General features: G+C 44.2%; 3 protein-coding genes and 2 long non-coding RNA genes across 25 annotated transcripts; 2 read left to right on the forward strand and 3 right to left on the reverse strand.

Moving 5' to 3' along the window:
- Positions 1–26,007: 26,007 nt before the first annotated feature.
- On the reverse strand, positions 26,008–28,236 carry LOC123158534 (uncharacterized). The gene is made up of 5 exons (XR_006479347.1): positions 28,222–28,236; positions 28,006–28,068; positions 27,164–27,201; positions 26,602–27,055; positions 26,008–26,231 (listed from the first exon to the last, which is right to left on the reverse strand). It is a non-coding gene; the product is annotated as an uncharacterized lncRNA (long non-coding RNA).
- Positions 28,237–28,461: 225 nt separating this feature from the next.
- LOC123156169 (uncharacterized) lies at positions 28,462–29,891 on the reverse strand. Its single transcript, XR_006477895.1, has 3 exons — positions 29,759–29,891; positions 28,989–29,043; positions 28,462–28,472 (listed from the first exon to the last, which is right to left on the reverse strand). It is a non-coding gene; the product is annotated as an uncharacterized lncRNA (long non-coding RNA).
- Positions 29,892–30,894: 1,003 nt separating this feature from the next.
- Positions 30,895–32,096, forward strand: LOC123155956 (phytosulfokine receptor 2-like). The gene has a single exon (XM_044574121.1). The coding sequence runs from the start codon at positions 30,895–30,897 to the stop codon at positions 32,053–32,055; it is 1,161 nt and encodes a 386-aa protein (XP_044430056.1). The 3' UTR covers positions 32,056–32,096.
- Positions 32,097–33,922: 1,826 nt separating this feature from the next.
- On the forward strand, positions 33,923–35,330 carry LOC123160701 (phytosulfokine receptor 2-like). The gene has a single exon (XM_044578545.1). It carries the CDS (start codon positions 33,941–33,943, stop codon positions 35,066–35,068), a length of 1,128 nt encoding a protein of 375 aa, XP_044434480.1. The 5' UTR covers positions 33,923–33,940; the 3' UTR covers positions 35,069–35,330.
- A 3,616-nt stretch (positions 35,331–38,946) lies between these two features.
- On the reverse strand, positions 38,947–53,894 carry LOC123162640 (putative disease resistance protein At3g14460). 21 transcript variants are annotated; one of them, XM_044580410.1, is made up of 20 exons: positions 53,607–53,894; positions 53,384–53,519; positions 53,100–53,293; positions 52,692–52,953; positions 52,301–52,517; positions 52,075–52,204; positions 51,637–51,819; positions 50,915–51,307; positions 46,772–50,835; positions 46,511–46,672; positions 45,941–46,153; positions 45,760–45,821; positions 45,490–45,640; positions 45,334–45,402; positions 44,950–45,143; positions 44,027–44,110; positions 43,086–43,554; positions 41,817–41,929; positions 39,808–41,500; positions 38,947–39,416 (listed from the first exon to the last, which is right to left on the reverse strand). In XM_044580410.1, the coding sequence occupies exons 3-9, from the start codon at positions 53,247–53,249 to the stop codon at positions 46,783–46,785; spliced, it is 5,388 nt and encodes a 1,795-aa protein (XP_044436345.1). In that variant the 5' UTR covers positions 53,250–53,293; positions 53,384–53,519; positions 53,607–53,894; the 3' UTR covers positions 38,947–39,416; positions 39,808–41,500; positions 41,817–41,929; positions 43,086–43,554; positions 44,027–44,110; positions 44,950–45,143; positions 45,334–45,402; positions 45,490–45,640; positions 45,760–45,821; positions 45,941–46,153; positions 46,511–46,672; positions 46,772–46,782. The 21 variants fall into 21 exon arrangements, with proteins under 21 accessions (XP_044436345.1, XP_044436347.1, XP_044436342.1 ...); XM_044580412.1 differs by having other exon boundaries at positions 41,801–41,929; XM_044580407.1 differs by having other exon boundaries at positions 41,787–41,929.
- Positions 53,895–71,831: the final 17,937 nt, after the last annotated feature.

Consider the following 71,831-nt stretch of genomic DNA (forward strand, 5'->3'; position numbering starts at 1 on the left):
ACAATGGATTCCCTCCGGTAGCATCGATCCAGTCCGTTGAATGGCTCGGCCGACAAACTTCGTGCCACATAGGGCATGCATCCATCCACTGGACCGGATCAATGTTGGGTTGGTTTCATACAGGTGAGGAACCCAGCTAATGCTTTCGGGGTGTTGACATGCTAGGCCGGAAATGCGCGTGTTAGAGATCGTACTTGCGTGTATAATCCCAAACTTTTTTCATGGCATCCCATGACCCCATAGAGAATGCATGCATAATGGTTTCCATGTGGGGCAAAATTTTGAATGTTTTTACGGTTTAGTGGGGGGGGGGGTTTAGGGTTATCAGGGTTTAGGGTTTAAGGGTTTTAGGGTTGACGGAACTATGTTTGTCTTACGGTGGACGTAGCACACACACCGGACATTGATGGAGCGTTGTTCTACAACGGATTCCCTCCGGTAGCATCGATCCGGTCCGTTGACTGGCTCGGCCGACAAACTTTGTGCCACATAGAGCATGCATCCATCCACTGGACCGGATCGATGTTGGGTTGGTTTCATACTGGACCGGACCGGATCGATGCTAGTGCTTTCGGGGTGTTGACATGCTAGGCCGGAAATGCGCGTGTCAGAGATCGTACTTGCGTGTATAATCCCAAACTTCCTTCATGGCATCCCATGACCCCATAGAGAATGCATGCATAATGGTTTCCATGTGGGGCAAAATTTTGAATGTTTTTACGGTTTAGTGGGGGGGTTAGGGTTATCATTGTTTAGGGTTTTAGGGTTGACGGAACTATGTTTGTCTTACAGTGGACCTATCACACACATCGGACATAGGTCGAGCGTTGGTCTACAATGGAATCCCTCCGGTAGCATCGATCTGGTCCGTCGACTGGCTCAGCCGACATACTTCGTGCCACATAGAGCATGCATCCATCCACTGAACCGGATCGATGTTGGGTTGGTTTACATGTACATGTACAGGGAACGGAAATGCGCGTGTCAGAGATCGTACTTGCGTGTACATGTACTAATGATCCCTAACTTTCTTGATGGCATCCCATGACCCCATAGAGAATTCATGCATAATGGTTTCCACGTGGGGCAAAATTTTGAATGTTTTTACGGTTTCGTGTGTGTGGGGGGGGGTGGGGGGGTTAGGGTTATCAGGGTTTAGGGTTTAGGGTTTTTTGGGTTTAGGGTTTAGGGTTGGTTTACAATGGATTCCATCCGGTACCATCGATCCGTTCCATCCACTGGCTGGGCCGACAACCTTCGTGCGACATTGTTCACATTGTCCAATTAACACTTTGTATAGATTTTTTGGGTAAAAAATGAACGAAATAATGCAACTCATCTGAACGTAACGTTTGGCATGTATCAAACCAAGTAGCCACTATTCCTAAAAAAACCAGTTAGCCACTAATTGCGCCAAACATATCTCGTAATTACCAACGAAAATGGGTTGACAATTATTTTTGGAAATTCTTGGAATGAATTTGTTGCTCTTCCTTTTTTTAGAGAACAATAAGTTACAATGGTGGGCCGCGGGTTGGCACGGGCACGGCGATGGCTCGGGCTTGTGTGATATGTGGTTGGACCCGCGGTCAGTGCACATGTTTTGGAAGCCCTGAAAAGATCGTGCTCGTTAAAAAAAACTTTCATCGAAGCGCATTACTTCAAAATAACTAATTAATCCTACAATCATGGATATATACCTTCCCATTCTACCGCATATCTACCCTATCCTAACCACCCCCATCTACCTTGTTTCTCCTCACATAGCCATCGCCGGGATCGCGCCATCGCTTCTCAAGAGACCACGCTGACGCCGGATTAAAAAGGTCTCCTCCACGGCTCCTCTCATCTTCGATTGCAGTGCTGATTATTTTTTCCATTGATTCGACCAAGAAGTCATTTCCGAAGAGATTAGAAAATCCAGCTTTTGCCATAGTTGAGTAGTTCTGGTGTAACTCGAGTACAGGATGTCATGCAAGAGCTTTTTGATTGATAGTTTGTAGTAGTTGATCGTACGAACTGATTATGAATATTTTTTCACGGTCGTATTGTTTCGAATTAGTTGGATGAGGTTGTGGATACAGTTTTCATACTATGGGTATATGTGTTGCTGTAGGGACCATGGTCTCAGAGGCGCATAACAACCGTGCGGAGTACGACAAGTCTTTGCATGAAGCGCACCGGGAGATCGACTTGAAGGTGCAAAAGGATCGCGCTGAGGTAGATAAGAAACTGAAAAAAGAACGTTCATACGTGGACAGGATGATAAAGGAGGAGCGTGAGGAGTTTTCCCGTAAGATGGCGAAGATGCGTCTTGAGATTGAAGAAAAGTATAAGCGGGACTGTGAGTACATGGAAAAAAAGTTTGTCCTTGGCTACAAGGAAATGCATCAAACGTTGCAGAAGGACTGGAAGCTTGTGGACAATATTATACAGACAGAGCGAGTCAGGATGGATGCGTATGTGTTGCAGGCACATGCGGATATGGACAGTAAGCTGATACAGGAGCGGTCGGACATGGATTATAAGGCCATGCTGGAGAAGGTCCGCTTTGAAGGACATATGTTAGAAGACCGCGCGATCTCACGGCCATCCCGACAACATGTCTTCAATTATTCTCCCCCTGTAAGTATCTCGCACCGATTCTATATATTAAGGACCTACGTATTCTATGATACAAACATATTCAATTTGTGGCAACCTTATGTCGGCGATTGTATGTAGGCTAAGCATCATGAGACGGCACAGTCGCCATTCACTCGAGACATTGCGATAGAGTCACCCGTTCAATGCCACATCAGTCCACCCCAACAACATATCGTCAATTCTCCCCTTGTAAGTACCTCACAACGATGCATACCCAAGATATGGTATGACCTTTCAAAACTTGTGTGTAAACCCACTGTCGACGTTTCATACGCAGGATAAGAAACCTGTGATGGCAGAGTCCCCAGTCACACCACATGAAGGATACATTCCGCATAACAAGGTGAGAAGGTTTGAGATGGCACAATCCCCAGTTACTCCACATGAAGGATACATTCCACAAAAGCAGGTAACAACGTCGCAATGTTGCTATGCACATAAAAAATTATGTTTGCCCCTTTACTCATTGAATGTATTAACTCTGATGTGAGATACTAGGTGCTGGTCATGGAATTTTTTGTTAGTAGGGATGATGAGATGTCACATGTCCCGAGAGCATACTTTGATGAACACCCGGCAGAAGTTAGAATTTTTGAACCCGCCAAAGTGACCTACGATCTCATTATGAGTGAAATGAGAGATTCTTTTGGTTGCAAAATGGGAGCAGAACTATACTACTTCTTAGCCGGGTCTGCGTGGAAGCTGCCAGAAGGAATGTTCTTGATTGCAGGACCAGATGATGTAGAGAAAATGCTTTCTGATCTGAATGGCAGCAAGACATGTCACATGTACATTGTGTACAATAGAACTACGGGTTGTTTTCCCGAGGATGACATTGATCCAGAGGTTCAAATTTTAAATGTTACATGCATCTAGTTTATGGCTACGTCTTTTTTGAGTTCTTCCTAATACAATTCCTATGGTTTTCTACAGGAAGTGAGAATCCAAGAAATGGAGGGTCTTGCTAGAGAGTTGGTGGAGAAAGACCAAGAACAACTTCAGTTGTATGGTTACATTGATGTTAAAGAGAAAAAGATTGAAGCACATGGGTCGTCGCCAAGCCCGACGCAATCTCCAATGACGCAACGCAAGAGGTCACTGGATTTTGGCAGTGCAAAAGACCATATGGAGTAGGCTCAATTGTTTTCGGAGTCAAAAACAATTCTAAAAAAGCCCAACCACTCTAAAACTTGTAATGTAGTACTAGCACCTAGGACAACAAGACTAGTTTAAGCTTCAAACCAGGATTATTTTGTTGCAAACAAGACCAGTTTAAGCTTCACACTATGTTCACAATTATGGTACAATTTATTCATGAGACAGTTCTTTGAACAACAATGCATGTGTTTTATGATCAATCATACAATTGTTTCTGAGTTGTTTGTGAGATGGCATTGCATCTAAAGAAGTTTCCATCTATAAAACTTGTAAAAAATCATTTATGTTGTCTTTGTTGAAACTATTTTTCCGTGCCTTTCATCTACATGTGTGCGTAATCATTATAGCCTACAAAACCATACAACGTCGAAAAACAATTTCCAGTTAACCAACGACATATCAAATAGACGGGTAGAAATCATAACAAAGTACTAGACATTACAGAACGGAACAGAACCCACAACCAACATGAAAAACAACCCAGCAAAAGGCCAACACAGGCCACAACAACTCTGAACTCCGAGGGGCAACAAAGCCCATAACAAATAAGTCTTACACAAACCAATACATCAACAGCAAAATAGCAGCTACCATCTAGAAGAAACAAGAAGACTGAGAACCGCAGCAGCAGCAGTGTGAAGATGTCATAGCCGTACATCCGGGAAGCCTCGCCACGTTGATCCACCACCCTTGCCCAGCTGTATACACCTCATTTGCTGCCCATTCTAGTACTCTTGCTCCCGGCTACAACATTTTTCTTCATGGCTCCTTTATCTGCAAGATGGACCAATCAACCAACCATCCCCTTCCACCCTTTTTTCTTTGTACTATCATCTCTCAATCATAACATTGTTCCCCTTTTCTTCCCAATTCTAGTATCATCTACCTAAATCGAAGCAGTAGATACCAAGTATTTTGGGTTTGGAAACATACCTGAAGAGAAAACAGAGGGCTCCCTCACCTCCACCTCCTCGGAGCCTTCACCGGCCATTAACCAGAAACGGCTACCAGCCGGCGAGCGTCCTACTGGCGGCGGGAGAGGGCAAGGAGGCGATGAGAGCACCTCGGGAAGCGAGGGGAGCGGCGGGGAAGCGTGGTTGGAGTCGCTCGCGTCCTGGCCCTGCGTCTTGGAGTCATAGCCACCACTTCGTCCTCCTCGATTTCGATTGGGAGCCATCTGGATCCAGGAGAAGGAATCCCCATCACCACCGCCTGCGGTGGCGCCCGCGGCTGGATCAGGCACTAGCGGAGGGAGCAGAACACCTTCCACTTCTCCCTCTACTCTGGATCCAGAGACTCCGCCTCCAGCATCGCCCAGAGGAGCACCCCCATCGCCGGCTGGCGCTCGTAGTTGGGGAAGCGGCGGAGGATTTCTTCTCCCCTGAGCTTGTCTCTCACCATTTCTGACGCGTCGTTGAGGGCCTTCGCCGTTGGGAACCAGCCGTTGAGCTCTTGAAGCCTCCCCATCAGCACTTCGTCACCGGCGGCGAGAGCCCACATCTGCTGCTCGCGCGTCGCCATCAAACCCTAGCTCTAGGAGCGTCGCGTCGTAGCGGTTGTTTTGGATGAGATCTGAGAGGGAGGGAGTGGTGGAGGAAGTGGCGGAGAGCCGATGCGTCGGCCTAATAACCTCTCCCCCTCCCCCCACCACCCCCGTCACCATTACTCACCTCGGGAACCGCCATGGGGTCGCCCCACCGGTCAGCCGCTGCGATACGTGCCAAATGGCACGGGAATTCCACCATTCGGCCCATCGTGAACCCAACGTCCTCGGGCCAGCTTTGCGCGTCCACCACCACCCCATCGATGTCGGCGAGCTCCAAGCGGCGCCCTCGCCGGCGGATCGAACCTGGTCGGAAGATCAGCAATGTCGTGCCGAGATTTGGCACGCAGTCGCATCGGAATCGCGTATCACGCGAGAGGCATGCGTCGACCCCCTCCGTCCGCCGCGCCTGCACGCCGTCGGCGACTCCACCCCTGCTGCCCCCGCGCCCCCCCCCAATGGGATCGGCCGAGCGCGCGCCGCCCGCTCCTCTCCTCTCCTCCTCCCTCGGACGAGCGAGGGCCTCCTCCGGCCCCTACACCAGCCGGCAGGCGCCATTCCGACGACCCCCCTTGGGCTCCGCTGCCGGATCCATCTCCTCAACCACCGCAGGACAGCGCAGGTACCCCAGTTTCTATTCATGTCTCAATGGTATCCATGCCGATAATGCTAGGTAGATCGACTGAGTGTAGCAATTGTGTGCCACCAATCCACTTTTCTGGAAAATACTTTCTAGAAAACCATCTGAAACATGTGATGCTTGCTACTGTATAATATAGGAGTTTTCCAAGTTCTGTTATGATGGCACTATTGGACACATACAGTAGAGCAGCATTTTTAGTTGTTATACTTTCAATTACCATCACTGCTTGGGAAAGGCCGAATTGGATGCATTCAGGTCTGCAGTTGATAATGTATCATCATAATGTAGGTGTTGTGTTGTGTGATTCTTCATGCTGAGAACCTCAGCTTTTTCAGTTATTGCACTTCTGCAGGTTTTGTGGGAGTGGTTATGTGTCATGCATGTCTTTGCTAGGATCAGACGGTTATAGTGAAAGGCTTCTGTATAAAAAACTACTAAATGATCACAAAAACTTCTAGACAACATTCTGTATGATCTGACCAAAACTTGAACTAAATGATCACCAAAACTTGAAGGATTTTGCATCACATCACAACCATAAGTGTTCTGCACCAGCATCATAACAATCACATAACTACATAACAAAAGCAAACTTGTTCATCATTACAAAAGCAAACTTGTTCAACATAACAAAAGCAAACTTGTTCATCATTACAAAAGCAAAGTTGTTCAACGTAACAAAAGCAAACTTGTTCAACCACATAACTACAAACTGAGACACATAATACCACAAACAACTCAATATCCCCAGTAGTAGGGGTCATCCCAATGATCCTCCGCCTCTTGCCATTGCTTCAAACCTTCTTTGATGGTTTCGATTTTCTTCCATGCCTCGTAGGTGACATACGCATCTTTCGCCGCGTACTCGATGAGGTTGTTTGGTAGTGGGCTGTCCCCCCATAGTTTGTGGTCCAATTTCTTGTTGATCTTCTGCTTCATGTCCTTGTAGGATGGGTGGATGGGGCTGGCTGCAAACTCAGCCAAAGACTGCCACTTCTTTCCATTGTTTGGAACTCTCCATTTGCGCTGCATGTCGACATACTTGTCGGGGTTGATCTCCAAACCAGACAACTTCAGCTTCTCCTTGTCACCTCCAATGGAGAAGCCAACAAAGGTGTATAGCTTCTTCTCCTGCAGGAGCGGGCGGAGTTCCTTGGGCCTGCATCAAATTAATCTGGTGCATGAAATTCATCTGCTTCAAAAACTTCAGAAACTACTAATTAGACAGAAACTTCAGAACTAGTATTGCATCTACTTCAGAACTTCAGAACTAGTATTGCATCTACTTCAGAACTTCAGAACTATTGCATCTACTTCAGAAACTTCAGAAACTTCAGAAACTACTAATTAGACAGAAACTTCAGAACTTCAGAACTAGTATTGCATCTACTTCAGAACTTCAGAACTATTCCATCTACTTCAGAAACTTCAGAAACTTCAGAACTTCAGAAACTTCAGAACTAGTATTGCATCTACTTCAGAACTTCAGAACTATTGCATCTACTTCAGAAACTTCAGAAACTACTAATTAGACAGAAACGTCAGAACTTCAGAAAATTCAGAACTGGATGTTTTTACCATTTGGTTGCCCCGGTGATGTGGTATACCAGGACGAGATCCTCCACGCATAACTGCAGAACTGCAGCCATTTGCGGAGGTTCGTCTTCCCTGGTATACTTGACATCAACGCTGATCGACCGAGAAAGCATGCCGCCGAGCCTCCTCCTGATCTCGCGGATCCTCTTGTCGGCTTCGTCTGGATTGCTGGTGCATACGACATCCAGCTTCTCCTTCTTCAGGTGGATATCAACCATGAGCGGCACGGTGTAGTCCTGCTTCTGCCCGGGGATCGGAATGTCGTCGTCGACCACCAGCGGCTCCTTGCCAGACGCCTCACCACGGTGATGCTTGGCAGACGGAGGGGAGTTGCTCCACGATGCCTCCGCCATTCTCTTGGCAGACGGAGGGGAGTTGCTCCATGATTCCTCCGCCATTGCCCTCCTGGCCAGCGATGGTGGAGGCAGAGGGGAGTTGCTTGATGGTGGAGGCAGAGGGAGGCAGAGGGAGGAAGATGGAGCGGCAATGTAATGAGGAGGGAGGCAGAGGGAGGAAGATGGAGCGGCAATGGAATAGGAGGGGAGTTACCTGCGTTGTGGGGAGTTGCCAGTGGAGGGGAGACGTGGGGAGTTGCCAGTGGAGGGGAGACGTGGGGAGTTGCCTCGAAAACTCAAACGTCCTGCCCTTTGGCCCTCGAAAAATCTGGAGGGGAGACGTGGGCCCTTTGATTTCTCCTGTTTCTGAAACAAAACAAAAAAATAACAGCCATATTTTGCTCTAAAATTAATGACCACTGCAACCATATTAAGAGATCAAAAATGGCACCAAAACAGTCACTGCAGCCATCCAAAATGGCACCAAAACAGCACCAAAACAACATCAACCAAAACAGCAAAAAATGCCACTAAAATTGCACCAAAGTATCAGCCAAAATGGCACCAGAGTTTTAATGCATTGTATCTTCACCATCAGCCAAAATGGCACCAAAATGGCACCAGATTTTGCATTGTATCTTCACCATCTGCCTCTTCATCACCAAAGTCTCATGCATTTTGCTACCTGGAGAGAATTGTAGTAGAAAAACTACACCAGGATCACATCAGGATCATCCGCCCCGTAACATATGATTTCTTAGATTTCGACCGTTCTTTTTTTCTAACATTCTGTGTTCTGTGCAGTGAGATAGACACAATGCTACAAATGCAGGCTGACAACGCCCGCGATTTCATGACCATCACGATAGACGGCGGCTTCATCCACGCTCCGGTCCCATGAGTCGAGTCGAAAGTAGTGATGCTATGTGTAGTTCTGAAACATTGATTGGCTCATGTTGTAATTAAACTTTAATGAATTGTATGTCTCTTTGGTTCGGACAGTCGTTCAACTTAGATGTAATCGATGCTATTTATTAGTAGGACCATGAATCGTGCTATTAATGTCTTGCTTTTCTCTTCTGATCCTTTTGTTGCATACTTATATATTGCTTATGTATTCTCTGTTGTTTGGCTTGTGCATAGAGATGCCGTCGTATGTCGTGTACAAGGGTAAGGTTCTCGGAGTCTACGACGACTGGGAGGAGTGTCAGAGACAGGTTCACCATTTCAGCGGTAACAGTTACAAAGGGTACACCACTAGGGCGGAGGCGGAATCTAGATACGCCCGCTATCTAGCGGGAGAGAGGAGGGAGCATTGGAGGAACCGAATGAAGACCAGTTTCATCGTGATGATGCTCATCGTGATGACCGCAACTCTCTTCTATGTGATGGTAGTTTAGATGATCGATATCGACTTGTAATGTGAAAACAAACTCGCTACTCGCGGTCTCGAGACTTGTAATGTTCTATCTTTGTTCGGTCTTTTGAATTCGGAGACTAATATGATGAATTGTATTCGGACACTAATCTTCTATTGTATTCAATGAATCTGCTGTTGCTGTGTGCTGTTGTCTATATTCTGTCCAATAATATATTTTGTAACCTGTGAAAATATCAGAAATGTCCATTTTTTCGACCACCTCCAAATCACCTCAGTTTTGGCACACATGATCTCTTCCACAAACAAAACTAGGTTTCCAAGTTTTTGTATTTTTTTGAATTTATAATGCCCTCTAGACTGACGACTGAAAACATCGGTTTATGCCTCAAGGGGGCATTGTAAAATAAATTTTTTCAAAATTTTCTTTCATAGACATGTTTGGCACATGTGGGTCACCATGTACAAGAAAAATTGGGTGATTTGGAGGTGGTGGAAAAATTCACCTTTTTTCAAAAACTAGCTTAAGTTAGACCGAATGGTCCCTCTGGAATGCGGGCATTTTTTCGACCACCTCCAAATCACCTCAGTTTTGGCACACATGATCTTTTCCACAAACAAAACTAGGTTTCCAAGTTTTTGTATTTTTTTGAATTTTTTTGAATTTATAATGCCCTCTAGACTGACGACTGAAAACATCGGTCTTTGCCTCAAGGGGGCATTGTAAAATAACTTTTTTCAAAATTTTCTTTCGTAGACATGTTTGGCACATGTGGGTCACCATGTACAAGAAAATTTGGGTGATTTACCGAATGGTCCCTCCGGAATGCGGGCATTTTTTCGACCACCTCCAAATCACCTCAGTTTTGGCACACATGATCTCTTCCACAAACAAAACTAGGTTTCCAAGTTTTTGTATTTTTTTGAATTTTTTTGAATTTATAATGCCCTCTAGACTGACTGCTGAAAACATCGGTCTATGCCTCAAGGGGGCATTGTAAAATAATGTTTTTCAAAATTTTCTTTCATACACATGTTTGGCACATGTGGGTCACCATGTACAAGAAAATTTGGATGATTTGGAGGTGGTGGAAAAATTCACTTTTTTCAAAAACTGGCTTAAGTTAGACCGAATGGTCCCTCCGGAATGCGGGCATTTTTTCGACCACCTCCAAATCACCTCAGTTTTGGCACACATGATCTCTTCCACAAACAAAACTAGGTTTCCAAGTTTTTGTATTTTTTTGTATTTTTTTGAATTTATAATGCCCTCTAGACTGACTGCTGAAAACATCGGTCTATGCACCATATTTCATCATGCATTTCAAATTCTTCATATTATATATCAAATGCGTGTATGAGTTACAAGATATAGGGGGAGATCTCCATGATTCAACTCTTCAAGTGTGCATTGCCTCAAAAGCAAATTCCTCACTATGCACATCTTCAGGGGGAGTTCTTCTATATCTTGCAATCAAATTCCTCAATATCAGTATTTACACATCATATATTTATCCCCGTTGAAAACTTAACCTATGTTGTCATCAATCACCAAAAAGGGGGAGATTGTAAGTGCATCTAGTGCCCCTTAGTGATTTTGGTGTATTGAAGACTTATAGGTTAAGTATCTAATGCATTTATGAGTGTACACAGGTCTATAAGTCTATGAGGAGTTTGTTATTTACAGAGAAAGTCGACCCCTAAAATTGAAGTTCTTCGACTGAAGACTTTGATAGTTTGAAGACTTTCCGAAGACTTTGAAAGTGAAGAAATTGGTGTGACCTTGAAGACTTGGTATTCATTCGAGGAACATGAAGTGTGAAGACTTTTGTTTTCGTAGTTTCATTTTCTCTTTCTTGAGTCATAGGAAACACCGTACTGTTAAAGGGGGTCGAGGAAATACTAAGAGAAATTTCCAAGTGATGCTCAACTCAAATCCTACACCTACCAATCCCTTCGAGTGAAGCCATTGGAAATCTCATACAGTTCAGTCAATTTCTTCAGTGATAGAGATGCAGTTCTTCTGGTCACTGAGGACTTTGCTCTGACTGAGGAGTTAGGAATTCGCCAGTGCGAATTGCCTACACCGTGAGGAACATGATAGCCCCGAGGAATTTGTACCTCAAATTTCCGACCGTTTCTGTGCTTCGTGCCAGCTGTCCCAAAATATCATATCCACATAACGGTCATATCATTGAAGGGCATTTATGTCTTATCATGTCGGGCTGCTCCCTAGGCTATAAATAGCCGCCCCCTACAACCAGTAGCTGTTTGGCTGCTCCGCGAGAACTTGACACTTGTCATTTGAGAGCAACCCATCCTCCGAGGACTTTGAGCGAAAATCATCAAGTGAGGAAAATCCAAACCCAAACCCAAAACACCTACAACCCAAAGTGATAGAGCATCACTGAAGAGATTGATCCTGCGTGGATCCGACGCTTGTTACCTTTGAAGACTGTGCTTCTTCCAGACAGTTAGGTGTCATGGTCTAGAGCATCCAAGAGGAATTGTGGATCGCCGAGTGACCTAGTCTGTGAAGGTTTGGAAGTCACCTGAAGACTTACCACTAGTGATTGGGCGAGGACTGTGTGTCCTTAGCTCAAGGAGAATACGGTGAGGACTGTGTGTCCGGGACTAGGTGTCCTCGAGTTTAAATACTCAGCCACTCCAACCAGATGTACAACTGAGACAGCAGTTGGAACTGGTCTACCAAATCATTGTCTTCACCAAGCTTACTGGTTCTAATTCCTCAACACTTTCATTTCCTCATTATTGTGTTGTGTGTTTGTTCATATCTGTGTTTGAAGACTTTGACTGAAGACTTTCTCAATTTCTTCAGTTCAATTTCTTCAGTCTGTTTGTCTTCATCTTCTGCTATCCTGTGTTTACGCTTTCTGTACTCTGTGTTTGTCTTCATTTCATCATGATGACCATGCATGTAATCTGCTATGTTTACTTCTGTGTACTTATTCTGCTGCTAGTAGTTCTTCGCTAAGGATTTTCCTCACGAGCAAATTCCTCAGTGAAGAATTTCATAAAAATTGCCTATTCACCCCCCCTTCTAGTCGATATAACGCACTTTCAATTGGTATCAGAGCAAGGTACTCCCTTGTTCTGTGTGATTTTGGTTTAACCGCCTGGAGTTTTAGTTATGTCGACCGCAGATATGAAGAAAGTGCCATGCCCCATCTTTGACGATCACGAGTATCCCAAATGGAAGGCCATGATGAAGAAGCGTCTCATGGTGATGAACAGTGAGCTGTGGACCGTCACTGAGATTGGTCTGACTGATCTGTGCAAGATGGCGGAAGCTGATGACATTCGCAAGTACACTCTTCTCAACCTCACAGCGAAGGACGTCATCTGCTCCAGTCTGACTCGAAACCAGTTCAGAAACATCATGCATCTCAATCAGGCGAAGCTTATCTGGGACCGTCTCTCTGATGTCTATGAAGGCCATCGAACCTGTCATGATCCTTGGTTCGAGGACTTCAAGGAATCTCTCAAGTCAATGACATTTGAACCAGAATCATCATCCTCCTCACCATGTCTCATGGCAGATGGTGAACAGGTAACTGAATGCTATCTGTCTGAATCCAGTGATGATGAATCTGGTGATGAATTTGGACCCAGCTATGTCAAACTTGCCTCACTTGCTGCTAAACAACAAAGAGCTTTGGAAAGGGCTAACAACATGCTTAGTAAGAGCAATGATATGTTGAGTGAAGAAATGGATCAGTCACAAGCTTTGGCTGAAAGTCTTCAGAGACTTCATTCTAAGTATGACTCCCTTGAAGATCAGCATAACTCTCTCTTGTCCGATCTTGAGAAGATGAGAGTGAGTTATGAAGATCTTCAGAAGGAGCGCGATTCATTACTTTCTCAACAAATCAGCGCTGCTCAGGAAGAATTCATTCCTCCATGTTTAAAATGCATTGAATGAGAATCTGCTAATTCTTCACCTGAATGTTCTAATGCTTCAAATGTTACAAATTCTTCACATGTCTCTGCTGTCACTAATTCCTCATTTGAGGACATTGCTAGTATCACTAACGATGCAGGGCTGAAGGAATTGTACATGACAGGCATGTACAAAAGCATCAAAGGTCATCAGACTCTTTGTGATGTGCTTAAAAAGCAGATCCTCAACAGGAACCCTAGGAAAGAGGGTATTGCCTTTGAGAGGAAACTCAATGCGGATGGTACATATTGGAAGCCTGAGCAGTACCCCAAAACCTCATGGGTTCCTGCAAAGGGACCTCCAGTTGATCCATCTAATTTATCTGGCTATACATGTGAATCTTCTCATTCTTCTGATGAGTCATTTGACTCCAACTATAAACTGTTCAAAAATCAGAATGGTGAAGTATTTGCTAGATATGTTGGCACTAACTGCAGGAACGGTTCCCCTATGAAGAAAATCTGGGTTCCCAAAAGGTGCCTTGAAAGTCTTCAGGTGAATGCCCTCATGATACCACCTGTGAAGAAAAGGAACCCCAGATCAAATTCTTCATATGAACCAAATTCTTCACATGGATCAAAGTCCTCATATGAACCTCATCGTGCTAACAATTCTGTTTCGCAAGGAAGAGCCAAGAGCTATGAATATGAGCATTATTCTTCTAATCATTATGTTCATAAGTCCTCAAAGAATTTCTCTGCCTATGCATATGCTTACCCTAACCCCTCTTATGTGAAACGAAATGGTTTGGCCGCTTTGCCACCATTCTCATATGGAGCTCGCAGAGTGATGAATTCTTTGCCACCCCTTCAGATGTGGGTGGTGAAGAAAAAGAACTAATCTCCTCTGCAGGGTCAGGTCTCCAGACGTGCTGTAACGTCTGAAGAATTTGCTGGGGGACCTGACAAAATGCCTAAAAGGACGCAGGCTAACCATGATGAAATGAACTTTCATTTCACACGTCCTCCCTCTATTTTATCTGTTCTACTGCTTGATGAAATTGATCTGATGAATTGTGATATCATATTCTTCACTGCTGAAGTATATGAGGTCGTAAGTTGCACTAATTCATCTGCAGGATGACCAACCCAAAGCCACTGAATGGGTACTTGATAGTGGATGTACAAATCACATGACCGGTGACAGGAATCTGTTGATGGATGCTCCCTTATCATCGTCACATATGAAGCATATCATCTTCGCTGATAAAAGCAAAAGTCAGGTATTGGGTCTAGGTAAGGTTGCTATCACAAAGGATCGACACATGGACAAAGTCATGCTTGTTGAGTCCTTAGGATACAACCTTATGTCTGTCTCAATGCTTTGTGATCTTGATATGGTTGTTGTCTTTGGCAAGTATTGTTGTGTTGTGATTATGGAAGCTGACAAAATCCAAAGTCTTCGAAGGCTTTAGGAGAGGAGACTTGTATATTGTTGATTTCTCTGCAGATTCACAACCAGCCGTGTGCCTACTTGCAAAAGCTTCAGAAGGATGGCTATGGCATCGACGACTTGGTCATGCAGGCATGAGGAATTTGCACACGCTTGCGAAGAAGAAGCATGTCATTGGCATTGAGAATGTCAAATTCCTCAAGGATCACTTATGCGGTGCCTGTGAAGCTGGAAAGATGACCAAGGCCAAGCATCCAGCAAAGACTATCATGACCACTACTCGTCCATTCGAATTGCTTCACATGGATCTCTTCGGTCCTAATCATTATTCCTGTGTCTCAAATGAAGCATCTCAATATGGCTTTGTTATTGTTGATGATTACTCTCGTTACACATGGGTACACCTTGTCTCTTACAAAACTGAAGTGCAGGAAGTCTTCAAACGGTTTTCCTCGAGGGCTTCAACCAACTTTGGTGTGAAGATCAAGCACATCAGAAGTGACAATGGCACTGAGTTCAAGAATTCGGGTCTCGATGACTATCTTGATGAACTTGGTATTACTCATGAGTTATCTGCTCCTTATACTCCTCAACAGAATGGCGTCGTGGAGCGCAAGAACAGGACTCTTGCTGAGATGGCTCGCACTATGCTCGATGAGTACAAAACCCCTCGTCGTTTCTGGGTTGATGCAATTGATACTGCGTGCCATATCATCAACAGAGTATATCTTCACAAATTCTTCAAGAAGACTGCCTATGAACTCCTCACTGACAAGAAACCCAATGTGAGTTATTTCAAAGTCTTCGGTGCTAAATGCTGGATTAGAGATCCTCATCACAACTCTAAATTTGCACCGAAAGCACATGAAGGTTTTATGCTTGGTTACGGAAAGGACTCGCACACCTACAGAGTCTTCAACAATGTTCTTCACAAGATTGTTGAAACTGTAGATGTGCGGTTCGATGAAACTAATGGCTCGCAAAGAGAGCACCTACCTTCTGTGTTAGATGAACCAGCACCTGAGGATTCTATCAAGCACAAGGCTACTGAAGATGTCATTCCTACTGAAGAATCTGCTGAAGAATTCATTCCAGAACGTGAAGAACGTCGAGCTGATGCACCTGAAGAAAATGCTGAGGAAATTGATGCTGAAGAAAATGCTGATCAAATTCCTCAACGACAACCAGCTCATCCTCGCGTTGCAAAAGAAGTGCAAGTGGAGAAGATCATCGATGACATTAGAGCACCAGGTCCTCTCACACGCTCAAAAGCTTCACATCTATCTAACTTTTGTGGGCACTTTGCTTTTGTCTCTATCACAGAGCCCACTAAGGTAGATGAAGCATTTCTGGAGCCTGAGTGGATTCAGGCCATGCAAGAAGAATTACATCAGTTCAAGCTCAACAACGTATGGGAACTAGTCAATCGTCCCGATCCTCGCAAGCATAACATCATTGGCACAAAGTGGATCTACCGCAACAAGCAAGATGAAAATGGTGTTGTGGTGAGGAATAAGGCACGACTAGTAGCTCAAGGCTACACACAGGTTGAAGGAATTGATTTCGATGAAACTTTTGCACCTGTTGCTAGACTTGAGGCTATTCGCATATTGCTTGCTTATGCTAACCATCATGATATCATCTTATATCAAATGGATGTGAAAAGTGCATTCCTCAATGGTAAGCTTGAGGAAGAAGTATATGTTGCTCAACCCCCAGGTTTTGAAGATCCAAAACATCCTGACAAAGTCTTCAGACTTAACAAGGCCCTCTATGGCCTCAAGCAGGCCCCACGGGCGTGGTATGATACATTGAAGGAATTCTTCATGAAGAAAGGCTTCACACCCGGTTCACTCGATCCCACTCTCTTTACTAAATCTTATGATGGTGAACTGTTTGTGTGCCAAATATATGTTGATGATATCATCTTTGGCTGTACTGACCAACGTTATAGTGATGAATTTGCCTATATGATGAGTGAAGAATATCAAATGTCTATGATGGGAGAGTTGAAATTCTTCTTAGGTCTTCAAATTCGTCAACAGCGCAATGGCATATTCATATCTCAGGAGAAATACCTCAAGGATGTCCTGAAGAAATTCGGCATGCAAGATTGCAAAGGCATCAAAATTCCTATGCCCACAAATGGTCATCTATGCACTGATGAAAATGGTATTGACTTCGATCATAAGGTATACCGCTCCATGATTGGCTCTTTATTGTACTTATGTGCATCTAGGCCAGATATAATGCTTAGTGTTTGCATGTGTGCCGATTTCAAGCTGCACCGAAGGAATCACACCATAAGGCTGTGAAGCATATTCTTCGATATCTAGCTCACACACCAACACTAGGATTATGGTATCCCAAGGGCTCGGATTTTGATCTCATTGGATATTCTGACTCTGACTATGCTGGTGATCGTGTGGACCGCAAGTCAACATCTGGTACTTGTCATTTCCTCGGACGATCCTTGGTCTGTTGGTCCTCGAAGAAACAGAACTGCGTATCACTGTCTACTGCTGAAGCTGAGTACATTGCTGCTGGTTCTTGCTGTGCTCAACTGCTATGGATGAAGCAAACACTCAAGGACTATGGCGTCAACGTGAAGAATGTGCCTCTCCTCTGTGACAATGAGAGTGCCATCAAGATTGCTCACAACCCAGTTCAGCACTCGAAGACAAAGCACATTCAGATTCGTCATCATTTTCTTCGTGATCATGTGTTGAAGGGCGACATTTCTATTGAGCATGTGAAGACTGAAGAACAGCTAGCCGATATCTTCACTAAGCCCTTGGATGAGAAGAGATTTAGCAAGTTGCGGTGTGAGCTAAATATCTTAGAGTCTTCGAATGTACTTTGAAAAAGGCACTCATCCTAACACATATGCAAAATTGATGACTTAGATGTGCAACACATGAAGAAACGTTTTTCTTCAATCAATGAAGAATAACACTCTAAGTGTGAAGAAATTAATGAAGAATTTGATTCTTAGAACCCTACGACAATTGTATGCGGTGTCTGAAATCTTCAATTTGAGTTTTTCCTCATTTTTGAAATTCCTCAGTTTTTCAAACTCTTCAACTTTGCAAAATCTTCACTTGTGCCGTCGTTTTTCTTCATTGGCAATATATATATATATATATATATATATATATATATATATATATATGAGTTTATGTCCTCTACAGCATTCACTTATAGCTATTTCTTCAAGTTGGACTTTCTCTGCTAAGTGAATGTGATCGAACCCTTCCCCTCTATGCTATACTCAATCAATCTATTCACAAATTCTTCATGTGCGTTCTATTTGAAACTCGTTCAAATTCTTCACTGTGTCCTTGTCAGCTGAAGAAATTGCGAACGGAACGTTAAAACTAATCTTATCCAAATTTTCGGTTTTGCCGCTCAAACCGTTCCGCATCCCACGATGCATTATTCTATTCACCCACGATCTAACACGATCTCCACTACACAGTACGTGGGTGACACATGTCATGAGAAGGAGAACGGCCAGGGGCACGTTCGTCCTAAATCTTCGGGCGAGCTGTTTTTCACCGTGGCTATAAATACCCCTGTCGCCGTCCTCACTTCTTTTACCCCGCTCGATCTCACTCTCCCGCTCGAGCTTCCAAACCCTAGCGCCGCCGCTACTCCATCGTCGCCGGTGAGGAAGAGCTTCACTGCCTCGACCTCGTCGCCGTCGTATTCGCGCCGACTGCGGAAATCTTCACCTCCGCCGCCGCCATAGACGTCTTCCTCCGCCAAGTTAGGGCGTGGAAGATCTGCATCGACGAACTTCCCTATTTCAACTCACAGTTCGTCGTGTTCTTCGTTCAGGGTAATTAAAAGCTAATTTTACTGCCCTCTTTGATTCAAAACTTTTCTACAAAATCTTCAAAGGTGTTTTATTCTTCAAATCCTCACACACAAAACACCTCACATGTAATCTATTCTTGATTCATTTCCCTAAGCCTCATTTTCTTCAAGATTCCTCAATTGTGTGGATCCTCGATCTATACAACTCTGGAACCTAAGATATAAAGCGCTTAGTGAAATTCCTCAAGACGCATCTGGTCAAATTCCTCAAACTTGTTCTTTATGAAAAACCCTCTGAGAACGCATATGACCTCTCCAAATTCCTCGCAACTATACTCTGTTCATAGGTACACATGTCCGCTGCTGAATCATTAGGTTCTCATCAACTTAACTCATTTGCAGCATTCCTCGAAGAAAAGTTGCATACTTCTTCAGAGAATTCCATTGTTCAAATTCCTCAACTGAAGAAAATGGTTGAAGGTAAAAGGCCACAGAAAGGAGGAAAGAAGCCTGAGGTCATGACTGCTTTTGAAATCCCTGAGGATATTTATAAAGAGTACTGCATGCCTGATGAAGCCAAGTTTGGCAAAGAAGATAAAAATTAGCGCAAGGTGCGAATTCAGAGGATTGAACGGAGATGGGCACGTGAATGGAGGGAGTACAGATACGTCACTCCAAAGTACATGAAGAAATTCGCACTAAACCCTCCATGCCCAAGAGCCCCATTGGCACCTGGCCAAGTGGCTGATCCCACTAGCATCAAACGCGGTGAGGATTTTCCTGAAGAATGGGCCAAGCGCCAAGCTAAACTGGCAAGGCAAGCCAGAGAAGCAGTGAGGAAATTCAATGAAGACTCTGCTGCTGCCACTGAGGCCTCTATCAAGCCGAGGAAAGCAATGCTCAAGAAGCCCGCTCGAAAGCCAAGTGCTTCCACATCAATGCCCTCATGGCCAAGTTCCTCAGCTGCGCCCTCACGGCCAGAAACTTCGAAATCTTCAAAGCAAATTCCTCATGCTGCTCCTGCTCCACCAAAGTCCTCAGCACCTCCTCCACAGTCCTCAGCTGTCCCGACAAAGTCCTCAGCACCTGTGCATCTGGCCTCGTGCCAAAGGACTACAGGCATCTCAATTGCCTCTGGTGTCTCAGCTAGTTCCTCAGCTGCGCCAAATTCCTCAGCTGGACCCTCTCTGCTGAAGAAAAAGGCTACTGCTGGACGCGACACTCGCCCAAGTCCTGAGAAGAAGCAGGTAGTCTTCACTGTACCATCTGATGATGAAGAAGCTGATGAAGAAGAACTTGCTGAAATCATCAGGGACCGCCAAGAAAGGGCTGCTAAAGCCAAAGGCACACTTGTGCCCCTGCTATTGGATCCAAGGGCGATCCTCGATTATATTGATCTCTGGCATAAGAATCCCAACACACCTATGCCTGACTTCAAGCTGACACCTGGCCAAAGTCACATGTTGACTCACTTCATCCAAGAGGAGAAGTGGAAATATGACAGGGCCAGAGAGATCAAGAAATCACAGTATCGAAAAGAGAAGCTGCTGAAGAAAAATGTTGTCAAGATGACACCTAAAGAACTCATCAAGATGCAGGCTGAAATCAAAGCCCTCAGCGACAACTTTGATTCTTACTATGCTGATTGGCAAGGAGCCAAGGTCAGATTTGTGAAGCTGACTGATACTTCCACCAAGGGTGCAGCCTCAACACAACAAGAAGTTCCTCACGCTGAAGCATCTGTTCAGCAAACTGAAGAACATGCCAACACCGCTGATGAAGTTCAGGCTGCTGAAGAAAATGCCAGTTCCAGGGCTGATGACACTACTCTAGCCGCTGTAGAAATTGGGCATCCACTAGTGATGCGCCTGAAGAAACTGAAGAAACCAGGGCAACTGCATCAGTTGTGCTTGAGGAAAATCAACCAGATTCCTCAGCTCCACCTGCGCCTACTCCAACTCCTATCCTTCCATCTGCATTAGATGTGAAGAAGACCAAGGCTGCAGAGCGAGCTGCAGTGAAGAAAAGGAAGGCATCAAATGCTTCAGAATCTTCAGCTCCCAAGAAGATGAAGTCGATGACCAGCTCGTTTGCAAACCCCATTGATGCCATTCCTATCTCATCCATGCCATCAAAGGACCTTGTTCCTTTTGGTGAAGATTATGAGATCCCAAGTGGATCAGATGAAGAAACTCAATCTGCTGCTTCCTCAGAGCAGATTGATGAAGAAATTAAAGTGGATGCAATCCCTTCAACCCCAATAGTCTCATCACCAATGCCTCAGTTTGATGCTGAAGAGGCTGGTGTTGAAGAAATTGGTAATGAAGATGTGGATATTGGAAGCACAACTCCGTTGATGAATGACGACTTCTGGGAAAGTCAAAATCCCAATTCCCCACTCTTCACTCCCCTGCAGCAAATTCCTCACTCTCCTTCACCAACAGTAAAATTGGGCTCTGAAGAAACTCATCCCACTGCATCTGTGAATGAAGAAATACCAGCCACTAGTGCTGAAGAAACTGCTGCTGATACTGAAAAGGTGACTGCACCTGAGGAAGAACCTGAAATTCCTCAGCCTGAAGAACCTGAGATTGTGATTCCTGAGGTAGTGATGCAACTCACTGACACTCCTCTGCCAAAGCCAAAGGATCCGTTCTCAAGGAAGCAAAAATTCAAGGCTGAAGACTTCTTTGGTGAGCACGTGTTCTTCACTGAATACAACCCTTATGACTCTGCTCGCATAAGGAAGAGGCGTTTCTGGACTGCAAGTCAAGCCAATTTCTATTCCTCAGTGCTTTTCAACAAGGACAAAGTCTTCGACCATGCACATATTCCTCACGTGGATATGGAGTCTATGCCATGCTTCACGCCAGTCCTCAGTGTTCTTCACGACGCTGGGCTGCTCAATTTCTGCACTGACATATGTGATTGGAATGAAGAACTCATTCTTCACTTCTATGCAACACTGCACATCACCGGCAACTCTGAAGATGTAAATTCATGGGTTCTGGACTGGATGACTGAGAATACACATTATAAGGCCCCAGCATCTGAATTGCTTCGTGCCCTTCCTCTGAGTCCACCCACTAAAGATGCACGTTGTGTTTACAATGAACCTGAGCTTTCAAATCACTATATGCAAGTGCTGATGAAGCCTTTGAAGCCAGGGCAGGCACCTAGAACCAAATTCCTCGTCAAGGAATTGTTGTACGTGCCAAGGACTATCTATCGCATTCTGACGAAGACAATGAGTCCCATCAAAGGCCACGACTCAACCGATGAAGAAGTCGTTGGCATCATGAAGAACATGCTTTTCAACATCTGTCATGGCATTCCCGTCAACTTCCATGATTTCTTCATGAGGACTCTGGCCAACATTGCTATGTCACCATTTGAACTGAAGCCTTATGCACCTTGGATTATGAGATTCATCAGGACAAGGTCTTCACTCAACTACAAAGCTGAAACTCTCAACCACTGCAGCTACTTGCCCCCTATTGAAGTCCTCAAATGGACATTTTCCTCAGCTGAAGAAAAGGGCAAGGCCACTGTTGTGATAGATGAAGGCATTCATCTATTGGATGGTCAATTTCGCAAGGCTGCTTCTTATTCCACCAATGATGACTCTGCCACACATGACTCTGCTGCCAACACTGCCAAGCCAAATCCTCAAGCCACAGCACCCAGGGTGATGACTGATCGTGAGTTACTCCTCAGTCTTCATCAAAAGGTTGATCGTAATCACAAATGGGTCAAGCGTCAGTTTGGTTCAATTCTTCACAACATGACTTCCACCCATAATGCAGTGAAGAAAAACCATTACTACCTTCATGAAACCCTCAACCGCACCGGGGCTGTTCTGTCTCAAGTTTACAGTGCTGAAGATCTGGAGAAAATGGGTCTCAAAGAAGCTTTTGACTGGTCTGCACCTCCTCCGAAGAAATACAAGAAGGTCAAGGTTCCTTCTTTGGTGGCCAGCTCATATTCTTCATCACGTGAGACTGATGAAAATGAAGACTTGGACGACACTGCAGCAGGCCCTACTTCAACAATCGACCCCAACAACGCTGGCGCTCCTTCATCTTCATGAATATCTTCAGGAGCCTTAGTCCTCAGTTTCGATCCTTTTGGTCTTTGATGACAAAGGGGGAGAAATTTGAGTTAGTCTTCAAGCGGGTCTATTTTAACGCCCTTATATATCGTTTTTTTAAGTTACAACTCTCGTTCTTCCGAAACTTTTATTGGATCGAGTTGTAATCTTAAACCCGATGGTGCGCTGATACTTTTGTTGCACTATGCTTTGATACTTTTGATGCGCTATTCTGCATGCTTATTCCTCATTAATATTATCGCACGCATGCTGAATTTCATCAGGCACCATATTTCATCATGCATTTCAAATTCTTCATATTATATATCAAATGCGTGTATGAGTTACAAGATATAGGGGGAGATCTCCATGATTCAACTCTTCAAGTGTGCATTGCCTCAAAAGCAAATTCCTCACTATGCACATCTTCAGGGGGAGTTCTTCTATATCTTGCAATCAAATTCCTCAATATCAGTATTTACACTTCATATATTTATCCCCGTTGAAAACTTAACCTATGTTGTCATCAATCACCAAAAAGGGGGAGATTGTAAGTGCATCTAGTGCCCCTTAGTGATTTTGGTGTATTGAAGACTTATAGGTTAAGTATCTAATGCATTTATGAGTGTACACAGGTCTATAAGTCTATGAGGAGTTTGTTATTTACAGAGAAAGTCGACCCCTAAAAATGAAGTTCTTCGACTGAAGACTTTGATAGTTTGAAGACTTTCCGAAGACTTTGAAAGTGAACAAATTGGTGTGACCTTGAAGACTTGGTATTCATTCGAGGAACATGAAGCGTGAAGACTTTTGTTTTCGTAGTTTCATTTTCTCTTTCTTGAGTCATAGGAAACACCGTACTGTTAAAGGGGGTCGAGGAAATACTAAGGAGAAATTTCCAAGTGATGCTCAACTCAAATCCTACACCTACCAATCCCTTCGAGTGAAGCCATTGGAAATCTCATATAGTTCAGTCAATTTCTTCAGCGACAGAGACGCAGTTCTTCTGGTCACTGAGGACTTTACTCTGACTGAGGAATTAGGAATTCTCCAGTGCGAATTGCCTACACCGTGAGGAACATGATAGCCCCGAGGAATTTGTACCTCAAATTTCCGACCGTTGCTGTGCTTCGTGTCAGCTGTCCCAAGATATCCTATCCACATAACGGTCATATCATTGAAGGGCATTTATGTCTTATCATGTCGGGCTGCTCCCTAGGCTATAAATAGCCTCCCCCTACAACCACTAGCTGGTTGGCTGCTCCGCAAGAACTTGACACTTGTCATTTGAGAGCAACCCATCCTCCGAGGACTTTGAGCGAAAATCATCAAGTAAGGAAAATCCAAACCCAAACCCAAAACACCTACAACCCAAAGTGATAGAGCATCACTGAAGAGATTGATCATGCGTGGATCCGATGCTTGTTACCTTTGAAGACTGTGCTTCTTCCAGACGGTTAGGCGCCATGGTCTAGAGCATCCAAGAGGAATTGTGGATCACCGAGTGACCTAGTCTGTGAAGGTTTGGAAGTCACCTGAAGACTTACCACGAATGATTGGGCGAGGACTGTGTGTTCTTAGCTCAAGGAGAATACGGTGAGGACTGTGTGTCCGGGACTAGGTGTCCTCGAGTTTAAATACTCAGCCGCTCCAACCAGATGTACAACTGAGACAGCAGTTGGAACTGGTCTACCAAATCATTGTCTTCACCAAGCTTACTGGTTCTAATTCCTCAACACTTTCATTTCCTCATTACTGTGTTGTGTGTTTGTTCATATCTATGTTTGAAGACTTTGACTGAAGACTTTCTCAATTTCCTCAGTTTAATTTCTTCAGTCTGTTTGTCTTCATCTTGTGCTATCCTGTGTTTACGCTTTCTGTACTCTGTGTTTGTCTTCATTTCATCATGATGACCATGCATGTAATCTGCTATGTTTACTTCTGAGTACTTATTCCGCTGCTAGTAGTTCTTCGCTAAGGAATTTCCTCACGAGCAAATTCCTCAATGAAGAATTTCATAAAAATCGCCTATTCACCCCCCCCCCCCCCCTCTAGTCGATATAACGCACTTTCAAGGAAAATTATTTCGCCCAGACAACCATAACTGAACAGACCAACCCAACCCTCGTCTCGCTCACTCTCAACCCTCTAAAGTAGGAAATCGTCGGTGTGTTGCAAATAACTTAGAATCACAAGGAATAGTAACCGAAACAACATCAGCCAACACCCAGCCTTCTATAGTTCTTCAACACTTTTTTGAATGGATGCTTCTAAGGACACATTTTTTAATGGATGCTTCTGATGGTATTGTATATGCAATCAGTGACAGCATGAGTAAATAATGCTTAAGATGATGGTGCACTTGACATTAGTTGCATTCCGAATGGGCCCTGATCACATGTTGTGGTCAATTAAAAGAAATAGAATTATCCTGCTGTCAATGTTGCTGGAAGATCAAGATTTACATGTACACAAAATACATATATGAGAGAAGTTTTGGCATCTCAAAGACTCTTACTGCTTTTACGTTAGCCTTGCATCTCTCAAATCTTACAGTGATTTCCTTCATGGTAACCGATAATCACACACTCGATTAAACCAACATTTCTAATATATATTTACAGTGCACTGATATAGAAAAGATCTTTTTTAAAAGAGATGATGTTACAGAAGAGACTGAAAGGGAACTAAGACACATTTGCCAAACAACTTATGTTGTTGACTTTGGTCCACTGCCCTTGGGCATTTACGCATAATTCGGAACACAAAAACAGTGCTGTATTGGTAACATTCTTGAAAGAATGATTACTGTTTTAAATACTTCCATAGAGAAAAACTAAGATGCTGAGAAAAACACAATTTTCTGATCCACCAGAAGTGCTTTCGGACATCCGAAAAGATTTGATTCCAGAAGGAACGGAACAATTCGCATGTACTTACGTCATAAGAACATAAAGTTAACTAATATCCATATGGGGTAGAACTAAAATGCTTAATGATACCAATGCTGGAATTCAGAAATGTTGGCTGCAAGATGCTATCCAAAAGACAGAAAAAAACCCTGCTCAAATAGTTCGAGTGCACAATTCCTGGAGTAGGCAAGGAGCTAACCCCAGGTTTCTGCTCAAACTCTCGTGCCATGTACAGTGGGACATGGTTTTCAGAAAAACAAAATTTTCCATTATGATCCTGAGTACATTCTACTTCCAAAATATTATTGGTTACATGGACAGGGAGATGCTTCTGGTTGGGGAACTTAAGTGCATATCCAGTGGCTGGGAAGAAAGGGCCAACAATAAAACAAGCCATATATTTCTTTGAAACGCCTATGTCCGCACAAAGAATTAGACTCAATTTATTTCACTTATTACTACATCACAATGAAAAGAACATGAGTCCAAAATAGTGAAATAGCATAGAGAAGTACTGCAATCAAAACATACGAGTGGTCATTGTAATCCACATTGATTCGATGAATGGCATACAAAATGTAAATCAAATATTATTGAAGGGGAGATTGTTGACCTGGTAGCAACGGTATCTTCCTATCAGAACCATGCGACTACAAAAAATCCTAATGTACTGAAAATACATCATGGGCAATTTCTTCAATAAACTAATATCAGATAAATGGCCTTCTCGACCAGCAATCTTCTCCTTCAGAATGTACCTGGGCACGTAAAGATACAAAATTACCGATCAAATATCTACAACACAAACTGAACCGAATCAAAAGCAGTTTTGGCTAAAAACTTTGCTGATATCAAACTGCTATCAAACAAATGGCCTTTTGGACCAACATAGGAAAGAAGCATAGGTTTCTCAATTTGGAATAGAAGAGCTCTTCATAAATCTAACAAACTAAACAAAAATGAAAAGACCTAGAGCTATGGGGGCTCACCAAAGACATGGAGGCGATCAGTACCCAATGGCCATATGCAAGGCCGATGCAGCGAGGATAAAGTAAACAATATGCAGAAGTAGAATCTGTGGCTCGAGCAAGAAAATAAAAAGTACTATCAAAAGGGGAAAACACAAACCTTAGAGGGAAATGTGGGTTCACCAAGAAAATGGAGGCGAGCCGATGAAATCTCCGTCACTGCATGTGAACCTGAAGCAAAGTAAATACAAATGTGCATCAAGATATATTAACATGTGATTTGGGATTTGCTTCATCCTTCGAACCCAACACTTGAATTTGTAACCTTCAGGGGTGAGCAATTTATGAAAGCATATCTCTCTCTAATTTATCAAATTCTTCTTTCTTATAATTGTAGATTCTGTACAATAATTCGAATGAATAATTGGAAGAGGGTTGGCCTGCTCAAACCTGACATGATGTGTGTGGAGAGAGAGAGAGAGAGAAAACCATATCTCAGCACCAACACGATGTTGGGGGGAGCCTTCTTCAAGAATCACCAACCTATTTATTTTCGTAACATATGCTTTTATCGCAGCTCTATCCAGTGGCCTAACTGATCGAAGGTTGATCACCTGTTAAAACATATCAGTAGAAAATAAGTTAGTATTCATGGCATGTACCATGTAGAGTAAAATCATATCGATAGTTACACTGAGAATATATTTTAGAAAAGAAGTTACCTCAGCACTGATTCCTTCCTCCGACAGTATTCAATAGCCTGTAAACAAACTGAGCATTATAATATGTCAAAATAAAAATGCTGAGAGAGTAATTCAATCCAGCAACAGAACATTCCATATTAGGACAAAAATACAAAAGAAAACCACAATTTCCAATGAAATCATTGCACACACCAGAGCAAAGCTGATATTGTTATAAAAATGTACTTCTTGCTACAAGGACAAAACCAGAAAAGACCATGTGCAAAATAAACTTTCTCGTCAATCTAGCTGGGGGCCTGTTCATATGAAGAAGAGAAGGATCAGCAAAGGAAATAACATATCAAGAAAAGAAAAGAAAAAATATTAGAATGTAAATATGTTTGCTCATCGATTACCTTCTGCCTTTTTGATAAACATATTATATTTTAATTTGCTCCGTTGTTTTCTTTTTCCTTTTTACCAAACTGCCATATATGGTACACGAAGAAGCATTTACCTGAAGGCATTAATATCTTTTTCAGCTTTTTAGTCTTACTGAATACTCCTGAAGGAGTCAAGGACTTGTTTGCTACTGTATATTAATAGGAGTAGGTAAAAGGCCAGTGTGGGTGAAAATATTATAAGGACAAATACATTAAATTCAATGACAAAATCAAGCTTTCAAATGATGCTTATGTGGTATTGCAACGAACTCCGACATCCAAATGTACTGTAAAATAAAAAAATTAACATCTGCTGTGAGCGAGCACAAGTATCGATCAATTTTACAATTGCTGATGCTGATTTAGATCCTAAGAGGCTATATTTCTTTATTCAACTGATATAAATAAATTAAATAAGATGAGAGTGAGACTACATACATAAAGCTGAATGTGCAAGATCGACATCATCCCCTAAGTGCTTCTCTTCTCAACTGCTTCCTTCTGGATGTTTTGAATGCTCAATGGAAAAAAAAAATTCAAAAATACATGGTCAGATAATTGCAACCTCAGTTTATTTATAGAAGAATGTCATTGAAAGAATTGCATCCAACCAAAAACAAACCTTAATTTGAGACATATAGTTTGATGCCTTACCTACAGTTGTAACCTTCTCAGCAAGTATGCCAATCTGCATGTTCGAACGGAATTTTCTATCGGAAAGCAAGCAGAGGTTTATACATCAGAAACTTCTATGAGAAGCAAGCAGAGGTTATACATTATATAGAGGAGACTAATAGAGAGTACAAACTCGATATTTCTTGCTGGTCCATACTTCCATTGTCGGCATGAAAATGAAGCGCTGCCACCGTTGCCGGCTCCTCCAAATGCCCATCAGTGTAGGCATGCTGGAGAACATACAGTACTGCACGAGTCAAACCGAAGAAGCAAAGAGCGTAGGAAAATAGACAATTGAATACTGAAAGAAAGGAGAAGATAACCACCATATATGTTATTTTGCACAGTTCATTACATGAGTCAAATTACAATGGTTATATTCCAAGGCCATCTGACAGTCCCTATTTTACAAAGCATGGCTTTGATGAACATACCAATCAGCTACTCTTAACGTTCCACATCACCTAAGCTAGCACTGATTGCAGAAAACTTACAATATTATTTAGAGGTGCTAGTTCAAACTATGACGAATTATTTGCATGGCTTATCATCAGCAGTTATGTTTTTACTGCCTTTAGTATTTTAATTAGGCTTCATTCAGAACTACTGCTGCACATTAAGTATGAGAAGGTAACATCAGGCAAAATATCACTCTAGGCACCGGTCAAGTTTCAGTTGAGAATTCACACATTATATAAGAAGTATATGTGATGATAGATTTGAATCTGAAACGAGATCATGCATACCTTGTAAAAACATCATCCGCCAAAGGGGCAAGTATCCCTTCTAACGTCAAAGTACCTACAATCAGTCGACGTGAAATATCACTAAATAGATCAAATAGATAGATTACAACCTACAACTCAAATAAATGGATCACACGTCTTTGCTTGAGAAGATTGTACTGCCAAAAAAAGAAAATCTTGAAAAGAAACACCAATATCACTAAACTTTACCCCAACACAATTGCAGATCCTATGCCACTTCTTTCATTATAATCAAACAAGAATTCAGAATATACCATAATGCAAATTACAAAAATTAGGGAGTAGCTTGAGGCCTGACTGAGTTGTAGGGGGAAATTAGGGCAGTAGGGAAAGGTAGCAAGCTAAGAGGAACATCTGCGCGTGGTGCTCACATATTGGGTGCTCAACATCGACGTCGTAGGGGGCGGGTTGCTGACATCCACCTGTACCTCCGTGTAACCCCCGACCTCCTCCTTGTCCGCCGCCGTATCTCCTTCCACAATGAAGCCTACGCCGTTCTCCTCATCTCCTACGCCCCGACTCTCTGCTCCGACTGCGCCCATGGTTCACCACGACCACGAGCGCCTGCTCCGTCCACTCGCACGCGATCTCGCGCGGGGCTCTTCTAGTTGAACCCACCTCGTTCTGGCCACCGTCAGCGGAGGGGGTGGGTAGGGGACGTCTGCCGGAGCACGGACTAGGAGCAGCCACACTCACGGTCGTTGCTACCAAAATTTGAAGGAGGAAGATGGGGGAGGGGAGGTGGATACCCGATGCGCTGCGCGGCGAGGCACGGTGGCGACCCCGGCCATGGGTCTCGATCGATCTGCCTCGCGGAGTGGAGGCAGGTCGCTGACGGGAGGGAGGAGAAGAGGATGGTGTGCGTCTGCGGCACGGGTAGGGGAGGCCAGCGGCGGCTAGGGTTTGCGGGACGCGATTGGACTTTCTCTCGGAGATTATTTTCGCTGTTTTTTTTCATGCGTGCGAGGGGATGCGAGGGCACGAGGGCCTGGCTAATTTTCGTAGGTTAACCGTCATAGATTTTTTTAGGACGATTTTATGTCGCTGAACCGTAGTGTTTCACAACAGGCCTCGTGGTAGCCTGCCGTTTTTTTTTTGGTCGGTCTCGAGGGAGGAAGGGGGGATCGCTGGGTAGCGGGAGGTGGGATGGAGGACGAAAATTAACCGTCTCTGGTGGGACGAAAATTGACCGGCTGAGACTACCAACTGCTCCATTAGGAGTAGAGATGTTGAATCTTCCTCCTCTTGATACTATCCTCAACATAACTTTCGGCATAGTATATAGAGATAGATTTCCTCTTTGTTAAAGAAAATTAGCCAGATGAACTTCATTCCCTTGTTTTTGAATTTTGAAGCTTCCTCCTCTTGCTTTTATTACTTCGACATATATTGAGATAGATTTCCACTTCGTTAGAGAAAATTAAGATGAGATTGCATCCAGTCAAGGAATTTGGAAGAATATTCAAATGTAATCTCAACCTAACTAGCATAATGGCATATAGATATATAGAGTAGCAAGCTTGTGTTGCGATTAAGGAGGCTAATTAAAACAAGCCGCTTCCACAATGTTTGTTTGACAAGCTAGTGTCGACAAGCATTATTTTATTTTATCCCAGCAATGCAAAAGAAAGAAACAATACAAGAAGCATGAGCACTACAAGCCAGGTGCTCTTTGTCGACGGGTAAAGTATAAGTTTTTTTTTCCTTGATGGGAAGTAAAGTGAAAGATAGATGATGAGGAGGCACAGATCTTCTAGCACCCAAATCAAATCAAATCAAAATTTAGTGTACGTGGCGTACGGTGGCCACTCACTATGCTACTACTTGCAACAACGTACATGTTGTTATCCCACAAAAAAACCGTACATGTTGTACAATAAATAACATGCAACACCGGGGCAGTTCGTACACCGCCAAGGGAAATCACTTACTCGTACATGTTGCAAAACGCCACCTGCTGCTCTTCCTCCTCTTGGCTCTTCTCTTGCCCGAGGCGCGTGCGGCTTCGTGCCACCCCGATGACCTCCGCGCGCTGCGGGGCTTCGCCGGGAACCTCAACAGGGGTGGAGTCCTCCTCTGCGCCGCATGGTCCGGCGCCATGTGTTGTGGGTGGGATGGCGTGGGATGTGATGGTGCCACCGGCCGTGTCACGGCGCTACGCCTCCCTGGGCGCGGCCTTGTGGGGCCCATCCCAGGAGCCTCCCTCGCGGGCCTTGCGCGGCTGGAGGAGCTCGACCTCGGCTACAACAGCTTGCAGAACATCTCAGGGGCGATCACTGTGTTGCGTGGGTGCCAGAACCTCACCACGCTAATCCTCGCTAGGAATTTCGGCGGCGAGGAGCTACCCAACGTTGGTATTATTGGTGGCTTCAAGAGCCTCGTGGTTCTGGACCTTGGTGATTCTGCTCTTAGTGGTAGGGTTCCGAAATGGTTGTCTCAATGCAAGAAAATGGAGGTGCTTGACCTTTCCCGTAACCAATTGGTCGGCACTGTCCCATCATGGATTGGTAGGCTTGACCACCGTTGCTACTTGGATCTCTCCAACAATACATTGGTTGGCGAGGTACCCAAGAGTTCTAAGGGCCTCAACACTACTAGATGTTCACCGGACATTGATTTCACTAACATGTCACTGTATCTGAAACGTAGCGGAAGAAGTAGACATCGCCGACAACATAAACATGCCCCAAATGTCATAGCTGGGACCAACAACATTGTCAGATCTGGTAGCAACAACGTTCTGGCTGGGAACGACAACACTATAATTTTTGGGAATGACAACGCCGTATCTGGGAGCTACCAGGTCGTATATGGGAATAACCATGTCGTAACTGGGAGCAACCATGCCGCATCTGGGAGCAACCATGCCGCATCTGGGAGCTACCATGTCGTGATTGGGAAACACAATATCATATCCGGGACTCACAATGACGTAGGTGGGAGCAAAAATATCGTATCCGGTAGTAAAAATGTTGTATCTGGGAGCCATAATACCGTGTCCGGGAAGAACCATTTCGTAACTGGGCACAACAAAGTCGTAACCTGAGGTTAATGGATGTACACATCATAGCATAAGTGTGTGCTGCAGCGTTCGCCCGTCCATGTTGACACAGGATGTACTTGCATGCATGACAAAGAATAAATAAAGAGACTCATATATTCAGAGCAAAACTGATCTATCAAGAATTTTAATAGCTTGAATGACATATCCAAATTAAACTCATGTATGTATGTATGTATGTATGTATGTATGTATGTATGTATGTATGTATGTATGTATGTATGTATGTATGTAAAAGGAAAAGGAGATGTGTCCCTTCCCTCTGCATGCCACTCACACGACTCACAAGACTTTACTTACACATAGGCAAAGAATGCATGTCCTCTTCCCAGGGTTATGCTTTGCTGCAAATCCATGCCGACCTGCCATACATACCCTCGGTCATTTCATGCCATGCACTGCACTGCACGCTTTCCATCATTGTTCTTCTCACAAGTATGTACGTAGTAAACAATGAGTAGATACAACTCCCAACAATATCAATCTCCATCTGAGCCATTGCGGACAAATGCTGCCTCCGCAGCAGCAGCCACAAACAGTAGGTCGGAGCCACGCCTGTCGCATCATGCACCGCACCAGGGACAGCTGCGTGGCCAACACGCTATGGGACACGTGTAGCGTTAGGATCGGCCGGCCTTAACAAGATGCATGGTGGTGCCACAAAGCTGTTTGGAACAAGTTGGTGGTGGTGGTGCTGCAACACTAGAAACCGCACTGCTGCAACACTGGAAAGTGTTGTTCCAAATCGTTTTCATGACTGTCCATGAGTCTCTCGTCACACCCTCAAGCTTGAAAACAACATTACGTAAAGCAACAACAGAGGAGGATACCCTGTTAAGGGGGATATCCTGTATATGTCCTCGTCTGCTCGGATGCAAATTGTTAATTATAACACTGTCAGCCATGTCAAGAGAATTTTTGGTGGAAATGGTGAAAACCACGGTTAAACTATCTTTTGAAGTTCCAAAAAATTCTCAAGAAAATACAGTATGTCGAAGAGATGCCTTTCTATAGACATGGTAAATTCCAAGTTCGAACATAAATTTATCTACCAAGTATGAAAAACAAAGAAATTCAAGAATGAATAATATCGAATATTATGCATAGTATCACACTAGTATCATATGCATGATACTAGTGTATGATAATATGTAATGGGTGGTATTATAAACTAGTATCATCCATATGATACTAGTCTATCACACAACCTTCACAAAGCATAATATCATAAAGTGAAAATCTTATTAATTGTTTGTAGAATCCTAATAAGAATTTGTGGACAAGATATATTTGACACTATGTTTTCTCAATTTACATGCTATGATATGGCATCATATTATCATACTCCCTTTGTTTCTAAATATAAGACCTTTTAAAGACATATTTTGGAGAATTGTGGCTATCTTTCCGTTTAACTGGACTACACGTACGCTGGATAGCCACAATCGAACGGAGAAATGAACCAGCTGTGTGCTACGCCAGCCAGCTACCGGTAGGATGGTAATTCCCCGTGGACTTAACTTTAGTTTTTCTCTAGAAACTTACAATCTACTCATCGTCTGTCGTATTTTAATAGTTTCAATTTTGGAGAAAGATGAGACGCTTGGACAAAGATGGTGTAAATAGAAAGACTAATCCTTGCGTCAGTAGTAGGCCAGTTTAAGATACGAAGAGACAAGCATGAATGGGCCACGACAAGTAAAATATAAGCCACCCATGAATTGCCACCCACGAATTTCAGTGGATCAGCCACTTACTTGTAGTACGTGGCCTGGCCACTCACTACCACTTGCAAGCCACACACTATAAGACACCATGTATCACCCAAGTAGTTTGTACACCAAGAGCACTTGCCAATCACTCGAGCAGAATGAATCCCATGGCCAAATGCTACCTGCTGTTCTTCCTCCTTTTGGCGGTTCTTTTGCCTGAGGCGCGCGCAACTTCGTGCCACCCTGACGACCTCCTTGCGCTGCTGGACTTTGCCGGGAGCCTCAACGGTGGGGGTGTCCTCCTCCGTGCCACGTGGTCCGGTGCCACATGCTGCAGCTGGGAAGGTGTGGGCTGTGATGCCGCCAGCGGCCGTGTCACGGCACTACGCCTCCCCAGGCGAGGCCTTGGGGGGGCCATCCCAGGAACCTCCCTTGCAGGCCTTGCGCAGCTTGAGGAGCTTGACCTCAGCTCTAACAACTTTCACAACATCTCAGGGCTGCTCGCCGTGTTGCATGGGTGCCAGAACCTCACCACGTTGATCCTCACCAAGAATTTTGGTGGTGAGGAGCTACCCGGTGATGGTATTATTGGTGGGTTCAAGAGCCTCAAGGTGCTGGCCCTTGGTGACTGTGCTCTCAAGGGCAGGGTTCCAGAATGGTTGTCCCAATGCAAGAAAATGGAGGTGCTTGATTTGTCCCGCAACCAATTGGTCGGCACCATTCCATTGTGGATTGGTCAGCTTCACCACCTTTGCTACTTGGATCTCTCAAACAATTCATTGGTTGGCGAGGTACCTAAGAGTTTGACACTACTAAAGGGCTTCGCCACCGTTGGGCGTTCAGAGGGCATGACTTTCACTAACATGCCATTGTATGTGAAGCATAACAGAAGCACACTCGGACGACGACTTAACGAGCTCCTAAATGTCATAACAGGGACCAACAATGTTGTGAGATTCGGGAGAAACAATGTTGTATCCGGAAACGATAATACTGTCATATTTGGGGATGAAAACACCGTATCTGGGAACAACCATGCGGTATACGGGAATCACAACACCGTATCTGGGAACAACCATGTCGTATCTGGGAGCAAGCATGTTGTATCTGGGAGCAGGCATGGTGTAACCGGGAGTAGCAGTGTCGTATCTGGGTTCAACAATGGCGTATCTGGGATCAACCATGTCGTATCTGGGAGTAACAATATCGTATCTGGGAGCAATAATGTTGTATCTGGGATGAACCATATCGTAGTTGGGAATAACAAAGTTGTATCAGGAGCTTAATTTTATATATAATTAAGCCCTTATATATACATATTGCCTCCTCTTGAACTTCTCAACTATCTGAGGAGTTGAGATGAGATTATGTTCAGCCTTTGTAGTTTGTTTTTCTGCTACTATCCTAGGCCATGAGATACTATTCGATAAATAAGGTACATAAGTTGCCACACGAGATGTGCCTGCCTATGCGTCGCATATGTTGTAATAATCGAATCTTTATGGTCCATGTATTGTGTATGGAGAAATATATTATGGTTTGGCTGGTATTGTGTATCGGGAAAGACGTGATCTCCAAGCTGGTGGTGTGTGGCAACTTATTATTCCTTGCCCTCTTGGAGGTGTTGTCTCTCCTTGTTTTATAGTATTGTGCTTTAATTCATTCATACATCAAGGGCTTGTTCGGTTGCCTGCATCGTTTTTTACTTTGCATACTTGTCCCAGTTGGGCCTGACTGAGCAGATGCAGGGTAAAAATTATGTTGTGCACATCATTTGGTAGGCTGCAAATAGGTTGGCTGCATTGGGGAAGCAATTTTTGTCTGGCGTTCGGAGGCCTGCATTGGTTGGGTTGATGCACTACACCGGGTTTGATTGTATACACTAGACATGGTTAAGAATTAACAGCTACACATGATACATAGAGTTACACTAGAGTGCCTCGATGACAATCGTGGACGATGGTCGCCGCACCGCGTCCGACGCGATGAGCATGGAGTCGCGGGCAAGCAATCCCATCGGCGGCATGGCATACTACTTGCTAGCATTGTCGCCATAGGGGAAATCCATGAGAAGGGACGAGAAGGAGGGCGCCGAGGCAGAGGGCGGTGAGGATAAATACAGTGCACACGCCATGGCGGTCTTAGTGTAGTAGGACGCGGAAGAGGAGGCCGCGATGCCGACGATGGCGGTAATGTAGTAGGATGTGGGAGGGGGCTGAGAGGAACTCGGTTGGAATGCCAGTGTAGTAGGACACGGGAGAGAATGCAGAGAGGAATGACATCGGCGACAGCGCCAGTGTGGTAGGACACTGGAGAAAGGCCGGGAGGAAAGACGTTGTTAGGGATATACCCCACGGTGTGACCCGGCCGGAAAGTGGCAACTCAACGATGTCCTGGCCGATGGGCCAAAGAGAGCAACAAGGCCCAGAAGGCGACTTACAAAAGGCCGGCTTAAGAGGGATAATCATTGGGCCGGCTCATCCAAGAAGAGGCAAGACCTGGCATGGAAAGCAAGACCCGGACTAGTATCTGGCTTGTAATAGAAAATAGACTAGTCTTAATCCTACTAAAACTCTACATGTAAGCCAGCGCCTTCAACTTATATAAGAAGGGACAAGGCATCCCAAGAGGGTAGGTTAAAAAGAGACAAGTCAATAGCTCTCGAGATAGAGGTAGGGAAACATCGCCCTTGTAACCGAGATCATCATCATCAATAGCAATCAAGCAGGATGTAGGCTTTTACCTCCACCGCGAGGGGCCGAACCTGGGTAAAACTTGCGTCTCTCGATTCCGACCAACCCCGTTCAAGCTACTATCTAGCTGCGATGGCCTCGCGACTAAGTCGTTTTTCGAGGACATCTGCCGTGACAAAACCACGATGATGTCGTCAGTGTAGGAGGACGTAGGAGAGGAGGCCGAGAGGAATAACGTCGGCGGTGACGTCAGTGCAGTAGGACTCATGAGAGCAGGCCGAAGATTGAAATATAAATCTGCTTGTCTACGGTCGTCGAAACAGAAAAAGTACAACACGAAAATCATGTGAAACTGCAAGATGAAGCTACTGGACAAAGCAAATTTCAAATAATCGACCATGCGTGATGACTTTGGCAAAATTCATACAATATGTTAGAGTTGTGTCGAATATTATTGTACAAGTTAGGTTACAGTTGGACTTGGAGTCGTACGGTGTGTAGACAGAGTAGGAGTCGTGTCCAAGTAGGACACTTGTATTCTAGGCCTCTCATATATAGCGGGGGTAGACACACGATGTAACCTATGCCAACGTAATAGCACGGGCACGCGGGGGAGCCGGCGGCGTGTGCCGGCGCCCGGGCGGCCAGGGTGCGGTATTGTGATGGTGTCACGGGGAGGAGCGTCCGTAGTCAGGCCCCGGGGATGTAACCATGATGGTGAACCTCGTTAACAAATCTCGGTGTCGTGCTTGTGTGATTGCTTGGTCCTCAGTAGAAGACGGAGTGCCTCAGATTATTCTAACACAATATAGCTCCAAACATAAACACAAAAATAAACATTTGTTGAACAAAACTACGAATCGGCCACCTAAATGGAACCACAACATTGATGTGCTTCTTTTTTTATAGACCTTATCTCGTATCGAAGCACCATTGTGCACACTAGAAATGACAGATTACGAGTTAAACCAACAAACCATGAGCAACCTCAAGTACACCACGTATCTCGCCGTCTGGCCGCACGAGGTTGCATCGATGAAGCCACCCACGTGCGCTCTTTTGCTTCGCCTGAGCCTGGATCGCTGGAGATGGCCAAATTGAGCGCTTTCAGTAGGTCTGGCTCAGAGGCTAATATCTGTAAGAGTAGAGTGTTAGCTCAGTAGTTGGATATGCGGTTGTGCAGCCTAACGACCCGAGTTAATTTTCTATAATTGATAGGTGATGCATAAGGGTTTTTTCTCATTTATTGAAGATCAAATATGGTGCATGGTGCAACCACTCATCAAGAAATATTTTGATACTCATTTTAAAAATTTTGAGGATCATATTTATCTTGGTACTCATACTAAAATGACTGTATGCATCTTTGTTGATGCATATGCTGGGAAGTAAAAATTTCTCCCTTTTTCTTTTGCAGAGAGAGTCTTGGCTCATTCGTTGGGTATGCGGTTGTGCAGACCCGAGTTCAACTTTCAGAATTGACAGGTGATGCATAGGAGATTTTCCCCATTTATTCAGGACCAGGCTTGGTGTGTGGTGAAACCACTCATCAAGAAATATCTTGATACTCCAAGGATCATGTTTATCTGGTACTCATACTACAATGGCCGTATGCATTCTTAGTTGGTGAAGAGGTCAGGAAGTGGAAATCTCTCCCATTTTTATTTTTATTTTTTGCAGAGAGAGCCTTGGCTTAGTCGTTGGGTATGCGGTTGTGCAGCCTAACGACCCGAGTTCAATTCCCAGAATTGGCAGGTGATGCACATGGATTTTCTCCATTTATTAAGGATCAAACTTGGGTGTGTGGTGGAACCACTCATTAAGAAATATGTTGATGTTCATTTAAAAAAATATAAAGATCATGTTTATTTTGGTATCATACTAAAATGGCCGTATGCATTCTTAGTGTAGAGGGCGGGAACTGAAAATATCTCTCATTTTTAAATTAATCCCTCCAGAACCCTAACCGCCTCCCATCGCCTCTCCTCCCGCTCCTCCCCTCCCCTGCCGCCGGCAGAGGGCGTGACCAGGTGAAGCCCGGCCAACGCCCGCAGCGGCAGGGCTCTTCCGCCCCCTCACGCGTGGATCCGATGCAGCCGGATTTGATGGGCAAGTGCATCGTGATGCGGAGGGTTGCGGCGGCGTGTTCCGGTTTCCTAGCGGGTGCATCATGTGGTTTTGTGGCTGAGCAAAATTTGGTCTTTGAAGAGCTAAAGCTATGGAAGAACCAGTTCACCAGCAGGTTGGATTCTCTTGTTGAATAAACTCTCATTTTCCCCTAAAAAGGAGGTATCAACACTATGGGAATTTAAAGATAAAAAAACAGAGAATATATCCATAAATCGATTCAGCTGATCCACAGATATTCATGCAAGTCATTCCGTATATACACCAGAACTGCAAAGGCACAGCTTTTCAGATCAATATGTCCAATCCACAAGTATATACTAGAATCAATGTGTAGATTGTAATACAACGCAAATGACAGATTATACAAACAAACTGCTTACAAACAACTCCGTCGTAATATACAACAATGTGTAGATTATGTACTAGAAATCAACAGACCAAAAAATTTTAATCAATACAAATCGAATTATTGGCCTCATCAATCAGTCAACAAAACCAAATAAATACTCCCCAAAGCACAAGGACCTTATTGCGGCAAGCTTCTTCTCCGTGGGTGGTCCGCGGTCGCTGACTTGGGGTTCAAAGTTGAAGCATTGGTTTTAGGTTGAGCAAGCTTTTTCAATCGCTCAATCAAGGATTCGGTTGTGCCGCCACTTTTCTCCTTTTTCATCTCAGCCAAGGATGAGGTTGACTTGCTCACTGCGCTTGCTTTAGCTGTGGTTTTCTGGGGATTCGATGCGCCGCTTCTTGCAGCAATCCTCTTTTCCCTCTCTTGCTTAAGCCTTTCCAGCCGTTTCATCTGCTCCGCTTCCTGAAAATATTTATTTACAACAACAAAAACTCATCAGCGGTTTGAGCAAATGCTTCCTGCTGAAAACTGCAATTCTGCTGATGCATACAAATGACATTCTCCACCACATTTTTTGCCCTATTATTTGCTTCTAGGTACTGGTCTTCTACTCTAGTGACACATATGAAAAATATGGCATTCAATACATGTGAGAATGGTGGGGGTATTAATTTAATTTTGCCACACCAGAAGGACATAGATAATACTAGAGCACTCTGTTGTATATAGATTCAATTTGGTCACTTAAAAATATGCGATGAGGACGATAAAAAAGAGTAAACTAATCATGTGGGGCAGAAGAAAAGAATAAACTGTTTAATATATAAAATGTATAAAAGTAAAACATCAATACCAGCTCCTTCTTTTCCTTTTGAAGGCTCGCTTTGTACGCCCGTAGGTTTTGCGCACGTTTCTGTGCATCAGTTAGTGGTCCTTTGGGCGCTGACAATCTCCTTGCTGAGGCATCCTTCCTTCTTTTATCCACGCCCTCCTGTGAACCTCTAAGCTTCTTATCTTTCCCCGGCATCTTTTCTTCACCCTCAACACAAACGGATAAATCCTCTGCATTTGCATCTTCAACGCTGACGTCATGCTGAATCTGCATGTGGCTGTCATAGTCCATTGATGGGTCATATCCAAATGAAACATCTTCAAATCCACGCTCTGGAATCAACTCATCTGGCTCATAGAAAAGTTCAGCTCCAGCCTTAGCATCTGATGTTTTCTGAACACTTGAGCCAAGCTCGGCATCTATGTCAATGGCAGTACGGCCGGCTGCTCCAAGATTATCCTGTGAGTTGGAGGTAACAGGTATCATGAAGGACTCATCGCCCATACTGTGCACATTCTTCTTTTCCTCTAGAGGAGTGGGTCTCTTGTAATGCGCCTCGGCAAGGGGGTCCAAGGAGCTCCTCCTGTCCATTGAGTTGTCCTGTCCATAAACCATGAAGTCATCATTTGCCCCTCTTCTGTATCCTCCACCTCCAGCTTCTATCTCCTTCATGCCACCATCCACAAAGCTCCGACCTTCCGCAGACATCATAAGTTCATCACCAGACATCATCTGCCTGGCCCTAATTCTCCCGTTGGCTGAACTGAAAGACATCGCATGCCGCTCATTGACATCGGCAGAACCTCGCTCTGATAAAAGAATAGGATCATCAATACTTCTTGTGGTCTCTTTCCTCCTAGGTGGTTGTGGTGCCTCTCTTTCACTGGCGAACATGTCCGCGTCATTATGATCTCTTGTCTTCTCTTCATCTCTGAGCAAGAAATTCTGGAACGCATTCCAGTTTCCTTGATCTCCATCTTGCTGCCCATTAGACATTCCATCCTTGGTGTACTCATCTTCAGACTCAACAGTGGTTTTCTTATCCCCTTTTTTCTTCGAGCTTGAGCGCTTATGATGATTCCTCTTGCTGGATTTTCTGTGTGAATCGTCACTATCCTCTGATGCCACATCAGAGCCTGATTGCGACTCACTCTCTGATGACACATGCTTCTTCCTTGATGTTACATTTACATTGCGTATCACGATTACATTAGAATTTCTTCTTGCCCGAGCGATTGCCCTTTTTACTCGACTTGCGGCCATGAGAACTCTCCCTCTCTGAACCACTTTGGTCATCACTCTCATCATCGGAGTTGTCGAAGTCCTTGCTATCTGCTGAGTGCCTCCTTGATGGTCTCCTTTCTGAATGGTTGTACCTGGGGTCATCCGTTGGGGGATAGGGAGGAGGGTAATATGGGTTCGCCCCAGGGTAGAAACAAAGAAGAGAATCAATAACCAGTTGTACTGATCAGGCATGCTCCTTTCAGACAAAGAAGGCTCTGACTTTCAGTTCCTCTCCTCGGGCAGAAGAACCATCACGTTCAGTTCCTTTCTGAATCACAACGGTAACAAGTTGAAGTAGAACAACATTAGTCAGTCAACTACTGGAGAGCTCCTTGAGAATCCCAGCGAGAAATTGATCTGAAAGAAACCGCTTCCTTGAGCTCTGCCTCATTTTTGCAAGGTTCAGCATGCCCGGAACAGCGGTATAAGCCTGCACGCATAATTAACCAATAACAGTCATGTGGGTGCCAGCTGGATGTTATGGAAATTGACTACTTCAAGAGATATTTTTCAAGCTAAGTAAGTAGTATAGATAGAGAAGAAAACCAATAATAAGTTGTTGGATGCAAGTTCAATTTCTAAAAGTTGACAAGATTAGCTACAACTAAGACTGCGTCTTATAAGAAAGCAACTATATATGTTTCTCCCCTTGAACTGTACAGAAAGAAAGAAAAGTGCTAATGCAACACTTTTGAAATAGAAAGAAGGCTCTGTACGTCGCGGTCCGCACTCAAATTCGGCGGTACCTCCGGGACATCGCCCAAGGTGATTTTCCCTAGTGCTCCTCCCTCCTTCCCCGGCTCCAGCGACTCACGGTAGCCGCGGCCGTGGTTGCCGAGCCGGCCAGTTCGACCAGCACCTGTGTAGATCATCCAATTTCAAATGTTAAATGTTTAATTGTGGTGGTGCAGATCATCCAATTTCAAACAATTGATGCATTCAGTACTCCTCCGGTGTTATCAAATTTGGAAACTATTTAGAAATACAATTATCCAGTATATAAGTGATTTTATTGCTGCAGCTAGTTTCCAGACTTTGTTTCTCACCTTCTTGTAAATCATTCTATCATATGAAAAATGAAGTTTTAAGTTGTCAAATAAAAAAACTACACAGGTGAAGACTGAATTTCAGTGTAACCCCAGAAAAACTCAGTGAACCTACCTAGTTTCAGAGCTATCACAGTACAAATCCAAAAAAAAAACCCAGCAAACTGTGTGCTTGATTAATCAATTAACCACAGGATGACAGATAGGGTTAATGGTCCTAACTGAATTCAGAGAAGCAATGTAGTGAAAAACTGAGTGTGAGTAGAATGTACTCCAAGTAGACAAACTGAATATTCCTAACTGAATAATTTCTTATAAATGTTGTTTTTAGCCTGCAGGAGTGTTAGCAGTATAAAAACAGTTGTCTGTTTTAGCATTCTCAACATAAATTATGTTCATACTGTTTATAGTCTGAATCTTCAGTTAAACTTCAGAATTTATACTGCTAACTAAATTTGTCACCAACTGAATTACTGTGCCATGGCAGCCATTTCTTGTTTAGCTACCATGGCAGATTTTGCAGAAATGGTGCTAAGTGCAAAGTTCTGTGTGTGATGTACTAAAAATACAGAGCATGAACATTGCTGTGTGTATGTGTGTGTGATGAACATGAACATGAACATGTGTTGGATTGGTACTAAGGGCCCCTTTTTATAAACACTGAAAAGCATAAAGAGTAGAAACATGTGAAGGAGCAGGATCAGGGTACTTTATCTTAGTTTGCAATGGTTGGATCAAGACCAAGGGTAGCAGGAGCAGGGGCAAAGGTATTATGTCAAAATTCAGTGATCTTTATACTCCAAATAGTCAGAATGGATTCACAAATGACACATGTCAGAGTTATCTTGGAGTACTGTTATCTAGTCTGATTTGAGTTGTTGATGTGTAAAAGTAGGGCGTTCACTGTGTACTGAAAGATGAAGAAGCTCAACTGTAGAGCAGTGCGTTCACTGAACTGGTGTTGATTACCTAGATTGTTCAGTGGGACCAAGAAAGCTGCCGACTTGGCCTCGGTTATCTCGTGCAGCTCCACGAACTTGGCCTTCAGCTCCGCCTTGCGCAGGCCTCTCGAATACACATACACGGATTTATCTCGGACTAAAGGAGCTACTATGTAGGGAGTACCACCTAACGGGATACAACATAAGGCTCAAGCAATTCAGATATAGTACGTCCGGACAGAAGTGCGCTGTATGTATATACGGAAAATGAATCATCATCAGAGATGGAAGAGTACACTAGTGGTGGTTTGATTGAATTTTCACAAAGACATGGAAGAGCTTATGGCCTGACAGTAGATCAAAACTGAAGATCACAGCCTCGTACAAATGAACAAACAGAGCTACGTATTTCTCTGTTGCTGCATTTGCATGAAGTTTTTTGTCTTGAGAGGTGGCCTTTTGCTTGGCAAAGCTTAACAACACAAACTGTGGGGGGGCTGTAATAACAAACGATGTAAAACCTGTTAAGTTTCATTCTTAATATTTGGGAAAACTGTGGGAGTACAAGCCATTTCAGCATGGAAAAATTCTCAAACATTTGTTGAGACCTGCTGGTAATTTCAACAAATGTTTGAGAATTTTCAATAATTTAGGAGTTACAAAAAATAATTGGATATTAAGACCATATTCCTATTTTTAACAAGAATTGTGATTTTTTTAAATATCAGGATTTTTTTAAAAATGATAGGGAGTTTCAAATATGTTTGTGCTTTAAAAACTGTTCACTATTTTTTTTAAATCACGTTTTATTTTTTCACAATTGAAAAAACGTCCGTGTTTTTAATATAAAATAAATTTAAATGACTGCAAAAAACACGAACTACAGTGCTTCAAGTCACCACAGTACCGCTGAGTTGATACAGTGTCACCGATTTGCTAGTGTACGCACAGGAAAAAAACGAGAAGCACCTGAGTGTCGCTTTATAGACCCGCGCGTGCGATGCGTCATATAAGAGTTGCCGTCTTTTCTTTGGGTTCAGGTCGACTATTGCCCTGCAACTGCAATGAATAAAGCACAACTCCCAGGAAAAACAAAGCCCAATTCACGTATATTTTTACCCTAAAAAAATCACGTATATTTTTGAAATATACGTGAACATTTTGTAAAATTACATGAACATTTAAAGAGAGAGAAATGTAAACACTATTTTTCCAGATTAAATGAACATTTAGTAAAATACGAGAACGCTTGTTTAAAACTCACATCGACAAAATTTTGCATTATTTATTCCAACCAGGTTATGTAATATTTTAACAGTTTTTCCAAAATGCATATACAGTTAGAACATTTTGAAATGTATGTTTAGAAGAAAAAAATACAAAATTAGCATAGTTAATTAGTATAGCAAAACTGGAGCTGTAAATATAGATTAGCACACGCCGGAGAGGTGGAAAGTCCAATTCGCATCGCATCTCAAACAACAGAGGCGTGGCATGCCATTATCAATCCACAATGCATTATTTAACCAAAAATAACGACTTGTATCTAGGATTGGACTCCTCTGGAGTTCCACAATGAGCAGAGCAGTGTACTCCTCTGTTTTTTCTTTTTTTTTTTTGCTGCATTTGCAGTTTTTCCTCTTTTGGCTTTGGTTGTGCATGCACGTCCACTCAACTGATTACTTGCATGTATCTAGCGAACGACCTCATCCACGACTCCAGGTCTCAGATTCAGATTCACATGTGAAGCTGCCAAATCGTAGACATTAAGCCTAGCATTGCGCTAACAACAGTTACACCGAATAGCATTGGCATCATCCATCAGTTAGTCCGTGGCCACGGAACAAAATCATGATCGGAACACTGAAAAAAAAAACACAATTCTTCCGTACCTAAAAAAAACAACCACGTCGCACCTTGCCACCCTTTGGATAACTAGTCCCTTCTTGGAATGCTCTGCTCTGCTCTGTTGGCTGCTGCTGCTGCTGCATCCACAAATTAAAGCCCACTTCTCTTCTTTAAAGGAAGGAAGGAAGGAAGGAAGGACATCCCACTGCGACTGTGAGCCATTTTTTAGGTCGATATTCTGCAAGACAATTATATCAGCTGGTGCTTGAGGAATGTGGACTTTACCCTTAGAAAGCAACAACATTCTGGCGACAAACATACAGATTCGAGCAGTTCAGCATATCAAGACAGACAATTGCTTGAACACTCAATCATTAATTTTGAGGGAAACCCCAAAAGTGAGAACAAAGTGTCAAGTAGGTACTCACCTTTCAGCATATCAACACAGACAATTGCCCTGTTCACTTCTGTTTGTTTGTTGTTTGTTTGTACTGGGACTGCAGGATCCAATAAGTACAATAAATGAACTTGGATCAGAATCTGAACAGAGAACAAGGTAGCTTAAACACCCAATCAGTCATTACCTTACATGGAGTCAAGGATCAATGCCAGCCAATCAAACCTAAACCTGTATGCATGCATGCAATCTCCCTGCAAGATTGTACGTAGCTGCCTGGGTTCAATAGTTTCACTACTCTGCCCCAGCATAGGTTGCTAATCCTCACTGCTTCGGTCCTAGAGGAATAATTCAGTATCAGGCCATATTTCAAGAATCAAACAAATTGGAAAGCATTCTCTTCTCTCTTGTAGAATTCAATTTCATTTCACGATAATATACTAGGTTACATCCATACCATTCTGCACCACCAAGACAAGACAGGACAGAGCTGCTTTTTTACAAAGCAGCAGCATCGTCCTGCCAAAGGAAAGGATTCAAGAAAGAGGAAATAAAGGCACTTGATTCATTCATTCATTCATGGTAAGAAAAGAAAGAAAATAGTTATTCGTTTTGAGTAACAGCAGGCAGTTAAATACCTCTTCCTCGCTGCTACTGATGCCAACAGTTAAATTGGCCTCTTCTGTTCAGTCCTGCTGCTTCATGCGAAAAAGGAGCACAAGCCTGATAATAATTCCATGATTCAAGTCTCGATCACTTCTTGCAGCTACGAATCAAGTCTTCTTCTTGAAATGAGTGAGTGAGTGAGTGATGTCTAGCACGCCCTTTTTTATTTCATAGGGAACAGAAGCCTGACAAAGAAAATGCACTCATGTATATTATGAAAAGTTACATCAACGGTGTATCAATCGCAAGTCTACTAGCAGAAAAGGGTACAAAAAGAAGTGGATGAAAAGAAGCATGCGTTGGGCTGTGAATGTAGTCATAAATTAAGCACATATTATAATCTAGAGAAAGCAAGCAGGAGAAAGATAAATAAGCAAGCCAAAGTGGTTGCTTTGCACTATGCAATGAATGCAGTCATAAATTAAAGGATCAGAAATTTGGTTCTGGAGGTACTAACTGTAGAAGTGTATGCTCTAGCCAATGCAACCAAAGGACCGATTTGATGGAAGAGACTAGGCAACACATTATATGTCAACACTAACCGGCAGATTGAGTTGAGTTGCAGAGAAATATCGATCATGTAGCAGAATGAAGAGTTAACAACTAGCGTTGCATGCAGAATGAAGAGTTGGTTGCATCTGCCGATTAATGTGTGCATAAAAGATTGATTGCAACAGTGGTGGAGTGGAGTGGGACCTGCTAGTCTGTAAGATTTGACAAGTTAAGATGAAGCAGAGATATGGTGAATAAACCTTGCTTCAGAAATAGAAAAACAAGAAAAATAGGGAGGCGACAAGTATCACCTTGGGTGTAGTTATCCTTTGACGGATAAATTTGGGTTGGTTCTTTTTATTTTCTCAATTTGCTCCTCTATCTCAGCGCTGTGACAATCCATCCTTAGTTTTCTCAGTGAAACCGGGAGGCCCTCCTTGGGCATCGATCGGATATTTGGACACCCACGGACACATAACTCCTTGAGAGAAGAAAGGCGATGTAACCCTTGAGGAAGGGACTGCAGACCCTTGCAATCGGAAAATGTTAGATTTTGGAGGGAGGTGAGGAGCTGCAGCGCTTTCTCTTGCTCCTCCGTGAAGCTTTCCGTCCTCTCATCACCAAACTGGAATTCAAGTGTGTGGAGGGCCGGGGCGAGGAGGTTGCAAATAGGAGCAACAAGCAATCCACACATGTCATCCACACCGAGTTTCTCCAATCTAGAGATGTAACCCGCAGGCAATAATTTGGCCCTCTGAGAGGCCACCTCTGAGAGCAGATCTGCTGCTGAGGTGTTACAGTGATACACTTGCAGCTCTATGAGGTTGACTGCGATGAGAGGATTGAATCCGGCCACTGTTAAATTACTGCAGCCATGTATCCTTAGACGCGTGAGAGACGTGAGGTTTGAGAGCAGAGCCATTGACTTGATGCTTGGCTCTTGGTAAACATAAAGTTCCCTCAGGGAAGCAGGGAAAGGGCAAATGGTCTCTGATTCTCCCTTTCCCATGGGCCACCGACAGAAAAATCGACCACAATTGAATATTGTTAATGATTGGAGCAATGACTTGTCCTCCTGAATTCCTCCTCCATTCTCCACGGGCACAAGAACTAGGCCCTTACAGTGTTTGAAGGCAAGTTCCTGCAGTGAGCTGGATGATGGCAACTGCATTACACGTTCCTCATAGTCACATAATCGAAAGTCAACTGAAAGGTAACCGTCTACCTCCAACACAGAAAGAGTTGGGAAACAGTTTAACACTTTTGATGATGATGATTTGTTGGTAAGATGAGATACATCTAATATGAGACTCTTAACTGAATGCAAGACAATACTTCCATCCAGCTCTTCAGGGAAGAAACCGTCGCATCTTCTGACGGTTACTTTTGTTAGGGGTTTAAGCTTTTTGATGTCTGTAAATGATATGCGTGATGCATCTGCAATAGCCATATCTTCTACTTCATCCAGATTGTGGGAGGCCAAAGCACCGCCATAACCTCTAACAACCAATTTCTTTCCATCATAAGACAACAACGATTCTAACATATCTCCTTGAACATCCAAATTTGTCAGTGTGGAGGTGTGAGGCATGGAGGGCAGAGACATCTTGGGGCACCTGGAAACATAAAGTTTGCGCAAATTGGTGCAAGATGCCTCTGAGAAGGGCATCACACGGAGATTGGGACAACCGATGCATTTGATTTCTTCAAGACTTGGAAAGGAATGGCAATTATGTTCCACATCCCATTCAGCAAGATCTGGCATCTCACAAAACCCAGCCGTCTTCAAGCGCATAAAACATTTGCCTGGAGCGCCTCCACAACGAGGCCCAAACTGATCCATTCCACAGACTTTCTTCAAATAGAGTCCCTTCAGATTTGGTAGCTTCCCAAAAGGTGGGAGTATCCTCCAAGATACGCCTTCTAGAGCGAGAGTCTCTAAACTTGTTAACCAGATGCCAAAACACAACCAACTAGGACCAACGGTACCACCATGATTTACAATTGCAAGTACTCTAAGATTAGAGTGTGGTTGAAGAGCATCAAGAATATCATCATCTGCAGTTGGTCCATCAAGGTCTCTGTCCCAAAGTAATTCCAGCTCCTTCAGATTCCTTTTCAATATCAGTTTGGCTGCAGTAGCTTCCTCCTTGGTTGCCACGTGTTCAAGACCACGTATAATCAGTCCTCCTTCAAGCTCTGGCAATGCCCCAAGTTCTGTCAGTTCAAATCCCATGCTCCTTTTCCTGACATGGAATTCTTTTAGCTCCTGCAGATGCTTCATCTTTCCGACATTGCGAATGTTGGAGTGGAATTCATTTCTACCATGGAAATCATGTAAATTCTCAAGGTGGCAAAAGTCTTCAGGCAAATCAGAACGACCACGCCAATAATCTAGGTCCAAGAATTTCAAGTGATAAAATCTTGATAGTGTACTAGGTAAACTTTCACCGTAGTAAGCTGACCTAATTTTGAGGTACTGGAGGTGTATAAGTTTTGAAAACCTATATGGAAAAGATTGTGCAGACTTCACCACTATAAATAGGACACGCAGACTATTTATTTCCTTGAAGCTGTCTTTCAAAATCTTGGCGATTCCTTCATCTCCATATTCTCTAAAAAACATCAAAGTCCGAAGATTTGCAATGTCTATCTTCTCCCTTAGTTTACACATTTCTTGCTCAAAATTTGCATCATATATGTCTTCTATGTTGATAGATAAGTGCCGAACAGATTGTGGAATGGCATCAGCTCTGAAATCTAAGCCACTTATATTGAGGCATTCTTGTGCAGAAACACTCTGAGATAGCTCATGCATTAAATCATGCATTACATAGCAATCAAATTCCTTCATGAGAAAACCATTGTCCACTAATTCTTCCAAGTAATTCCTATCGGCTCGGTGATTAGAGTCTATGATGCCAATTGCAACCCAGAACTGATTAATTTCTGAAGAAGTAAACTCATGATCTTCAGGGAAAAGACCACAATAGGAAAAGCATTTCTTCAGATCAAAAGGGAGGTAATCGTAGCTAATTTTTAAAGATGGCATGATATCATCATTATTTTGCTGCTTTAGCCACTGATGCTTTCCAAGAACTCCATTCCAATGTTTCTGAGAAAGTTCCTTGTGTAATAGCCTACCAACTGTTTTGGCTGCTAGCGGGGAACCCTTTAGCTTGTTTGCTATTTTTCGTGCAATACCAGCTAACTCATATTCGTAATGCTCAGGGTTGTGATCACCAAATATACATGCTTCAAAGAATGTGAAGAAGTCACTAGGCTCCAAACCTGCGAGTTGTAGTGAATCAACTGTTTCCATCATTCGTGCTAGCTTTGGGAATCGAGTTGTGACAAGTAGCATGCTTCCTTTGGTTTCCCCCTTTGTGAACGGAGCTAACAGGGTTCTCCACTGATCCACACCGTCACATTTCCATATATCATCCAAGACAATTAGAAACCTCTTGGACTTGAGACGTTCTGATATGGATTTCTGAAGCTGGTTTAAATTGGTTGTTTCATTTGTAACACCGCTGCTTCCTCCTTCAGTTGCAAGTATGCAGACGAGTATCTCCCTGGTGAGCTTAAGAACATCAAAATCAGTGGATACGCATACCCAGACCTGGACATCAAAGTGATTTTTAGTCCTTGCATCATTATACAGGTGCTGGGTGAAAGTTGTCTTTCCAATACCCCCTGGACCAACTATAGGAAGAACAGAAACAGTCTGTGTGGCACCAGTATCAGTGATACGATTGACAGTTTCCTCAAAAATGCATGTCCTGCCATACAATTTATCTTGTATAATCATGGAAGCAGTCTGAGGCCGATGTACGACGACTGCTGTGCTGTTGCTTGGGATACTGCCGATGCCGAGCAAATTGGAGACCGAATCACAGTGGGACTCCATGCCCTGTAACAGGGACTTGATTTTGCTGGACATGGACACTATGTCGAAATGCAGCATATCACCATCAGCACTAGCAGAGTTGGTGACGCGGAGTGGTGCACCGGCAACAGCAGCATCATCATCACTACCATCTTGGGTGGTGGCGTAGCTGGTGCCGTGGAGTCTGTCATGGATCTGGAAGTAGCGGACCTCATCCAGCAAGTCCTCTGCCTGGTCGGCGTCCCTGCTCAGCTTCTCCAGCAAGCCCTGCAGGCCAGGGTTGTGGCTCCCCCGGGCGCTGTGCAGCAGGCCTTGCGCTTGCAGTAGCTTGTCCCTGATCTGCTCCGAGTTGTGGCCGAGCTGGAGGACAGGCCGTCGCTGACCGACCTTGCGCTGCATCATGTTTGCAGGTTGACTGCGTGAAAAGTTCTCTGGGCGATCCAGTTGTCCTCGCGCGCTGTCTTCATAGCTGCCAGAATTGATGGCCTTGCATGTTGAACAATGAAGCAGTAGGATTAAAGAACAAATTCATTTCAGTATGTCAGGATTACTTCATGAAGCTCACCTTGCGCGTGGGGGAGGCTGCCTTAACGGGCTCATATACAAGCGTCAAATCCACCTCATCAATCACTTTACCGGCCACTTCATGGAATATATCTTTAGTGATATCTTCGACTGTAAGACCCTCATTCACTTCTGTGCTCCGCACGATGAGCTTGTCAGCATTCTGTGCAACTTGCGGTGATGTCACTGATATCTGAACAAGACACTCACTACATCCTGGTGTCACAATACCTTCGTCTGGCTGTATGGTGTAATGCTTGCTTGGTCTTTCAATGCTGAAGGCAAAACAAGCATTTGTCTTATTGGTTAGCTTAACTGACCATGACATCTCCTCATCAAACTTAAGCTCGAGTGGCTCAATACCAAGCATGTCATCGTCAATATAAGTGCTTCCCTGCGAGAAAAGAGAGATGTGTTATTGGAAAGTACACTTTTTTTCCTTTCAGAAATGATATATTTATGATTTAGGCTACTATGATAGTTGTCAAACACAAATTTGGGATTATTCTAACCTAGCAGGGTTAAGATGAACTAACCTATGTTTTTTCTTTTTGCATGGCATATGTACTTGAATCTGGAACCAAATTAACACAACCTTAGATTTGACTGTTTCACACTTCATTAGCTGTTTGATCTCAGTAACACCTATCTCTTTCGACTTCAAATGATGCATCCATTTCCACAGTTTTGATTACAAAGCATCTTAAACTAGCTATAGCTTACCTGGCCAGTGTGCCCATCCGTACTTTCAGATCCACTCAGAATGCTGATTATATCACCTATAGAAGGTCTAGCTTCCGGTTCTTGTTGCCTGCACCGTTCCGCTATTTCAATGCATCTGGTTACTTGCTGGTATTGTAGTAATGTTGGTGGCTTCTTCCACCTGTGTCTCCACCTTCGAACTACCTACATTTAACAAATGTTAATTATTTATGATAATCCCAGAATCTTACAGTACCATTTTCTAGTTCAAGGCCAGACGTTAGATCCATAGTGTGTGTTCGCCTCAGCACCGTGAACAAATCCATTCAGCCACTATGAAGAAAATGTTGTTCAAAGTAGATATATGCCATTCAGTACTATACTAGGCATATTAAAGAACGAACAAAAGATGGATGCAAAACATTAATTGTTGCTGTTCTAAAAAGTGAGAGATATCACCCTTGCATTATTTTTGTGAGGGACGCTCCTACGCCCCGTTACCAATTCTGTGATTATGACACCCAAACTGTATATGTCACACTTGAATGAAGTTTTGCCGTCTTCATTGTATTCTGGAGCGACATATCCTCTGCAACAAAATACAATAGTGTGATGCATTACCACACAAAGTAAATTTGGGGCTGTAATGATAGAAAACCTTAGATAATGGTTCCTCATAGCTTACGGTGTTCCAAAACGTTGACCTGTAGTATGCGACATTTCATTTGATCTCGACAACCCAAAATCAGTAATTTTTGGAACCATATGATCATCAAGTAATATATTTGGCGGTTTAAGATCCATATGAACAATATTTTTTTCCTCGTGAAGGTAAAACAGACCCTTGCAAATTCCAGAGATTATGTCATAACGTGGTTCCCATTCCAGCCCCCTTAATTCATCTGTAGAATAATAAAGACACAAAAAAGTATGAAGTTATGTTGAACTTCATTCGGAGCAATATTAATGACGGAACGACATTTTAGATGCAAGTCTGTCACTAAGGTTGATCCAGGCAGTAAGGTAAAGAAGTAGAGTAAGAAAGAAGAGCTGCATGAATTGCAACAAGATCTTACCAGTAATATGCTTATCAAGACTTCCATTGCTGATGTACTCAAAACAGAGCAATCTTTCTCTTACGTTGACAAGGCTAATTTCTCCACCCTCTTTTCTCGGTATATGATGTGTATTAGAACAGAAGCCAAGAAACCGGACTACATTTGGATGGTTGATGTTGATGAGGCTATTAAACTCACGGCGAAATGACACATCATCAATTGTGATTTGGTTGACTTCAATCCTCTTAACAGCAACAATAGTCCCATTTTGGAGTTCACCCTGTTGGTCAGCAAACAATACCAAAACAAGAGGTGAGTTTCCTGCTGTAATTTTATCAATAGATGCAACTTGTTGATATTAAAGGATACCTTTAAGAACAAAACAAGATGTTTATGTATGTTGTTGTTGTGAATGGTGAAGTGTACCTTGTAAACCACTCCAAATCCACCATGACCAATTTCTCTGTCTGGAGAGAAATGATTGGTGATGCTTTGTAAGAGCGGTAATGGCAGATCCTTGGGTTCCTCGTCTCCGTTGAGTATATGCTCCAGCACAGTTTCGTCGCCCATTGCCATTGGTAGCAGGGAAACTAGACTAGACTAGACGGTGTTATTCAGAACTAGAGCATGAAAACAAATTAGTTTGCTTGAGACAGACAAACAGACGGACAGGCTTGCAGAAATTGCTAGTGTAGCAGGGAAATGCGTACCTGCTAGAGACAGTAAAGAAGATGCCTGCACGTTTGGAGCATAGCAGAGAGCAAACCAAATCTCTATGTCCCAGATCTGGATGTAAGGCGCTCTATATGCCTTGCAGAAATCTCTATGTGACTGTTGTAAGGCGCTCTACTAGATCCAAGCAAGATGTAATTAATCTCCAATGCAAACAGGGGAACAGAAGAGAAGAGAGGGGAGGGGGAATGGCAGGCATACCTTTGCAGAAGCCCTTCCTAATTGTAGGTAGCACGCCAGACCAGAGCACCATTAAATCAAATCCCCATTGCAGAAGCACAATTAGGGCCTCGTGCTGAGCAGCTCAGCAAGGATGGAAGAGGCGGCGTGAGGCGGTAGCTGCTTCCCTTTCGCCCCAACCTGCCCTGCTCGGCGTCGGCGACGGCGACAGCGGCGAGGTGGAGAAGGAAGGAAGGGAGCTACTGCAGCTTCAGGTGGGGAAAGTGAAAGAGTGTGGGGAAAAGCTGCCGTGGGCCAAAAAAAAGAAGCAAAATGTGGTTTCTGGTGTATTTTCTTTCTTTTTTTTAGGGTGTCTGTGTAATCTTATGGGAGGTTGCCGGTTGTGGTTTCTGATGTTTTTTTAGGATAAGAGCATCTCCCGTCGCGCCCTTCACAGGGCGGCTTTTCCGCGCCGGTGGCGAAAAAAAACCCCAGTCGTGCCCTTAAGATGCCAAAAATCGCCAGCTCGGCCTGTTTTTGGGCCCGGCGATCCTAGGCCGAACCCAGCGCATTGGGAGGTGTTCGGGGGCTCCGGCGGAAGGGAAAACCACGTTTGGGCCACACTGCCAGGCGAAAAGTCAAGACAAACGACCCCCCCCCCCTCGCGCGCCCTCCCGCCGCCTTGCCGGTCCCGGCGCCGCCCACCGCCCACCACCGCTATATAGGTCAATCCCGCCGAAAAAGAGAGAGGGTTTCGCCGCGGCGACCTCTCCACCATTTCCTGGGTGATTTTTCAGGCGCTCCGGCCGTGCAGGACGGGATTCCAGCGGTTGTGCGCCCTCACGCCCGCCAGGTGTTCGGCGATTTGTCTGCTCAGTGATGGACTTGGACAACGAGGAGGCGCTCGCGGCGCTGCTGGAGGAGGAAGCCGATGTCGACGTCCAGGACGAAGAGCATCTCATGGTCCTCGCCGCCATGGTCGGCCTGCTCGCGAGCAACGCAAAGCCGCGGCGAGGTGGCTCGGCGCCGGGGCGGCTGAAAGCAAAGAACCGACATCGACTAGAATGCTATTGCATGCTCTACTCTGACTACTTCGCCGACGCTCCACTACACGGCGACAAAGTATTTCGGCATCGTTATCGGATGAGCCGAAAGCTTTTTCTCAGGATTGTGAATTCCATCCGGGAGTGTGACAGCTACTTCGAGTGTAAGAAGGATTGCACCGGTACACTTGGATTCACCTCAATCCAGAAGTGCACAACAGCTATGAGGATGCTTGCATACGGAGCTCCCGGTGATTCACTCGACGACTATGGGCGCATGGCCGAGTCCACGATCATTGAGTGTTTCTACAAGTTCTGCAGGGCAGTGGTGGCAGTGTTTGGACCGCAATACTTGCGATCACCCAATGTTGAAGACACTGCTCGGACCTAGCACAGAATGCAGCAAGAGGATTTCCTAGGATGCTTGAAAGCATCGACTGCATGCATTGGAAATGGAAAAACTGTCCATTTGCTTGGCAGGGGATGTACAAAGGCGCTAAAGGTGGTTGCAGTGTGGTACTTGAGGCACAAGACCTCTGAATTTGGCACTCCTTCTTTGGTATGCCAGGAACTCACAATGACATCAACGTACTACAATGCTCCCTTGTCTTTGCCAAGTTTGTTGAAGGTCATTCTCCTCCGGTGAACTTCAAGGTCAATGGGCGGCACTACAATAAGGGATACTACCTAGCAGATGGCATCTATCCGAGATGGTCAACATTTGTGAAGACTATATCAAACCCTGTGCCAGGAGGCAAGAACTCTTATTTTACGAAGGTTCAGGAGGCTTGCAGGAAAGATGTCGAGCGGGCATTTGGTGTGCTCCAATCTTGATTGTTGTTATCCGGTACCCCGCTTAGACATGGTCGAAAGATCAAATGTGGGAGACCATGACTTGTTGTGTCATCTTGCACAACATGATCATTGAGAGCGAGCAGGAAGAGCCAGTGTTTGACACTGAACCATATTACAGGCAGGGTCCTCTTGCCCAAGTTGATCACCAGTTACCGACAACCTGCACTGCCTTCCTCAATACGCGTCAGGAGATCCGAGACCCACAGGTGCATCAACAACTGCATCAGGATCTGGTGGAGCACCTATGGAGGCTCAAAGGCAACGCCTAGCTCGACGTGTGATGAAATATGAGTTTTTATTTATTGAACTATATAATTTGTATTGAACTATTTGTTGAACTATTTGATTTCTATTAATAAACTATGGGATAAAAAAACTCCGTTGCATTTGCACCGAAGCAGGGCGAATATGGATCGATTTGCTCCGATAACGAGCCGATTTTGCGCCGAAAGTGGGCTGAAAAGCGGGCAAATTTGTGCCAAAATTGGGCCGATATCAGCGCCTGGGGGTGACGTGGGGGTGGCGGCTGGGAACCCAATCGCCCCCAAGCCAATTTTAGCGCCGGTTTGCCCCAAGGCGGCGATTTTTCAAGACCCATGGGGGGCCAATGGTTGGAGATACTCTAAGGGAAAAGCTTACCTTCAGCCGCCCGATCGGGCGTGAGCAGCGTCCGTCGGATTGACTCTTCATCATATGGCCGAGAGCAAGCCCCTCTGTGTCCACGTTTTCCGTGACTGGGCCTTTGTTTCACAAAAGAGAGTTTGCAACTGGCCACCGAAGAGGGATGCGGAGACCCGTGCGGCTGGAAGGGCGAAGACAGCGAGGATTCCAGCCGGATCTCGCCAAGGATGGTGTGCGGGGACGTCCGGAAGAGGCGGGGGACGAGACTCATGCGGCTGGGAGGGCGGCGACGGCGAGGTTTCCGGCCGGATCTCACCGGATAGGATGAGGATGGCGCGTAGGGAAGGAGGCGGGGGCGTCTGCGAGCGGCGAGGGCTCGGCCCAGTGAGGTCTGCAATGGTTGGAGGCGAGCTTCCCAGTAAGGACCCGCGATGGTAGTGACCCGTGATGACAAAAGTTTTTCTGCAACAAAACTTTTGTTGCAAAAGTTTTTAACAGCAAGACATATGTTGCAAATATTTCTGCAACGACACATCTATTGTAAAAATTTTGGAATAATAATTTTGTTGTAGTGGTCAAAGACGACACATCATTGCGTTACATTAGACGGCTCGCAAGATGGCAGATCTATTTAAAAGATCCGCCGGCCAACACATAGTACCGCCCTATGAATAAAGCAGCTTTTTTTCTCACAAAGAAAAAAAGGTGCGGGTCGTCTTCACACACGGGCGATTCGATTCGTAGATCCTTTGTCCATTGATAACATGGTTGCTGCTTAAATGGATGGAGGAAAATCTCAAATCATGATTAGACAACATAACTTGTTGATAAAGTAAAATGGTCTGCTACTAGGCTCGTCCGTGTCCAGGACAGCAACGTGTCAAATCCTGGATGTCATCCTCCACGCAGGTCTCTTGCCACCGCGTCTCCCAAACATCGACCTAGGATAAATCATGGTTGTTGATGCTTTCGGTCGCGGCCCATATCTAAAAGTACAATAGTGAACTTATAGTCTGCTTACATACCACTTTTACTTATGTCGAAGAGAGAGATGTGTGAAAAAATGCGAAAGTGAGGCGCTCATGCAAAAGCCTAGCTATATGTGTATTCCTAGGCAAATATAATAAATGTGATGAAAGAGAAAGAAAGAAGAGAGAAAAAAAAGTACTAATGTCAACCTTATAGGCCATGTATGAGTATTTATAGATGATGGCAGTTTTATATAGCCAGCAGCCGGATATATTTATTAACCATGGTCTTAGCCCACATTGCCGCACGAAACACACATGTTAATGGTCGCCGCCATGTGTCCACCTGCCCGTGCCCGGTCCCGTCGCCCGCGGCTATAAAAAAGGTCGATGCCTCCCCGTCTCTACCCACTTCTCCGCTCCCTCTCTGGATACTCCACTTTCCCTCTCTGCCTCTTCTCTCTCTTCTTCGGCTCCTAAACTCCCTTATCCTCCTCTTCTTCGCCTCCTCACCATGCCGCCTCACCAAAGGTCGGACTGGGTCAAGCTAATCGAGGAAGTGGAACGGGAGGCGCTGGCGTTGGCTGTCGCCACCAAGGCGGAGGAGGGCGCCCAGTATGCGTTGGACCCCGCCAATGACGAGGACGATACCAACGTGGCGTGCGGGACTCATGCGATTCTTTTGGTGCAATGTTGTATACCAGCATGGGATGTGGTACTATGCAAAAAATGCCATAGGTTTATTTTGCTAAATCTATTTCCTATGTTTGATGGGAAAAAATGGACAGCGCGGATCAAAAGGAACGCCCTGTTGGATTCACTACCCAGGGAAGGGTAAACAAGGGGCCGATGCCTACCCTCTTGGCGACCCAAACAAACAAAAAAACAGACATATTCCGCGTCCGTTTGGATTGGCCTGTTGGAGTTGTCCTTAGAAGAAGACCGACCTGATGGCGTCTATTCTGATAATCCCTAGTTGATGCATTTTGCGTCAAAATTGTCGAGGATTCACACAGCTGATCAACTGAGCGAGAGATGGGCCGGCCCATTAGCAACAATATGAATCCAATTTTAGAAAAATCTCTAGTTTTTACCAGTTTTGAGAACCTTCTAGAAGGTTCCATCCAGTCTGTTTTTTCTTTTGTTTTTGTTCTTTTTTTTTGGATTTTCTATTTATTTCTTTATTCAAAATGTTGGGATATTTCAAAAAACGTTTTGAAATTTTGAAAAAATGGTTGGAATTACAAACAATATTCAGATTTTCAGAACATGTTCGTTATTTAAAAAATTGTTCCCACTTTTATAAAAAAGATTGGGAAATTTTAAAAATATTAGCATTTTTCAAAAGCGGATTAGGAATTTAAAACAAAAAAGTTGAATTTAAAAAATGTTAAGAACTTTTAAAAATATGCATGTTCTATTTTTCACAATTTCAGATTTGGGGTCAGTCAATTTGAGAAGGAAGAAGAGAAGTGCCGGAGATAAAGAAGGAGGCCGCCAGCGTCGGGGAAGAAACCCCCCACTATCTATCTTAGAGTGATGGGTGGGTGTAGGTCGCCGGGGAAGCACCCCCACTATCTATCTTACGGTGGTGGGTGGGGGTGTTGCTTCGCGGGAGTTTATTTGGGTGGTCGCCGGACTTAGAGGGATGGTCGGAGGCGGCGAAAAGATCGGCGGTAGGGGGAGGGCGGTCGCAGCAACGCCGCCAGCCGCGGGCGGCGGTAGCAGGTGGCTCGGCCGGTGGTAGCACGTGGCGGGATCTGTTTCCAGGAGGAAGATGGCTGGAGGAAGAGGGTTGGAGGAAGAAGACGCAAGGATCGCCGTTTGTTTGCCATCGAACAGCTCGAGTTGATTCCCCAAATAGACTAACCCGATTCAAATTTTCAGGCGACTTACTTGTAGCCACGTCCCTATTCATTTCATCCGAGTGATCCACTAAACTAAATCATAGTTGTGTGTGTTGTACAGTTGGCCTCAATGCCTCAAAGTATCACAGGCTGAAAATCTTTTAGTACAAATGGACTTTCACTATGATTTAGATGCCATATTTAGATATTTTCTTTCATTCCCTTTTATGTACCAAGAGTCCATGACTATGTTCAAAGGTGTTGAAAACCAGGTTCAATTACGGAAGCCGTTCGACTAATGCATATATTCTACTCCCTCCGATCCTCTATATTACATTGAATGGAGGCTGCGTCAATTAATTTGGATCGGAGGGAGTACTGTTTTTGTGTGGCTAGGGTTTGTTTTTGTGTCAAAAAAATGAAAATGAATGGTATTGCCAGCCAACCAGGGTTACAAAGTCCACACACTCATGCTTGGTTGGATTGAGCAGTGTAACATATTCCCTTAGTAACTTAATGCGAGACATTTTTTGACACTAGACATTAAAGCAGAACTCAGGCTTGCATTGTACTTTAGTTGAGTTAGGAATGCAGATGGACTCAATCTAAGGCTGCATTACTTTGCACGTCAGTTGATCAAGACAAAAATAAAAGGGAAATGTATATTTTTATCCCTCAACTTTACCGACAATTAATCTATAAATGGTCCCTCAACTGTCCAAACCGGATACTTGTCATCCGTCGGACCACTCCAGGTGGTTTTGTGGTGACGGGGACCTGATGTTGACCTTTGACCTCGCCACCTCAGCGCCATGTCGTACACATGGGATCCGAATCTCTCTCCCGACGTGGGTCAGCAGTTAGCGTATCGGAGTTGTACATATGCGGGTGGTGTTTGATCTGTCGCGGTAGCTGACCGGTGGAAGAGCTGGTCTTTGTAGCTGTAGCAGGACAGCAGCGACGCATTGGTTGGGTCATGCATCTTTTCAAATTTCAGGTCGTGAATAATCATTGATATGATGTCCTCAATCCTCGTCCATTAGCTTGCTGCCATGCCACTTCCGGCAGACTACATGGTGATTCGAGTATTGCCCTCCGCCAGTAGGCAGTAGCAGCAACATGAGCAAGCACGAAGCACATACGACATGCCAGCAGCAGCAAGCAGCCAACTGAGCAAACCACATACGTCAAGCGCACACACATGCACACACCAAGAATCAATTACCACACTGGCGGACAAGAGGTCACTCGAGGCGTTCGCATGGCGAGTTGATAGTGCGGCGGCGACGAGCCAGTCCAGTGGTGAAGTCAAGCAGATAGCTCTTTTTTTTTTTGAGACAATCTCGCGAAGCTTTATTTAGACCAAAACGATGTTTATAGGTACAAAAAAGAGACATCGGGGTGCCCTAACCAAACATGGCGGCCCACCCCTAAATTTGAACAATGCTTCGCTAGATTGTGAGCCTCGAAATTCGAGCTTCTAAACTCATGCACAAAGCTACATCTACTTAAAGAAAAGCTCTGATCTATTATTTCATGTAGAATCGCCCCATAGCTTACCGGGTTCCTTTGCATAATATCCTCTACCACCGTTCTGCAATCTAAAGCTACATGTGCACTCTGTATGTTAAGATCTGCAGCAAGTGCCAAAGCTTCCCGAATAGCAAGAGCCTCAACAGGTGGAGGATCAAAACCTCCTTTCGCCACTAAAGCTGATGCTCCCTGAAACAAACCATCCTGATCACGGCAGATGGCTACTGCTATCCCACGACACCGGCTCTGGGGTACTGCAGCATCGACATTGAATTTGAACACTCCGTCAGGGGGTTTTAGCCACTGGACCGGTCTGCTTTGTCGCCTCTCTGGAGGTTTGCTTCCTGTTTCCTCAAGCGTGTCAAGATCCCTCAGATATGCTTTAATAAACTGACTTGTGGAGTCTGGACTCTCAAAGAGACCTTCATATATTGCCTTACGTCTCGCCTTCCATACCGACCAGAGAGTTACAACTAGAAGCACAAACTCCCTCTGTGGCATATGATCGTGCATTGCAAAAAGCCAATTCCGAGCATTCGTATCCGTGTTCATGCTTACTCGTTCAACCAAAGAAGCCTCAGACAAAGCCCAAATGCAACGTGACATGGTGCAGTCAAAAAGAGCGTGCCTCCATGAGTCGGCACAGCCGCACAGCGCACAAAGGTGCGTAGTCGCCATGTTGCGACGATGCAGCACATCCATCGATGGCATGGAGTGTTGCGCCAGTCTCCATAAGAACACCCTCAGTTTTGATGGGACTTTAGTAAGCCAAAGATCATTCCAAGCTTTGCCTCTTGCATTCATATCGGATGCTCCTGCATTTTCCTCTATCCAATTCTCTCTATGGAATTTTTTGTTCATGACCATCCGGTAGCACGATTTTACTGTGAATCTTCCGCTCCTCTCAGCCTCCCAGGCCCAAAAATCATCCATGACCCTGGTGCACAACGGGATGGACATGATGGCGTCAACATCGAAAGGTATAAAGTTTGCTCTTATCAGCTCTTCTCTCCATGTTGCTGTCATTGCATCAATCAACTCAGAGACAAATACTGGGGGGTTATCTGATATAGCTACTATGGGGCGCAACGGACCCGCCCTAGGTATCCAATTTGTCTCCCAAATCCTTATAGTGCTTCCATCTCCGACTCGCCGAATAAGTCCTTGCCTTAACACATCCCTTCCATCAATCACAGCTCGACAAATTTGCAATGGGCGATTCCCCAACTCTGCTTCCAAGAAACCGCAAGTTGGGAAATATGCAGCTTTTAGTATCCTTGCACTTAACGAGTTCGGATCATCCAGGATCCTCCAAGCTTGACGAGCCAACAAAGCCAAGTTGAAAATTTCTATATCTCTGAAACCCATACCTCCCATGTATTTTGGTTGCGTCATCACGTCTCATGCTACCCATGCTGGCTTCCTCCTTCCTTGCTTGACCCCCCACCAAAATTGCCTAATTATTGAGGTAATATTTTCACACAATCCTCGGGGCAACCTGAAACAAGCCATAGAATAAACTGGGATAGCTTGGGCCACTGACTTGATGAGCACCTCCTTGCCCGCTGCAGACAACAATTTCTCCATCCACCCTCTGACTTTCTCCCATACTCTGTCTCTCAGATATTTGAACGTGCCCATTTTTGATTGACCAACATCAGTAGGCATCCCAAGGTACCTGTCACTCAAAGATTCATTGTGCATGTTCAAAGTTTGTTTTATATTATCCCGCGTCACCTGAGGACAGCCCTTGCTGAAAAAGATGGATGACTTTTCATTATTTATCCGTTGCCCCGAAGCTTTGCAATAAATCTCCAACAGGTTTGACACCGTCACAGCTCCCTCAACACTTGCCTTAAAAAGCAGCAGGCTGTCGTCCGCGAAAAGAAGATGGTTCACAACCGGAGTTGTTGGTGCCACCTTGATCCCTTCCAGACTAGTCGACTCAGAACTCGATTTTAGTAGGCACGAAAGGCCCTCTGCCGCAATCAAGAAAAGGTAAGGAGAGATAGGATCTCCCTGTCGGATACCACGAGTGGGTACAAATTGTTCTAGTTTCTCACCGTTGAATAGAACTGAGAATTTAACTGACTGCACCATGTTCATTACTACCTGTATCCATGCTTGTGCAAAACCCAACTTCTCCATCACAGCCTTAAGGTAAGGCCACTCCAAAAGGTCATAAGCTTTCATCATGTCAAGCTTTAGGGCGCAATGGCTGTTTGATTTGGCTTTGCTTCTCTTCATGAAGTGCAAACACTCATAGGCACAGATAATATTATCTGTGATTAACCTTCCCGGAACGAACGCTGACTGTTCTTGAGATATGATGTCAGGAAGGATCCTCTTTAGCCTGTTAGCAACCACTTTGGACGCAATTTTATATATGACATTACATAAACTAATCGGGCGAAATTGAGAGAGTTGGGTTGGGTTCAAAACCTTAGGGATGAGTACCAACACCGTTTCGTTAACACATTCAGCTCCTTCCTCCCCTTTTACAATTCTCAGCACCGCATTCGTCACCTCGTCCCCACAAATATCCCAATGCCTTTGATAGAAGTGTGCCGGAAAGCCGTCCGGTCCCGGTGCCTTTGTTGTCACCATCTGAAAGAGAGCAGTTTTTACCTCGTCATTTGTGTACTGTGCAAGTAACATGGCATTCATCTCCTCTGTTACTTTAGTTGGAACCTTTGTTAAAACTTCTTCCATCCCTGATACTCCCTCTGACGTGTATAAACTCTTGTAAAAATCCGTTACAAGTGATCTTAAGGCGCCCGGTTCCTCTATCAACACCCCCAAAGAATCAGCAAGTGCCTTGATCATATTTCTCTTCCGTCTTTGGCTTGCTCACAAATAGAAAAACCGTGTGTTTTTGTCTCCGGCCGAGAGCCACTCCAGCCTAGAACGTTGCCTCCACATCAACTCTTCCCTATGGTAAAGCAGATAGCTAGAGAGCAGTTGATGGTTAGGCGTATACGTGGGTCTCTAATGGGCTCGAGGCTGCATGGCCGTATCCGGAGCGTGTCCCTAGCGTATCAGCATTTTTTTTCCTTTTCTTTTTAATCAGAAATTACAATACGCCTAGCATACTAGTATCGCGGCCGTATCTTACGTATAAAATTGAGTCATCTATTTTAAAACGAAGAAAATAGTATAGGAGCTGATCAATTCCTCGACACGTACGTACACAAAGGAAGTTGATCGATTCGTCATGTGCAAGCTAGCCATGCAAGCCAATTTGCCAAGAGCGTACACACTACTACTACGCTTCAGATGGCATCTTCCTGTTAGACACCGTACCCATGTTGGCATGCCGGTGAGGTGAACCTGAACCTAACTGAAACCTGCAGACCAAACCTAAATAGAGAAAAATGAGAGTATGCTCCGTGTTGCCAGTACTACTACGCTTCAGATTGCAATCGACAATAAAGCGATTTTTCACGCATCCGCCGACTTAGCTTATTCCGAAATAGGGTTCCCCGCTTTATTATATCATTTATACTTAAGAGATTCATCCCACTATTCTATTTATCTAAACATGCAACCTACCCATGTCAGCGTATCCTGTCACATCAGCCACTATCGTTGTGCATGCATTCCTTTACTGAACGCCGACCAAAAAAGTCGTGTGATTCATTTTCTTTAGTACGCAAACACAACCATCCGGCGGTCGTTTCCTCTTCTGTCTCCTGTAACGGACAGTCTAAGAGCCCAAATCACAGCATGCATCGCCTTTTATTCTCCTCCCCATCGCATTTTCTCTCCAGTGAATTCGGAGCGGCCTTTAGCGCTGCACATCTCAAGCTGCTGCCGTCGGAATCGTGTTTCAGCACGCGCGACTTCGTCTGTTCGTCACCACTCAAATAGGGGGGGCTCCGCCGTACGCCGGCAGTGCCTCGATGGTGCCCTGCGGCTGGGCACCGCCGGAATCGACCTCCAGCATGGGGGCGATGCCTGCTACCGCGCTATTCCAAGACGGCGCCGCCGCACGCCCGTAGTGCCTCCATGGTACCCTGCGTCGGTTTTGCCAGCCGATCTCCTCCGACCATGCATCTGCATCAGATTCGTCCAGCCACGACTGCCCTCCACACAGCATCACGCGCGCCCCGTCGCAACGTCACCAAGAACTTGCTTCTACCCGCCATGCAGCAGCAAGTTGGTCAACGGACAACCTGACTTGCAATGGGAGAGGAAGAAGAGGTATCTCTTTGCAGTTGGGCTCTTCTTGCCTGACGAATGTAATAATTTCACCAACATGAGTAACTCGAGCTTGCATATTGTAGGTACTAGTAGAATGCCCGTGCGTTGTCACGGGCTTTTAAAAATTTTAGTGGTTGCATATACAAACATAATGCCTGTCAAATATCACATGTGTAGAAAAGATATTTCCGGATGACATAACAATGTTGATTGGTTCTATTTATCATGGCAGCTTTATCTCTTCTTTCATTGGTTCTAAATTTAGCTTTATCTCTTCCATTGGTTCTAAATTTTCTAAACGCACACATCTTATTTCTCACTCCCCACCAACAAGATAGAATTTGCTCTTCCTTCACCGTCTTTTACCTTGGTCTACTCCTTGCTCTAGCTTTAATACGTCCATACAGTTCATTGTGACATGATAAGCTAGCTCTTACTATGCTTGTCATCTGTTATTTCTATGGATAGGTAACACTCATATGTAGGTGTTTGTTTATCAACTATTTTGATTTTGGACAATCAGGCCATTCAAATAAATGATTCCTAGGATTTACTTGAGCTGAACATACTGTCATCGTCTGGTCAAACCAAGAGTAGAAAAAACAAACTGGTTTTGGGAGATGAAAACAAATGTGGTAATCATGTGCGCTGCAACGGGGGCGTACATATTCTAGTGCTTCAACATTCATCATGTCTAACATATATTTTAGGATCCTCCTGCACATCACATGGGTTTGTCATGGTCATCTTATCCCATGGTGGTAACAGCCTTTTCTTTGCCCATCGTGGTCATCCTTCTGATCCTTGTTGAGTAGCTTGGTCAGCTCTTCTTCTCGAACAAACCACGGCCCCGGTGCTCCAGCAGTTGTCTCGCAAGATGGTTCATGTTGTTGTCGAGCAACACCCATGGCCGTCGTCACCATCAACTACACCGCCACCATCAACATCTTCTCATCTTCCTCCCAAGCACATTGTAAATAAATTAATCCCAATCTCAAATCATCTTACTAATTATGTTCCCTAAAAATAAAAAATGATCTACTCAGATAAATTATCTAGTGGTCTACTTGGGGACCAATTTTAAAATAAAATAAAAATGTTGAAGTTGCAACAAAGTAAAATTACGAAACAAGTGCTCAATTGTATTCATACATTATTTGTTAGGCTAATTTAACTGCTCCTTAGAGATCACTGTAAAATTGCATCAGAGGAAAAAAATGGAAATAAACAAAATAAATTTAAATTATATAAAATTAATAAAAAAACTATATATCGCTTGTTGTATGCATAAAAGTGGCATGTACATACAAACATATTCAATTTTGGGATCCCAAAACCCCTTCACCGTGATATACTCTACAATTTACTTCAACAAAATGGTGCTTCAGTAGTGGCGTTAAGCCATCCCCAATGGAAATATACTTGCATTGACTCTAATACGGTAAAATGAAGCGCTTCCCTAAGAAACCTAGATTCTAGCACAAATTCTCGTCACAACCAATGCACATAGAATTTGTGTGAGTATAAATTGTGAATTTGTATTCTGAAAATTTTGAAAATAAAAGAACTATATCCCCCCACCCCCCAAATGGAAGGCTAAATAAATCACATCAATTATCTTTTTGCGGGACAGAATACACAAAATTAGTGTTTGGAAATCCCTAAAAGAAGTTGGAATATTTGCCCCCAATGCTAAGATTAAAGCTATTATCACACTTGGATAAAATTTGAACATAAATATTTACCACTGAACCCGAATATCTTATGGCGTCCTTTTTCTACTTATCCTCCTATGATCTAAGCGACTCCACTGGAGTATAGACCTGCCAAACAAAACAAATGTTGTATGTGGTACAGGATCAGAATCAAAAATCACAACAACCGAATTGAATTGAATTTAAAAAAAATTAAACCAGCTCAAGTTCTGTTCCTGCGAGCCAAGAATGTACAGGCAACAAGAATATTTATCAAAATATAACACTGATTAAGTATTGCATGTGTCCATACTACCATGATTTACTAACAGATAGAGTTTAATAGATCATGTAGTAACGTTTTATTACGATCATGTAGTAACTTTACAGAAAAAGAACACTTGTTCGACCGGATAAATAAATAAAATCAATATAGGTTGTCATCTTCAGATTGTTTTCCTTCTGGTCCATCATTGCAAATGAAACACTACATGTCATGCAGAGAGTTGAATCATCCTTCCTAGCACCAAATTCCTCATCAGGGCGAAGTGAAGTACGCCGACCATTTACCAAGGCTTCCTACCAGAGTTCCAGTACACAATACACTTACTTGAAGTCTAATATGAAGATGTAGCATCCGTTGAAAGCCTCTACAATTTATTCGAGCCTGGAAATCACAAGGTCCTCCTCGTCACCTGGAACGCCTTCCCAGTATGCTGTCGGTGCTTCTAAGCGCACCTGATCATATATGTATCAATATATAAACTAATATACTTTTAAATCTTTGAATATGATTTACCCACATATTTATCTTGAAAACAAGGCCAACCTTTTATGATTGCAGATGAAAACTTCAAAAAACAATTTAGGAAAAGCTAATGATAGCATGCATCAGCCACACTGGATTTTTTCACATCCAGTGTGGTACATCATCAGTGAAACCGTCTCATCAACAAAGGAGCCTCCTGGTTCAATGGGTCCGAGAGTTTGGGGTACAAGAAACTGAGTCCAAAAGACCTCAAAGATCTTCACAAGGTTTTCAACGCCCTATGCGTTGCAACGGGCTGCATATGCATAACTTAGTCGTTCAACACTAATCTTGTCTACCATGTGACCAAGATCCTCATGGGTATGTTCTCCCCCCTCCCAATCCCTCTCATCTTCCCTCTCCCTTTCTCTCTATCCCATGCATTTCCACCTCTAAAGTAAAGAGTAAAAAATTAGGGAGTAAAAACTGAGGCAAAAACATCCAACTGGACATGACAGTCACTCAAGATGTGCAATTTGTCAGTTGTTCATACGTGCTTATAACTTGGCAAAAATAGAAGGATCTAAAGTAATATTGCAGTAAAACAATAGTATCCTTCAATATTATGTGGCTAATATCACGAGTTTTGACCGTGTTTCAATAACTCCATGTGTCCCAGCTACCTCTATAGAAGGAACTCTAGAAAGTACTTCAATTCAAATAGATCCCAGCAAAAAAATCATGGACATCAAGAAAAATGTGTATATAAAAGAACATGACAACGAAAGCGAATATGTTTTGACAGAAAAAATGTACAACATCTGTGCTCCACCACAGAGGAAACACGGCACACGGGTGCTAGCGGCAGAAAGCTTTGGCGAACACCCCGTCGCCCATGTTCTTGTTGTGAGCGTGGTGACGATCTGATTGGATATGCCTAGCCTGGAAATCGCGAAATTCTCCTCGTCCCCTGGAATGCCTCTGCGGTGTACCATGGGTTCTTATGAGAGCACCTGGAATGTCTCGATATGTTAACTGATGAACTTGACAATGCAATATTATTAATTTCTGAAATCCAGCTACCTAAATATTTATCTTGTAGACCAGACCAGTTTTTTATGATTGTGGATATAAATTTTACAGAATAATTTAGGAAAAGCAAAAGATAGGCTGCATCAGCTACCATTCTTTTAAAAGTAAGATAGCATATAGCAGGAAAAGAATAAATTCTTCAATTTCTGAAATCTAAAACTTAAGTACCCATATATCTACTGGGTTGGTCTGAGCTCCAAACTATATTAGCAATATCTTAGATATAGGAAAATAAAAGCATATTTCAAGTTATTACTATTGACAATACTACTCAAATATCCAAATAAAAAAATCAATTTCTGCCGGAACAATATTTTTTTGTGGGGAAACAATATCGGATATTTGAAACAATCATAAGAAAAAATTTAAATCAACGTTTTCTATCATGTAGATCATATCGCAATAAGCTATCGTATTACTGGTAATTCAGGGTTTTGAGTAGAAACAGGATCCTATTGCTCAACCAGAGGTTTGCCACTACTTTTTGTCAGTAAACATTAAGCAAACAATATAATTCAGAACCTCAAGCAAATGTATGTCTCCCTATCGGTCCTAACTGTCTACATAGACTTCCGATGAACAGGATATAATAAACTTGGTCAGGCAAGTTGGATGTACTTCCTTAAATTGATGTAGTAGCTTCTACAAAGCAGATTGTATGGAAAACACCGGATAAACTGCAAGAACGCAATTCATGTAAGGTGCAAGTAAGATGGAAAGGTGATTTGGTTCAATTACAACTTCAAGTACAGTTTAGTTTTCGCATGTACCGTGGACTGTCACCTAGAGGTCGATGTCCAAGCACCTCCGGTACTCTATCCTTGTGTGTGTGTGTGCTCATGCAGGACCTCCACGTCACCACGTCGACAGTGATCCCCCTCCCTTCCGGCGGCACAAACATCGCCTTCATGCTCTCCAGGTACCCCGCTTGGCCCTACATGTTCATAGTTCGACATCTCTCGGCGGTCCATGGCAGCGAGGGCTGCCGATCTCGTCGAGGCAGCCGAAGCGCCTTAGGCGTTGAGCATGACTTTGAGTGCGAAGGTCTCCTGGGCAAGGCCAAATTTATGCAGCGGCGCCATCACCTCCTTCCACCACGCCACATTGCCGGACCTAGTATGTGCCGCAGCATGTGTGACTTCACGGTCGACAACATTCCCAGCTGCTTCAGTGGCTCAAACGCGGCCTCGGCCTCTGCATCCGTCCACAGTTCCATGGTGGTCAGACTCAGCATCTCATCAGAGCACCTGGAATTCGAATAATTCATACATAATGTACCTTCGTGGAGACAGGCTCTCTCATAAGCATCCACCAAGATGCTGCACGAAGCTCGGTGCAACCCATGTGCTGCATTAGGGCAAAGATCTCCATAGCGGCTTGTGGAAACCCTGTGTGGCTGAGAACAGAAATTATGTTAGCAATCACTTTTGACGGAATTCAAACCTAAAGCAACATGGACAAATTCCATTTGAATTATACATAGATCGTTCATGGTTGATGGACGGATCACCTACCTGTAAGCCTCCATGAGGGCATTGTAGGCGTAAACGTCTGGCTCGGGCCGTCCTGCTGCCTCTCCTCGATGATTGTGTAAAATTCGTTGATTAGTCAAATAATTTTTGCTATCAAAATTCATGCTTTGCTATATAATTAGTCTACTCCCTCCATCCCATATCAATTATCGCTCAAATAGATGTGCTAGACGTATTTGAGTGCTAAATGCATCAATTAATATGGGAGAGAGAAGTTCATATTACATAAAATAGACATAGTTAGATCTGTGTTCAAGCAAGCTTCCGTATGATTATGATTTGTAACCATCGACAAATTTTTTCAAGAGATGTCTTTAGACAAAGTATGAATTTAGACAATCAAATTACACCTTATATTATGGATCTGGGTGGGTTGGGGGGGGGGGGGTACAGTATAGCCGAACAAATCAAACTAAGTGCCCCGTTCATGGTACATGCGTTGCACATTTCATAACCACCAAAAAAAATTCAGCTGCATGGCACACAGTCATCATATTTTAGCAAATATTGATATACTGGCCAAAGCACGATCCATAGATATTAACTTAATACTAAATGAGTGAATTATACTGAAAAGTTTAAGTCAAAAATCTGATTAACAGTTAAATCATATCCAAATAAATGCCAGCTCTATAAAAAATTCACATAAATTAACAAATCAATAGAAAATTCAACATTGTTATCTTATTAACAGTTTAGCTTTATTTGTTACCTTGTTAATCAAAATACACAGTGGCACTGATAAGATAATTTTTGTAAGGGAAATTTTGATCGATCGAGTGATCTAGGGAATATAGCCATCTCCAAGAAATTCTTCGACCTTGATGCTCCTTTGAGTTTCTAAATCGCGTAGCTGTAGATCAATTTGTGAACTCCATAGGACTGAACAAAAGGCATACTTCATCTGGCATGCTTGTTGCCTTGACGGCTGTTTGCTTGCTTTGTGTGCCTATATTTCAGTTCAGATTAGACATGCCTTGACAGTTTATTGTAGGTATTATACATGCCTTCGGTCATAGTCCTCATCACCTCCTATCAATGTTTTGCTCGTGTTCTATGCAGTATCCCCTGATCAGGCAAAAGTTACATATTAGTGCAAACCGAGATGACAGAAAAACTGACCAATACAACATTTGTTGCTCCCTAGCCTCTCCATCATGCCACCCGCAAATAGAGCCGCTGCCAGTTTTCCATCTGCTAGCTTCCCCTCTCTACCATGCCACCACACTGCATGCAGAGAACTACCACATATACAAGAATGAGAGAACTATATTCAGAGAAAAAACATGTGCTGCATCGTCACGCAACAAGAACGCACACACACAGAGCATGCACGCACGCAGCTCCCTGGCTTGCCCAACTGATGCACGCCCTGGCGTCTGCTACCCTAGGCTCCGCCCCTGAATATATTGTCGTAGGGAGAAGGGTGCAGGCAGATAGAGATAGAGAAAGAGTGGGAGGAGGAAAGGGCCTACCTTGGTCATCGTCGTCACTACCATCAAACGGACACAAAATGGGGGAGGCGGGCGGTTCATGGGGCACCGCGGCTCTGGCGAGTTCGGATGCGGACAGTGCAGCGCAGACCGCCGGCGGCGGTCAAATCGCAGAGACGAGACGGCGGATCTTGTGCGAACGGTAGTGGCACTCCTCGCTTGCCGCAGCACCGCCACATCCTGTCCACACACGCTTGCCTCCGCGCTGTCGACCCATGAATCGGGGGCCACGCCCTTGAGGCGCTCCTCGCCGGTCGCTACGCCCTGCCCTAGGGTTACACGATCTCCTCAGCGCCGTCATCCGAATTTTGGGGGCCTCAACCAGGGCATGCCCGCTAAGGTCGGCGGAGGCGGCATATGGTGCGGAGGGGCCGCAGCGGAGGAGGTAGCGCGTTCGCGTTGCTCGTCGCCGCCGCCGCGACATACTCCGCCTCGTCCCCACCATGGTGGTAGCATGTCCGCGGTGCTCCAAGGTCTGGAGAGCAGGCGACTGCAGCCGCGGAAGGTTGAGGATGGTCCGGGCCAAAGCGGAGGACCGGTGGTAGGGGAGGAGGTGGGGAGGGCACGAAGGACGAAGGAAAGGGGTGGGATGCGGGCGGGCGGGCGGCGGCGGCGGAGAAGGGGAGACGAGCTAGGGA

Source organism: Triticum aestivum, chromosome 7B (assembly GCF_018294505.1).
Source record: "Triticum aestivum cultivar Chinese Spring chromosome 7B, IWGSC CS RefSeq v2.1, whole genome shotgun sequence".
In the NCBI taxonomy this organism is placed as follows: Eukaryota; Viridiplantae; Streptophyta; class Magnoliopsida; order Poales; family Poaceae; genus Triticum; species Triticum aestivum.

Excerpts from the sequence above, each read along its gene's own strand:
- LOC123160701 (XM_044578545.1), top strand. The coding sequence starts at position 33,941 with ATGAATCCCATGGCCAAATGCTACCTGCTGTTCTTCCTCCTTTTGGCG.
- LOC123155956 (XM_044574121.1), top strand. The coding sequence starts at position 30,895 with ATGCAACACCGGGGCAGTTCGTACACCGCCAAGGGAAATCACTTACTC.
- LOC123162640 (XM_044580423.1), bottom strand. The coding sequence starts at position 53,249 with ATGGCAATGGGCGACGAAACTGTGCTGGAGCATATACTCAACGGAGAC. Across the intron at positions 52,518-52,691 it reads TCTTGATAAGCATATTACTG|ATGAATTAAGGGGGCTGGAA; the intron begins GTAAGATCTTGT and ends ATTATTCTACAG. Across the intron at positions 51,820-52,074 it reads CTCACAAAAATAATGCAAGG|GTAGTTCGAAGGTGGAGACA; the intron begins GTGATATCTCTC and ends TGTTAAATGTAG.